At 36.0% G+C, this 72,089-nt stretch overlaps 1 non-coding gene across 1 annotated transcript; it reads right to left on the bottom strand.

The window, feature by feature from the left end:
- Positions 1-23,365: 23,365 nt before the first annotated feature.
- Positions 23,366-23,472, bottom strand: LOC132376477 (U6 spliceosomal RNA). Its single transcript, XR_009506315.1, has one exon. It is a non-coding gene; the product is annotated as a U6 spliceosomal RNA (small nuclear RNA).
- Between the last annotated feature and the right edge of the window lie 48,617 nt (positions 23,473-72,089).

Here is a 72,089-nt window from a genome sequence, read left to right as displayed (position 1 = left end):
AACAATTTTCTCGCTGAAAATAATACAAATGCAATTTAATTTTAAGTAGAAATAAGCAGATGAAAATAAAAATAAGGTCTACCCGTCTATTTCAGATAAAACCCTCTACTAAATTTCCAGCTGGGAAAAACAAGAAATACACTACAGCAAAAATAGGAGGCATTTTCTGGAAACTTCGGTGGTATTATTATTAAAATATTTGCAAATTCTTGAGATCCACCTATTGGGAAATAATCACTGTTCTCTATCTGCACCCTTGAGAGTCAGAGGCACACAATGTTATTGTGTCCTGCACAGCATGCTTACAAATCATAGACTGTCAAAATCAAGCATGCAGACTGCAAATAAAAAGCAAAAGCATCTTGGAATGAAACCCAAGAGATTAAGATCAGAAGAGTCTACACCTTGAGTTATGTTGCTGAGAGGGAAACCTGTGATTTCCTATTGGTTTTTTATAGGTTTTGAAGTGATCTATCCTGGACAATCTTCTTCCATGTGGGGCTCAGATAAACAGTAAAAGTCAGTTGAGTTCATTCATTATTCTTTTGTTATTTATTTATCACAAAATATTTGAATCAAGATTTCACAGAAAATTTCCCAGTAAGCCTGTTAGCAACTAGCTGAGCCATATTCAGAGTTTATCTGAACATCTGAGTCTACTGAGAGAATTCTACATATGCATCCACAGGTGAAACTGTGAAGAATATAGTGAAATGGAAAATATGCTCCTCAGAACTTTGATGTGCTCAGTAAAATCTTCATCTAGTGCCTAAGCATTTGAGAGCAACATTTGATAAAGTAGCCATGGCTAGGGAGCAGGGAGGTAGCTTTTACCATTTTTTCTTTTCCTTTTTTTCCACATGCTTCTCCAAACCTGGGAGTTACAAAGATGCACTCAAAGGATCAGGCATCTTAATGACTTTAACAGTATAAGAAAACATTTCAAGAACGTTTTAAAAAACACTTGGACATTGGGATAAGATGCCCACGAGAGCTAAGCTTACATTATGTTTCTAACACAATTATGGAATTTCTATTGCATATCTCTTATATAGATGTGCCTAGTAGACAAAAATAACGTCTCACATATATCTAAGGCAAGTCTTCTATACCAGTTTTAAGGAAAAAACAATGTTGAAAAGGGTGGATTTCTATAAAAAGGAAACAAACCAGGTGTCCTTAAAGGTCAAATTTGATTTTAACACCAGAGTATCCTCAACCATTTAAAGGACTAATTTCAAGGGAATATTTTATGCTGTTAAAATCATAGTGACTCTATATTTGGAAGAGAACACAAAATTATTTGGTCCATGTCAATGTTTTTCAATTAGGGTTCGTCTACACATTGCAAGTCTGCAACCCACTGATAATCTAAAAACAAAGATATTCTTAACCACCTGAATGAACACCTTATAACTGCCATCTGGTTGGAAAATTTTTAATTACAATTGTGTTTACAATCATGTAAGTGTCAAAAACTATAAATCTGAGCCAATAAGAGAACTGTGTCAGTCTGTTTAATGGCCAAAAAGATCAAGGTGCCTTGCAGTTTGAATAGGGAAAGGAAATGGGAGACATAAGTTACTACACAGTGTAGATAAGATAAAATAAAAATCTGTTTTAATCATCATTACCATATTTGTGTTGCTTACAGCAATTTAGTTTCAGCCAAAATACATCATTTATCATAACATGAAATTATTTAAATTAACCTGAGGTTGATGGCTCGCTAAGAGTTGACAAAAGCTCAAGAAACCTTTAGAGGATGCCATCACAACTCTGAGAATTTATTGAGAAGATGAGAAGATTCTCTGAAGGAAATGTCTAGGAGTAGAGAATGCCTTGGTGTTTCTTCTCCACTCTATCCCATTCTCCCAGTCCAAGTAAGAAGGGTAATATGAGTGCCCTGCTATGATATTTGGGGCAACATTTTTCCAGAATGCAAGGCTGACCTCTTATTTCCTGTTAGATGATAGATAAGCTGCAAAAAGCCAGACCCGTGTAAGGTTAGAGCAGAGCATTGGAGATTTCTCTGAAGCTTGGGAATGAAGGGAAACAGGTGCTTGTCTCTAGTTAGGATGAATCTGAAGATTAGAGGCTGCTTGGAGTGCCCTTGATGGTTGAATGGGGATAGACAGCATAACTGAGAAAATCTGAAAATTCAGAGCTCGACAGAGTGAGGTAGTGAACTTTTCTAGGGACCAAGTGGACACTCAGAAATTACTAGGGCTACGATGATCCTGAAATGAGCTTTCTAAAACACCCCCGGGGTGTTGTTCATGAGGGTGGGAGCTGGGAGTCCTTTGGAGCAAGCACAATCAGCATCAAGGAACAGCACATTGTGAAGCAGTCAGGTAGGTCTTTGTCCTTTCCTTCTAAACACCATTTCTCAAGTTCCAGACCCTGAGGACCCAGGAGCAGCTGAGGTGAGGAACAGGCCATGAAGCAGGGAAAGCTAGAAGAGAACACACTATCTTCTCTATGGGAACTACAGTACTGAAGTTTAGGACTAAACTGAAGGAGGAGGCAAACATAATTGACTAACACCAATTACTATTTAATCAATCTACATTAAATTACAATATTAATAACAATTTATATAATTAATCTTGAATTAAGAGGCTGAAGTTTTTATTTAGCTTTTAATTGGATATACACATATGTATATTTCCTTTCAGGCTCATTGAAGAACATTTTAAAATAACTTTTAAATAATTTTGGAATTATGAACCAGTTGAAGTACAAATAACTTTTTCCTGAATCATTTGAAAGTAAGTTGATGATGCAATGGCCCATCATCCTCAAATATTTTAGCATGCAATTTCTATAAGTAAGGATTTTTTCTGCATAATTATAACTATCAAAATCTGGAAATCAATACTGACTCATGGCTAGCATCAAATCCTCAGATTTTGGTTTAATCTTAAATTTTTGTAAGTATTAAAGATTTATATCTTATTTATTTTGCTTTATGGGTGTACTTATTTAAATAACAGTAACATTATAATAAAGTTAATTTTAAATACCGAGGTCTTTAAGGGTCCATGCATAACCCAAGTTTAGGGGAAATAAAAACAATGAACTATTAAAATCCATTCATAGATACATGTATATGTATAACTGAATCACTTTGCTGTACACCTGAAACTAACACACAGTTGTTAATCAACTATGCTCCAATATAAAATACAATTTTTAAAAAAAAAATCCACTCATGTTACATACAAAAAATGCTGTGTTCTAGAAAGGTGGAGTGACTACAGTTTTCTAGTGGCAGATCCAGAAGCCAAATAAAATGTCACAGCTCAAAACTTTGTTCTCATTCACCCAAAAGACAATCTGCTAGTTGTGCTAAACTCCCTCCTCTCTACCTCCCAAGGTTGGGGTAGGGAGTAATAATCATAATCTTAATAACAACAACAGGTACCAAGTACATACGACGTGCCAGGAATCAGCCTAAGTATTGTGTGTGTATCATTTCTTTTCCTTCTCACAACAATCCTTTGAAGGAAATTTTATAGGTACCTTACTTTAAAATGTAAGGAGGGGCTTCCCTGGTGGCGCAGTGGTTGAGAATCTGCCTGCCAATGCAGGGGACACGGGTTCGAGCCCTGGTCTGGGAAGATCCCACGTGCCGCAGAGCAACTAGGCCCGTGAGCCACAACTACTGAGCCTGCGCGTCTGGAGCCTGTGCTCCGCAACAAGAGAGGCCGCGATAGTGAGAGGCCCGCGCACCGCGATGAAGAGTGGCCCCCACTTGCCACAACTAGAGAAAGCCCTCGCACAGAAACGAAGACCCAACACAGCCATAAATAAATAACTAAATAAATAACTGATTGAAGGACTTTATAAAAAAAAAAAAGTAAGGAAACTGAGGAGTGAAAAACTAAAGGAAATTTACCCAAGGTTATATGATTTCCAAGTGGTGAAGTCAGCATAGAAAGAGGCAGGCAGACACCCCAGCTGAGGTTCTTAACGGCCGGGCCACACTGCCCTGATGCCTGCCCTCTTGAATTCTGCTCAGATAGTGTTGAAATTATCTCTGTGTGTTTTATTATTTGTTTTTCACTTCTCTCTCTCTCACACAAGTATAAACGCATCAAGGATGAGAGTTCCTTTGCATTTTTTTTTAAGTGTCTAACAAACGTGATATTGGACGCAAGGAAGGAGTCAGTAAACATTGTACCTGAAATAATTAATTCAAAATATTGCGTGAAAGGGAGAAGGAAAGAATGCTAACTGCAAAAATCAAAATGAAGCTGGATGTTAGAAGGATGAAAGTCTGACCCCAGTAACAAAAGACTTTAGTTTGCGAATAAATCTGAAGGGCCAAAGGAAGGTTAAAGTTCTTAAGTTCTCTGCAGGAGATCGCTGAGGGCCTGAATCAGGAGATGGAAATATTAAACTCCATGAGACATATACAGAAACAATGGCACTAAGAAGGAAACAATAATTTAAGAAAGAAAGAAAGAGAGGGAGGGAGGAAGGAAGGAAGGAAGGAAGGAAGAAAGAAACAATATGGCTGAAGTAGGAGATCGTGAAATGACTTGACAACAGGATTAGGAATTAAGTATAATGACTGATTTTCCATTGTTCAGAATCAACTTGGAGGAAGGCTGAATAGCTCTGAGGACTTCTGGCCAGGATTCAGATTACATGTAAAGCTATTACAGTGGTGGTGACCACAACTACAAGATAAAAAAGCCTACTGTTTTAATAGCTTGAATTTGACAATACATTTAGTCAAAATGGGCAGTCATATCAGGTTGGCAATTTTGCCTCAACTGATCTAATTGGTTGGCTGATTAAATTGACTTGAAAAGTTTTTTTTAACAAACATGGGTGCACACAAATATAGTCAGAATCAACCAATCCAAGAGCTGGTATTTATTGAATGTATCTATGGATTAGCATATCTGTTAAGTAAATTAACATACTTGGGGGAATTTGTAGCTTTCAGCAGATGTTTGGCTACTGGCAATAAATAATTATATCACTCCTAAACATTCTGTACAGTCACAGCTTTGCTTAACTGATAATATAAAGAGTACAGCAAGGATGAAAGAATAATTATTACATTCCAGTAAAACTCTGGCTCAAAAGCAAATTTTAAAACACCCCGTTTAAAAGCCTACCAGCAAACAGTGTGGAGGAGTATTGAATCCTGTTCTACATAGCACTGCTAACGCAGCTGAAAGGAGGAAATGGGTTGAGTTTTTTAAAGATAAAGAGATGAAAATAAAAAGGAAAGCAGGTCACATAAACTGAAACGGTCCATTGAGGAGCTTGTCACAGAACACACGAGGTCTGGCTGTGAAAATAAAAACCTCTGACAATCCTGATTAAATCTAAAAACAAAATAAATAACATAGGAAAATACAATCTACATTATTAGGTAGCAAAGAGCAGATCCTGGCAGAGGAGCTAAGGGCCACACTTTCTGCAGTTGGCTTGCTGAGCCAGCAGTTTGCAGGTTCAGGGTTGGAGCAAGGAAAATAACTGCCCTGGGTCTGACCACGCAGCGAGGCTCAAGCAGCTGCAGCAGCCGATTTCAGGACCTTGGTCCAGTGGCTTTGTTTGTGAGAAAAGACTAATTAGTGAGGACAGAGACAGGGGTTTAATGTGAAGGTTGGTCAAGCCTGCGGACGTTTTTCTTGAAGTGGAAAACTTTTCACGTTGAAGAATAAGTTTCAACATTCTTTATTTCTTGGGATGGAAAAACAGATCATTATCCCATCAACACCAACACATTCAGTAGAAATATGAAGCTTCGTTTTTGCATTTGTAAAGATGTATGAGAGTGTGTGTTGTTTATCCTTTAAAGTACCTGCCTTTGACGACAAGGTCTGTGCCTTTCGTGAAGTTTGATGAGAGCCCAGGCATTGGCACGGACAAGTAGCTCCTATAAATATTTGAGTGATTCCCCTGGTCCTTGAATTTTTGCCACCAGATGAAAAGGAAATATTGATGCCTAGCGTTCTCCCCAGAAGTCCCTGAAAGGCAATGGCTCCTCCAGAGAAGTCTGTCTGGCTCTAACATAGAGCTTCATGTCTCTATTTTTCAGCACCGAAAGCAGAATGAGAAAATACTGAAGGGAGGACAGGACCACCATGCCACATTGTCAATTCACAAGCTACTGATAGGGCGTGTAAGCACAGTGTCGCAATCGCCTGAAATTCCAACCCCTGACTCCACAAATCAGCCAAGGTGCTTGTACCTGGTGGTGAAGCTCTAAACTGCTGTAAAAGGGAAGCATCTACTCATGTATTTTTGTTTAGTTGGAATGGTAGACAAATCCAGTTAGCCATATGTGCTTAGTTTTTTCTTCTCCGATTTCAGTGTCTAGGAGGATTAAGCAAACACCATCAAGTAGCTAATAATCATTCCAAGAATATTCTTCTTAAATATGCTCAAAATAACACAATATGCCATATTTTTTGCATGTGTTCTTAAATTTACATAATTAACATAAAGACTCCTACTGTTCAGTGATTCTGCAATATGCTTTTTGCATTCAATATTCAATTTTGAGATCTGCCCATGTTGATACTTAGCCTGCTGAAAGTAGGGAGGCCTGATTTTACTAAAAGATAATTGGGTGTCATAATTCCAAACCAGGAAAGTCATCTACACAGCGGTAACCAGACACCCAAATTCCAAGGCAAAGTTCAAAGCGAGATGTGCCATTGAAACCTACCCCAGACACTGCATATTATGGCCAGCTGATCAGCTGCACTCTGAGACTTTGTTTTCCTAATATGGGACAGAGATGATTTGAAATTTTTCAGCTTTAAAAGACTTACCTTCTTCCTTCAAACACGTCCATCAAAGCTTAGATGTTGCGTTGGATTGGGCTCTGCCTTGAACTATAAATGACTTCCACTCAGCACTCAAGCTTTGGTCTTTGAGTTTTTATTTCTAGCTCTAGATTACTCTACATGCTGTATGATATCCCTTTGTATGAATCTTCCAAAATTTATTTCTCTATTCACACAGTGATGAATATTTGGTGTTGTTTTCATTTTTTTTCTAATTACTATACAAATAATGCTACGCTAAAAACTGTTGTTCACGTTTTTCTGTATATAATACCACAAGGATGTGATGACAAAATCAGTCCCAACTATCAAAAGAAGTTCATGTCAGTTATTCAGTTAAATACTCAGCTGACATTAATGTTTTACTGTCAAATAAGCACCCCCAGCCCCTCAGAGATCTTAAATATCACAGTCCCACAATATTTGCTCTAAATAAATATTCTGAGTTGCCTTGTTTACAAGTCTATATGGTTGATCTCTTTTCAAGCCACGTATGTTCAGTTTTCTCTTTCAAAATTTGTTTCTTGCGAGTATACACGTTCCCTATCAGGTGTATCACCAAGAAATTCCTGAATCCATGTGCATGTATATAGGGAATAGGGGAGTATAAGTCTTGAATTCACTGAGTCATTTTTTTTAAATCCTCTAATTTTGGTGTTTAAGGAAATGAGGATGGTCATCACCAACCCGAGCTACTAAGCCTCCTTCCTACATTGCAATTCTTTAAGATAGCAAAGTTGTTTTTTTTTTCTTAATACAATTCTTTGGCCTTTTTTTATGATAGAATATACCTGAAAATGGAATTTTTGATACTAGTATGTGGACATATTCAAATTTAGTAACTATTACCAAAATACTCAAAGTTTTGGTCTCCTTTATTCTCTTATCATCAGTGAATGAGAGTGATGTCTTTTAAATTTGCTGACGATCTTTTGAATAGTCCATTTTGATGTCGCTTAATTTATCCTTTTTTTCTTTGTGATTTGTATTTTATTGTGAACTTATTTTTTATTATTAAGATATTTTCTTCTAGTAAATTTAAAGTAAAATGGATATGATACATATATTAGAGAAAGAGATGGAGAGAGACAGACAGATAGATGAATAAATAACTTCATCTAGAAAGGCCAAAAAATTGCATTGTTTTATGAAAATGTCTCAGTATGCCTTCACATGCACTGAATGTCATTGATATGTCTTTTAATTTTTGTTCAATTTGATAGACCAAAAAAGGTACCTTAATGTTTCAAATTACATTTACATTTATGAATAAAATAATTGAAATTCTTTCTACATTATTGACTATTCTGAGTTTTTTCTGTGTGAATTCTGCTTATGTTTATTTTCATTGAGACACCAGTGTTATTTTTATTTTGTAATATTCTTTATAGCAAGGGTCTTGAATCTTTTTTCTTTAAATAATTTCTAAAAATATTTGTTTAAAATGATTTGGGAAATTAGATATCTTGTATTTCTAATGTAGATATTTTCACATTTACTTTTCTTGTTGATTTCTTCCATTACTTTTATTAATTTTATTTATTTTAGGATCTCAGATTCACAGAGATGGTTATCTTTTGCCTCAGTTTAAGTCAAGTTGTTATCTCCATGTACTGCACTGTACTTTTAAACATTTTTTATTTTTTATTTTATTTATTTATCTCCACTCCCATACCTCTTGGGCCCCAATCCTGCACACTTGAAAATTATATGGGATCTTTTGTGTACATATATTTTTAATTTACAGAAACAAAAGTGGTCTCTAAAGCTCATTATGATATTTATTCTATAAAATCTCTTATCATTCAAGAGCTGATTGCATACCTCCTAGGTTTGTTCTTGATCTAAAAAGAATGTACCTAAGTTGTTGTTTTTTTCTACTGAGTGAGAAATGACTTAGTGAGTCAAGAACATTCTTTCTATTACAAATTTTCTGAGAAAGTTTGTTACTGTTCTTTAATTTTATCAAATGATTTTTCTGTAGCCATAAAATGATTGTGTGTAATTTTACTTTTAGTCTACCTACATGAAGAACATTGATAGAATTTCTGATGTTTACTCACTAACTGGACCATAATAACTTGTTTTAAAAATATTTTTGTGTTCAGGATTTTTATATCTACATAAATTACATCAACCTCTAGCTTTATATTTTGAACTACCCTATCTGTTCTAGAATCAAGATTACACTAATCTCATAAAATCAGTTTTTTATCAACTTGTTTTAGATAAGGTTATCCATTCTTTGAAATTTTAGTGGAACTCACCAATAAAACTATTTAGACATTGGACTTTTTGCAGGGAGGAGTAAAAGGAAGATTTTCATTACTATTTTAGTTTATTTATTTAGTGATTATTAGAATATTTAACTGTTTTATTTCTTAATGTTACCAATTTTGGAATTTTGTTTAATAAAGATACCCATTTCATCTAGGTGTTAGCAGTTTATTGACTAAGTTGGACCTGGTAAGGTGTAAGGAGAAAGAAACTTTATCTTTTCCTCACCATTGCCTTTTTACACTCTGCTGAATAGTTTGTCACTCTTCTAGATAAAGTCTTGTATTTTTCTTGTCACAATTAACATACTAACATACTAACAGTTACATTCAAATCTAACCACATCTTCTCATTCCATTTGAAACTTAACTCCTTGCTCAACTCAGGTCTGAGTTTCTTCTCTTTCTTCTGCAGAGTCTTTTTCTTCTTTTCTTCTTTTTCTTCTTTTTCCTCCAGTAATCACTATGCTGTCTCTAACCCCACCAGAGGTGAAGGGAAGAGAGAAGAACAGAGGTAAAGGTAAAAAGATCTCTCTTGACCAGTACCATTGTAATCTGTTCTTGATGACCTTTGAGTGTGGCCTGTGACTGATGTCGACTATTTTGTGTAGTACTTACTTAGGGGGTTCATTCAGGATCTGTTTCTGAGGAGCTACCACTTACAGGTCCCTCATATTGGACATCCTGTTTCTGGGCAGCAAGTTATGACTCTTTCCTCAGCTATTGGCTTCTGGTATGCACCCCACACAATCTCCATCCTTGGGGCTCTCCCACCCCTTCAGGTTTCCTCTTGGAATTAGGGACCATAGAGGAAGCTCATATTCACCCCAGAGCCCCCTCAAGCTCTACAAAGGCTGTTATATAATGTTGGCTCTGCTACACTGGTTTGTTCTTATCACAGTCATCTTTAAAATATTTTTCCAGGACTTCCCTGGTGGTGCAGTGGTTAAGAATCCACCTGCCAATGTGGGGACACGGGTTTGATCCCTGGTCCTGGAAGATCCCACATGCTGCGGAGCAACTAAGTCCGTCTGCCGCAACTACTGAGCCCGTGTCGCAACTACTGAGCCAGTGTGCTGCAACAACTGAAACCCACGCTCCTAGAACCTGTGCTCCGCAACAAGAGAAGCCACTGCAATGAGAAGCCCGCGTAGCCCCCGCTTGCCACAACTAGAGAAAGCCCACCTGCAGCAATGAAGACCCAACGCAGCCAATAAATTTTAAAATACATATATATATAATATTTTTCCAGGACAAAGTGAAATACTAGTCCAATGTCCCCCAAATCCCAAGAGACATGCAAATCAAATTCCCTAGGCTGTCTTAAAGAACTCATCATTTGTTTGGGAATGGAGAGAAATATAATCTCACTCCATCAGTTCTCCATCTAAAGAAACCCTTTTTCTCCAGTTTTCTACTTTTGCACCACTCTTAATTCCCCATGTAGTCTGGACCTGAGAATGAGCTAAACAATGGAAGAAAAAGTGGTTTAACAAGCTCTTACCATGTCCTACACTGAAATACAGCAACTATTGCTCTGCTTAGGGTCACTGCTGAAACTCTAAGCGGAGAAGGTAAGTACAATGAGACAGCTTCTTGATTCATAGCTTTGCTAATTTACTTGTGTTTGTTAGTGAGGTCCTTTTTATCTTAGTATCTCTTGTGATTATTATTTCCTTTTCATTCGTTCTATAGTTTATCTGGATCTTCTCTTTTTTCAGATTAGTCTTACCAAAGATATGTTTCTCATTATTTTTAAACGTTTTTTATTTTGTTAACACTTTTTTGTTTTTGTTCTGTATTTCAGAGATGTTTAGTCTATTTTTAAGTTTTTACTCTGTTTCTATTTATCTATATTCTTGAGGTTAGCTAATATCTTCGTTTTCCAATATTCTTTGTGTTTCATTAAATGTCTTAAAAGATGTAAATTTCTGAGTTCTACCCTGGTTAAATCTCACAAATATGGATATGTGGTATTTTTATTGCATTCAGTATTTCATAATTTTCCATGTGTTTCTCTTCAATAAAACCAATATTTACTTTAGGTTCCAAATATAAAGGATTTTCATAAGGCTGTTCTTTTTATATGGATTTCTAACTTTCTGAATTATGAACAAAGAACATAGTCTTAAGGTAATGCTGATTCCTTAGAATGTATTGGGACTTCTTTTGCAGCCTTGTACATGGAGCCTCCCATGAATGAATTAAAAGAATCTTTGTTTTCTATTAGGTGGACATTTTTACATAAAGCTAATATGTTCTTATTGTGTTGCCCAAATCTACTATAAGGGTTTTTGTCTGTGAGATCTGTCAATTTAAACCACAATTTTTGATGTACCTATTTCTCCTCATTCTGACCATTGTTGCTGTTTATGTTTTTGGGCAGCACTGATATTCTGCAAATTATGCACATCACTGTATTACTGTATCCTCTTGATCTAAGCTTTGTTTTACTTCTTTATTCCTATTGCACATTCACCTTACTTGGTGAGTTCACAATCCTTACTTGGTGTATTATTAAAATAAATATTTCACATTTCATTCAGACTTCTTTCTTCTCCTCCTTCATATCTTTGTTCAAATGTTACCTTTTCAACAAGGCCTTTCCAGGCCCCTGTCTTAATAAATTGCAATCCCCTGCCTCCCTAGCCCTCCTCCTGCTTAACTTTTCCTATAGCATTTGTCACGTCCCAAAATACTGTAGAATTCAATTACTCATTTTGTTTATTTTCTGGCTTCCCCAAGTTAACAAGTCAAAAATATGCTGAGCAGGTATTTTGTCTGTTTTGTTCACTCCCTGCTCTATCACTGCACCTGGAAGAGGAGCTGACACTTAGAAGGCATGCTATAAATGTTTGTTGAATGAATGAACAAATAAGCAGTTCCATATCCTTTTGTTTTAAATGCAAGTCTTGTAGATAATGGTGTCAGTTAATTGCATGTTTGCTTGAAGCTCCTTCTGTATTCTGCTATGTGGGGAAGGGGCTGGGGGTCTGCAAATGACATTTCCCAGGACCTCTTGCCAACTGGCTTCTTGTCAAGTTCTGCTAATGGGAGTCCTGATAGGAATTTGTAAGGTGGAGGAGGGGAGAGCTGCCTCTCATCCTGCTTCCTGTTTCTGGCAGAGTGTTAAGTGGTGACAGTAGCAGAAGCAGTGACAGACCAATAGTGGTGACAGCACAGCAACACCTGACAGCATTGGTGGTAGCCACAGTGTAGGCCATGGTTCCAGCCCTGCCAAAGGGGCAGCTCTTTGGTGGATCCTGAACAGGATGTGACAACATGTCCAGCGGTTCATCAGCAGGTGTAAACTCTTGGGCTCCAGCATAGAAGTGTCAGCAAACTTCTGATCTTTGGGTATCACTCTTTCTTCTTTTTTGCTTCTGCTAATCATCTTCTGCATTTTGCTCGTCCAACATCTGTATAACCAATTCGCTGTATTAAATCCCCTCTAAATACTTAGGATCCTTTTTTTCTTTGGGGGATCTGGACTAATATAACAACATACTGCTAAATCTTACTTCAGATCCAATTTGTGTGCCTCTATCTTTATATTTTTGAGTTGAACTCACATTTTTTGAAATTATTCTTATAATGGGATTTTCTTCTGTGTAATGCTTAATGTTCTATATCACCATGTTTTTTGTTTTTTCCTTTTTTTTTTTCTCCTTACTTTATATTAGAAAGGTTGAATTTTTTTAAGCTGGTTGAAAGCTATATTTCATGGTTTCAAAAATACATGTATTTTGTAATGTAATATCTTGAAAATCAGGAAGGGTCTGAAGTCTATAGTGTTTAACGATCAATCACTGTTGGCCAGGCAGTAGTTGTGACATAGCTGTCATTCCTTGAGCCTGCAGGAATATCAAAAGTGCCAGCATCATAACCTATAGATTGGGTACCAGCAGTTTGGAAGAAAATCCTAGAGAAAATAGTGGAGAAAAGAATATATTTAACTACTAGGAACCAAATGACGTGGGAAAAGATGTTGATGTGGGTGATGAAATGGGCGTACTTAGCAACATTCCTCAGGAGAAGTCTAAAGTAGGCCTGTTCTACCTGCAATACATAGTAGTTTTACTTCTATAAATTCTTTTTTTTTTTTTTAATTAATTAATTAATTTATTTATTTTTGGCTGTGTTGGGTCCTCGTTTCCGTGCGAGGGCTTTCTCTAGTTGCGGCGAGCGGGGGCCACTCTTCATCGCGGTGCGCGGGCCTCTCACTGTCGTGGCCTCTCTTGTTGCGGAGCACAAGCTCCAGACGCGCAGGCTCAGTAGTTGTGGCTCACGGGCTTAGCTGCTCCGCGGCATGTGGGATCTTCCCAGACCAGGGCTCGAACCCGTGTGCCCTGCATCGGCAGGCAGACTCTCAACCACTGCGCCACCAGGGAAGCCCTATAAATTCTTTTTAAAATATCGTGTCACCACCCTTCATAGCACAGAGGATTATTTTGTGCAGGAAAACAATCATTAATGACTAAAAAGTCATTTAGAAGAGCTGGACTTGGTGTGAAGAAGTTTTGGGAATATGTTTACTGGTTTTATTTTGGTTTTTCTTTTTGTAGTTTTATGAGAATGATATATCTAAAAGAGCTCTTTCAATATGAATAAAAATTCTAACCAAGAAAGCATTGTGTCTTGATTGGCAACCCCTTTTCATAGTTGGCAGCATTTTTTCTTTCATAGCGGTAAATTAAAAAATGGTGTGTTTTACAATAGACTGTGTCTTGAATTTTATGTAAAAGAGCAGACATACTATTTTCGTCTCTATGTGATTATTTCTAACTAAAGCCCAAATTTGCATTTATTTTTAACTACGAGTTTCTACATTTACTAATATTTATGTATTTTCCTTAAACTATTCTCAGCCCCCACTGATGTCCAACGTCCCTTACACCCCAAGTCATATTACAGTCACCTGGAATTTTAATTCTGGATTGCCATGGGGGCTATTTATTGTTGTTACTTATTAAGGCAATAATAACACTTGCTAAGCTCTTACCCCATAGTGTCTCTTCCTCCCATATTCATTCTTCTTTTTCCTGGAGGTCTTTCTGCAAGAGTAATTTCAAAGGTACTCTTTGTGTGGTAAATTTTCTGAGGTTCATTTATCTAAGACTCAGAAAATAAAGATATTTCACTTTCATAGCTAAATATTATTTATTTGAAAAATATCGAATTCAAAGTTCTTCATACTTTTCTCCCATTTAATTCTTCAATCCATCTGGAAATAACTTTTCCTCATACATCAATTAAATAAAGGTGTTCCTTCAGCAATGGTTTATAATGCTTCCATTAGTATATACATAATTCAGAGATACATCAATGCATATTCCATTCCATTTTCTGCACATTAAGTATTTTGTCAGTACCACACTGTTAACTGCCAGAGTTTTAATGGAGTGACATATTAGGTGGAGTGGCATATCAAGATGTCAACTACCAGTCCTAGGTCATCTTGCCTTCCCTTACAACCATCCCCATCTTTATTTGTGGAGGATAGGTCCCAAACTACAGGTAACTAAACTCTATATTATCCTGCAAGATGTAAGACTAAAACAATGAAGAAAATCAGAGAACTGGTTTGTGTCTTCCCCCAACTAACAGAAATGAGTCCATCAATAAAACTGAAAGAAAAAGAGGCAGACTTTAGGGGTGGGGGTGATAGCTGCGTATAGAGAAGGTGACTTGTGCCTCCACCCTGATTATCCCCATCCCCAGAAGAATTTCCCTTGCTGTTTGGGGCTGAAGCATAATGAGCACTTCTCATCTAAAGCTATCATGGAGACTGGTGCTTAGCCAATTTGTGCAAAAGAAAAATAAGGCCAAATGAGCAAGTACCAGTAGGTATGTAACACACACACACACACTCACACATCTACAACACAATATTCCTACAGAGGTACAACTAAGAGAGGGAGAGAATGCTTAAAGATCTCCACAAAAGTGCAAGGATACATGTATTTTCTTATGGGAATAGGAGTTGAGCCAGTTTGGAAGGTAGAGGGAAGGGGCAGGGGAAGAAAGGAGCTGGCTTTGCCAGCTTTAAGAACAGCTTGGCAGAGAATAAAACCTGCATCAGTAGGACTTTTGAAGTCATACTCCATGGACTGCTTCTCTAGAATCCCCCATGGCAAGCAGTAGGGCAGGTGCCCAGCTGGGTCCCCAAGTGGGCCATTTGTCAAAGTCAGCTATGGGGTACACCTGCACCACAGACCAGTCAGGGAGGACACAAGCAGCTGGAGCCTACAGAACTTTGTGACCTAGCTCGGGACACTTGATAATAAAGACTCTGACTCTGACTTTAAAATTATTTGACCAAGTTCACTACAATGAAATTAACCAGGTTGCTTACTGTGTTGCATAATGCAGGCTCAAGAGTAGAGTTGATATGAGTCATTAGAAAAGTGGAGTTTCCCCTTGTGTACATTTGACTAATGGCTGTTCAGTTAATTATTATGTTCTGATAGAGGCAATAGTCGTTAATTTTACTTTTTCAACATTTCTGAAAAATATGTTTGTCATGCAAATTAAATGCATATAAAAATGCATACCATTTAACCCAACCATTTAGTTCCATGTCTAGGAACCTATCTGAAGAGACTATGTGTAAATACGCTTATTGAAGCATGATTTTTTTAGTTTGGTTACAAATGAATTTTCATTTGAAGTTAAGTGTAATAAGAGAAACATTTGACAATGAATTTGATTCTTTCACCAATCTAGACATCCCCAATACTTTGTCTAATAGTGATTTTCTTTGACCCTCTTATTGCTAAGGAGATTTGTTATTGTATCAACTAACAAATGTTTGGGTGTTTTTTAAATTCGATTTTTTTTTACTTTTAAATTTTACATTTATTCTTAATTTTTAATTATAAATTTAAAATTTTATAACCATTTAGTTAGAAAAAAAATCTATCTTGAATAATTCCTGCCATTTTTGATGTTCTAAATTCACTTTGTAGCCTAATATGTGCTAATATGTCTAGCCCTAATTTTCTGTGCTAAAGATTTCATGGAAATTGTAAAATATGTTTTGCTTCTCTTTTGGATTAAAAAGTTTTGCATATATACCAATACTTCATTTTTATTAATGTTATGTTAATAATATAACATATACAACATAATAATATGTTATTCTAATTTTCTGTATTTTTCTACTTTGGCTGATAAAGGCAAAGGTAGTTATCCTAGATCATTTGTGTTTCAATTTCTTTTTCTAAACTTTAGTCTTCGAATTATATATTTTGATATTTTATTAAGCAATACCAAAAAGAACCCATAAATATTAAATTTTATTTAAATATAAATAACAGGTTTTAGCCCATTTAATTAATTTTGTCTTTAATTCTCAGTTTGTCTGAAATTAAAATTTGACTGGTGCTTACTTTTTTTCATTTGAGAAATGCTGCCATCCATTTATTTTCAATAATTCTGATTCCTGTAGTTTTAGGTGTATGTCATATGTAATTTTGTTCATTACAGACAAACTGACAGCCTTCATCTTCAATAAAATGCTTTATCTAATTGTATTTATTTACACAATTAGCATGCTTTGCCTTAATGTTTTCTCTTTTGGAAGTAGTTTTTAATTTTTCTATTTCTATGAATTTCCATATTTTTATAACTCTTCGTGTTTTTCTTCTATTATTTGTAAGAAAGTTTCACAAAGTTAATAATTTGAATTTAATTGTCTTACTGTTTATTGTAAGTTCTTAAACCACATGCTTTTATATTTCATTTCTCTAATTACGATCGTCAATCATAAAACAATGATTTAACCATGTAAGAATATTATTTTCAACTATTATATTGCATAGCTTGGATTTGACCCATGGCTCTCTGAGTCAAATGCCCCTGCTCTGAGCTTCATCATTTTTTTAAAAAATATTGACTTGTACTTCATTTTAAAAACAGTATTTATGATAATAATTTAGATTTACTTACAATGGCTGATGTTGATATTTACAACCTGATATTTAATTATTTATTACTCCATTGTTAACTTGGATTCATCTTCTACTTGACTAAAACATGGCTTCACATAAAAATTTTCAAGGGTATATGTACAGTAGTTTTGGGTGACCTCTATGTAACTAATAATGTCATTCTGGTAAACAGCAACTTATCTAATGCAAAATTATTGACTCATGAATATATTCTCTTCAAACCTATAAAAATTGGTATTTACAAAAAGGAGCTAGAATTATGAGTAGAGGACCAGCCCCTGTCACAGATGCAGGTGTCGGTGCCCACTCTTAGCGTTGCTCCCTGTGGTAGGCAGAATGATGGGCCCCCAAAATGCCCTAATACCTGGAACCTATGAATATGTTACCTTATATGGCAAAAGAGACTCTGCAGATGTGATTCAATGAAGGCTCTTGAGATGCAGAGATCATCCTGGATTATCCAATGGGCCCAACACTCTCACCAGGATGTTTATAAGTGAAAGAGGGAGGGAGACAAGGACAGGAGAGTCAGAGAAGGAGATGCAATGACGGAAACAGAGGTTAGAGTGATGCAGGGCCATGAACCAAGGAAAGTGTCTGGCCTCTAGACATGGGAGAAATCAGGAAATGAATTCCTCTCTAGAGTCTCCAGAGGTAATGCAGTCCCCACAATCCATTTTAGAGCTCTATCCTTCAGAACTATAAGATAATAAACCTGTATTGTTTTAAGCTGATAACTTCGTGGAAGTTTGTTACAACAGCAATAGCTTTTTCATTTCCAATTAGTCAGTCCTATTTGTTCCTGCTTTACAGAATGGCATTAACCCCTTGAAGCTTGCAGATACTACAACCAAACACCATAAGTTTAGTTTGCTTCCAAACTGGCCTCTGTAGATAAGCAGACATCCATGTAACATCCAGGCCATACAAACAACCCTCAGCTCATCACCAAGCCTGGCCCACTCCTCCAGTCTTATCTGAAGCAACGTTGCTAAGGTCAAGACCCCTGCTCTGGTTTCAGATCAGCAGCTGCCTGTCTTGGATGCTGTCGTTCTTCATAACTTTCAAGGGAGAGTGGTTCTCTGTGTGGATGCCCTCCACTGCATGACCATGGTCAGCTAAAGTGCTGTTTTGGGCTCCCAAAAGTATAACACTTCAGCTTTTCTCATGTTTTATCCTCTTTTGATATAAGAGGGCTAGAAAAGGACTAAGTTTGCTATCAGAGGCATGCCTACTTCAGAACCACTGGTCATGTGCAGAGACCAGCCCACTGGTCCCATCCTTCTTCTACCATCTAGTGATGTGAATATCAAGGGCTTCTTTGCTCTTCCCTGTTTCCAAGTCTTGGTCAAGTGTGCTCTGCCCGTTTAACAGATTTCAGTAGGTTCGAATCTCAGGAGAGTTTAAGGTTTCTGTCCTTTGCCTCTCAGGAACAATCCAAGCTCCTTATGCAAAGTTACCAAATTCCTTCCCTGCAAATATCAACCTCTATATATCAAATTTTAAAAGAATAATTAAAATTAAATTGGGTTCACTGGCTACCCTGTCACATACACATACATTGTCAGGATAATCTTCAAAGGTGCTTCCTTGACCATTCAAGTCTCCCAAAGAGTTTGTTGTAAATCATCTTCACGGTGTTTGCTGGCCCCTCTTCTCTCACTAAGATACAACACAGGCTATATAGGGCCAGGCCAGAGAGCAGGGCTCTAAGACAGATACACAGGCTTTGCCTCCTGTTTCCCTCCATCCCTGTTTTAAATACTCTGTCTATTGAATGGCTCTCTGTCCTCCTCTCTCTGCTTCTTGTTTTTTGCATCTCTCCTAGCATTCAGTCAAAAGCCCATCTGGCCAAATTCTTGATTATCACTTTGAGTTTTGCTTCATAAAATTTCTTTGCTTTAAATGTTTATTAAACAGTAGATAATTTATTATAAAACATTGATAGTGTGTAGAGTATATGACAAATACTTAGAAAATTGTTTATAAATAATGGTTCTTATGTAATTTAATATTTTACTATATGCTCATCTGTATTCCCTGAAGTTTCTAAAATGCATACATATTATTTATAATAAAAAGTCAATTTTTACAAAAATTCTTAAATGCTCAAACTTCTCTGTCCAGTTAATCGGCATTGACTCAGCCATTTACTTGTTACAAAATATTTATTGAGCACTTACTACATGCTGAGTACTTTGCTAAGCACTGAGTTACAACAATGAACATGCAAGAGAAGTCAACTGAGCCAGAATGTCCTATGCATTTTAGGCTTAAGTGAAGCCCACAATAGCAACAGAAGCAGCATGATTTAATCAGGAAGCATAACTATATACAAAACCAGTGTTTTAACATCACATGAGAGATAAGTGATCAAACTTTTCTCTGTAGGGATCTTACAAATAAAGTTGGGCAAGATTAAGATTAATAGTTGTTAAAAATTATTTAATGTTCTTAAATGGCATATTCTTTACATGTTTTCTTTGCAATTACCTGTCCATTATTTAATGTTTATGTTCAAGAATTTTAGAACAAACATTTATGTCTATCAAGAATATGTGCTAAAATATTCATACCGGGCAAGCCATAACCATGGCATGTATCTACTCTTCAGAACACTCACTGTGGCTATGATGGAGGTTCCACATTATACCTCTTTATGACCTTTTATGTCCATATCAGTCAAAACACCTGTAAGGAACTTAAAATCTTCATGAGTGATGAAGTCACAAATCAAAATAATGTCCCAATTGAAAATGGAAACAAATTTAATTCATAATGCTCAAAAACTAGGTAGGAGATAGATGTGAGGAGGAACTTTGAATGAATCAAATTAAGTATGGAATGTTCAGAATGTTGAAAATAACTGATAGGTGGAGGAGCAACACATTATTGATAATTACTTAATAATTATTGTTAACTGGATAAAAATTCTTAAAGCTTCTCTTGTTTTACAATGGGACTTGATGTTGAGTTTTGATACTTCATCTTACAAAAGTTAAAATTGCAATTAGGGCTTCCCTGGTGGTGCGGTGGTTGAGAATCTGCCTGCCAATGCAGGGGACGCGGGTTCGAGCCGTGGTCTGGGAAGATCCCACATGCCGCGGAGCAACTCGGCCTGTGAGCCACAATTACTGAGCCTGCGTGTCTGGAGCCTGTGCTTGGCAACGAGAGAGGCCGCGATAGTGAGAGGCCCGCGCACCGCGATGAAGAGTAGCCCCCGCTTGCCACAACTAGAGAAAGCCCTGGCACAGAAACGAAGACCCAACACAGCCATACATACATACATACATACATACATAAAAAGAATGTAAGCAGACAAGAATAGCATTAAAAAAATAAAAAATAAAAAAAATTGCAATTAACTATGAGATTTAAATTTTCTTTCAACATTGCAAATGGAATCTAATGAGTTCATAATTTTTCCATCACACTGGAGCTCCCTCTTTCCCAGTATTTTTCAAGCTTAGCAGATAAGTAACATGAATGAGAAAATCTAAGTTTTATTTGGTTATAAAGGTTTATTGACCAACTGGAATTTTAGAAAGTATTTTTCCACTTGGAAAATGACACAACATATTTTCGAATTTATGTTATGCAAAGCAAACCACCATCTTCCATTTTTTGAAGCAGGTAGAGACATAGCAAAGGAAATGTAGAAAGAATGTGAACAACAGATATTATGGTGTATGCCTTACAGGGTGCTTCTAGGACTATTCCTACTACACAGTATTTTTTATATGCCAGTTAGGTGCTAAATGTGGGCTATGTCATTTAACTCAAAATGTTATGAGATAGGTACCACTTTTATTCCCATTCAGATACGAAGAGAGTAAGGCAGAGAGATATTAAGTAGCTTGCTCAAGGTCAGCCAGCTAGTGAATGATGGAGCCCAGAATTTCAGCCCAGACAGTTTGAACCTAGGTTTTTGTTTTTTGTTTTTTGTTTAATTTTTATTGATTGATTGATTATTTATGGTTGTGTTGGGTCTTCGTTTCTGTGCGAGGGTTTTCTCTAGTTGCGGCAAGTGGGGGCCACTCTTCATCGCGGTGCGCGGGCCTCTCGTTATCGCGGCCTCTTTTGTTGCGGAGCACAGGCTCCAGACGCGCAGGCTCAGTAATTGTGGCTCACGGGCCTAGTTGCTCCGCGGCATATGGGATCCTCCCAGACCAGGGCTCGAACCTATGTCCTCTGCATTGGCAGGCAGACTCTCAACCACTGCGCCACCAGGGAAGCCCGAACCTAGGTTTTTTTAGCTGCTACTGGGTACCACTTCTTTCCAAGGACTTATACTCTTCAATGGCCCTGTGGTTTTAGGTCATGACAAGCCACAGGCTGATGTGATGCCACTGAGACTAACTGATCCTTGACCCCTCTGACTTTAACACTCCTTGCACTGCACCAACAGGTGCAGCTTTTAGATTATCTGAGCACCTAAAGTAATTGTTCAAGATTTTGGCTGTTTCCTGGGAGAATCATTGAAAGGGCAGAACCTTGCCTTGCTTGTTAAAGCACTTTACACATGTGAAAAGACTTGGTGGAAAAAAGGACTCAGTTGGAAAAAGGACAATTTCTGAGTTTACATGGCATTACATAGACCAGAACAACTTCTGATTTTTTTAAATTCAACATTTAAAAACTGAATTGAGTCAATAATTTTACTTTGATAAACAAAACACAAATTTATTTGGGGCAATTAATATGAAATTACAGATTACCTCAAATGTTCATCCTCTGCTTAAATGAATACCATCCACATTTGCCAAGTTTTTTTTCTTATGTAAACTCATTTTTTTCTAAATATAAGCATTAGTGATTTAACTAACTCTTAAAAAACGCATCTTTTTCCAGATTATAGAGTCTTATTGTTGTATTAAATGTCTCAGTTAGCTTGTAAGCTTTGACCACACAATAAACATAGCACCACATGATATTAAAATTTAATTAGCCCATTCCATATTCATAAATTCACAGTCATCATAGGTAACATCTTACACATTCTGAAACTTTCTAGTTTATAGGGAAATTTTTTAAATGCCTAATACCTTTTGCAAAACTCAGTTGAACATTTCCCTGCAGTTTTGCATTATTAATTGATAAAAATGAACCACCTCAAGAGAATTGAAAGATAACATATCCTTTATTTTACCTTTAATCTTTCATCAAAAGAATCTACATATTAGTCTCATAGCACTAAATTATATATATGATAAGGTCTATTAAAGAAACATGCACTAAACATTCCAATTTCAGAAATCAGAAGGGCAAAAAAATGTAAGCTCTGTCTCTGGTTCATTGAATGAAGTGTCAGGCATCTCATGCAGCACAGTGAGCAAATTATTATTTCTGAATTGTACATCAAGCCAAATCTCCGAAAAGCTCTTTCTTATACCAGCTGCTAAATGATTAATAGTGTTGCATTGATAATTTTCACAAAAGACACTGCTGAATAAGAGAACAGTGTGTCCAAGAAAATGAGTTTGAGGTTCAGGGAAAGAAAACACTTTTTCATAGTTTTTAAAAGAAACATAGTATTGAGTTATACAGACTATCAGTTTCTCCCAGTAAATGAGCATGTGCCAACCCCAACTTTCTTCACTAGAACATGGCTTAGGAAGTTTATTTTCAGTACTCGGCATATATATTAATATTACATATTAATATTAATATAATTAATACAAATTAATATAAAATTATATTATATATTGTATATATTTTTCAATATTTTATATGCTGAGTATTGAAAAATAGATATTTGTATACACACACATACTACATATGTAATCTTGACTATGTATGTTAGACTGATGGTTTTAATACAGATATCATTAACAAAAATATTTTCTTTCGAAACTTTACTAGTGATTTGCTTTATGGCTTTTAATGTGTCAACTTTCCATCTCTCCTACTCTTAGCAAGACTGTCTGTTTGTGGTCGGAAAACCATGGACTTTTAAGGCATAAAAAACTGGACATGAAACAGAGCTTCACCACTTAGTTGGGTGATCCTAAGGAATTTACTTACCTCCTTTTTATTTATTTATTTTTTTAAATTAATTTTTATTAGAGTATAGTTGCTTTACAATGTTGTGTTAGTTTCTGCTGTACAGCAAAGTGAATCAGCTACACATACACATATATACCCTCTTATTTGGATTTCCTTCCCATTTAGGTCACCACAGAGCTTTGAGTAGAGTACCCTGTGCTATACAGTAGGTCCTCATTAGTTATCTATTTCATACATAGTATCAGTCATGTATATATGTCAATCACAATCTCCCAATTCATGCCACACCCCCTTCCCCCTCGGTATCGATACTAAAATATGGAACACTTTCACGAATTTGCATGTCATTCTTGCGCAGGGGCCATGCTAATCTTCTCTGTATTGTTCCAATTTTAGTACATGTGCTGCCGAAGTGAGCACTACTTACCTCCTTTTTAAACTGTGAATGGTCAGCTTCCTAAACTGAGAAATGACAAAAATTATACCAACCTCACTAGGTTGAAAGAGGATGAAATCAAGTCTACAGGTTTTGCAGTCAGTGATGTAAAATGAAATCACATTTTCTATAATTCTCCAATTCTAATGGCTCTCTAGCCAACATCTTCTCTAAGAAATTTGCACTTTCAAAAATTTCTTTGGCTCAGATAATACAGAGAATCTCATGTTGTATGTACATTTGCCATTGTAATCCACAGCAAACATATTAGCAAATCAAACCTGTTAGAAAATATTTGCATAACATATATCTGATAAAGGACTTTTATCCAAAATATACAAAGGATGTTTAAATCTCAACACTAAGAAAACAAACACAATTTCTTAAATGTGCTAAAGATCTGAAGACACCTCACTGAAGAAGATATACTAATCACTTGCCCTTGGGCACTAAGAAACCACTACACACCTATTAGAATAACTAGTATCCCCATAACTGACAGTAACAGTTGCTGGCAGAGAAACTGGAACTCTCTTTGTTGTTTTAATTTGCTCAAAATCATATGTCTTTAATCAAATGCAAATTAAAACAGCAGTGAGAGAGCATTACATATCTATTGGAATACTTGATACCCAAAAAGTTGACAATGCCAATTCCTGGAGAGGATGAGGAGCAATAGAAATTCTCATACATTGCTGGTGGGAATACAAAATGGTGCAGCCACTTTAAAAACACTTTAGCAGTTTCTTACAGTCTAAATACAGTTTTAACATAAAATCTACCAATCATGATGCTAGGTATTTGCTAAAATGATTTGAAATTGTATGTCCACACAAAACCCTGCACCCAAACTTTATAGCAGCTTTGTTCATAATTGCCTAAAACTGTAAGTGAATGGATTAACAAACTATGGTACAGCCATAAAATGGAATACTATTCAGTAATAGAAAGAATGAGCTATCAAGCTGTGTGAAGACATGAATGAATCATAAATGCATGTTGCTAAGTGAAAGAAGCCAATCTGAAGGGCTGCTAATACAAGAATCCACTTATATGACATTCTGGAAAGGCCAAAAGTAAAGAGATGGTAGACAGTTCAGTCATTGGCAGGGGTGGGGAGGTGGGAGGAGGGTTGAATAGTTGAAGGAGTGCTTGAGCAGAATTGTGATTCCCCCAGAATCCATATTTGAAATCTCGACCCCTATTACCTCAGAATTTAACTGTATTTGGAGATAAGGTCTTTAAAGAGATGATTAAGTTAAAAGAAGCTATCAGAGTGGGTCTCTAATGCAATATGACTGGTGTCCTTATAAGAAAAGGAAGAGCCAAGCACTGTACTCTAGTTGATAAAGTTGTTTCTCATGGGGGTGAGGGGTAACAATTCTGAAATCACCATATTTGCATATTGGAATTGAAGTTACGTAAATGGGTGGTGGAAAGGGGAAGTCAGCTTTCTCATTGTTGGATTGAGAGGTGACAGACTAGCAAGAGGAGGTTATCATTATCCACATGGTAGTGAATTAGAGTTGGATATGTAAGTATGAAATCATGTTTAGCCTAATAGAAATACAGATAGATATTGTTATAAATTGAATTGGCTCCCTTAAAAGATAGGTTCAGGTCCTAACCCCTCGTGTCTCAGAATGTGACCTTATTTGAAAATAGGGTCTTTACAGCAGTAATCAATTTAAAATGAGGTCATAAGAGTGGGCCCTAATCTAATATAATGAGTGTACTTATTAAAAAAGGGGAAAGGACACAGAGACACACACAGAGGGAAGATGATGTTAAGAAACACACAGAGAATGCCATGTGAAGATGGAAGATTGAAGTGATGCATCTACAAGCCACAGAATGGCTTAAAGACTTTAAGATAAGACATGACACCATACAACTCCTAGAAGAGAACATAGGCAAAACATTCTCTGACATAAATTGTACCAGTGTTTTCTCGGGTCAATCTCCCAAGGCAATAGAATAAAAGCAAAAATAAACAAATGGGACCTAACCAAACTTACAAGCTTCTGCACAGCAAAGGAAACCATAAACAAAACAAAAAGACAACCTATGGACTGGGAGGAAATACTTGCAAACAATGCGACTGACAAGGGATTAATTTCCAAAATATACAAACAACTCATACAACTCAACAAAAAAAACAAACAACCCAATCAAAAAATGGGCAGAAGACCTAAATAGACATTTCTCCAAAGAAAGACATACAGATGGCCAGTAGGCACATGAAAAGATGCTCAACATTGCTAACTATCAGAGAAATGCAAATCAAAACTACAATGAGGTACCACCTCACACTGGTCAGAATGGCCGTCATTAAAAAGTCTACAAATAACAAATGTTGGAGAGGGTGTGGAGAAAAGGGAACCTTCCTACACTCTTGGTGGGAATATAAATTGGTTCAGCCACTGTGGAAACAGTATGGAGGTTCCTTAAAAAACTAAAAATAGAATTGCCATATGATCCAGCAATCCCAATAATCTTGGCATATATCCAGACAAAACTCTAATTCGAAAAGATACATGCACCCCAATGTTCATAGCAGCACTGTTTACAATTGCCAAGACATGGAAGCAACCTAAGTGTCCATCAGCCGATGAATGGATAAAGAAGATGTGGTATATATGTACAATGGAATATTACCCAGCTATAAAAAAAAGAATGAAATAATGCCATTTGCAGCTATATGGACGGACCTAGAAATTATCATACTACGCAAAGTACATCAGAGAAAGATGAATATCATATATCGCTTATATGTGGGATCTAAAATATGACACAAATGAACTTATCTAGGAAACAGAAACAGACTCACAGACATAGAGAACAGACTTGTGGTTGCCAAGGGAGAGGGGATGTGGGAGAGGGATGGAGAGGGGATGTGGGAGAGGGATGGATTGGGAATTTGGGACTAGCAGATGCAAACTATTATATATAGAATGGATAAACAACAAGGTCCTACTGTATAGCAAGGCAACTATATTCAATAAACTGTAATAAACCATAATGGAAAAGAATGTGGAAAATAATATATATATATATATATATATATATATATATAACTGAATCACTTTGTTGTACATCAGAAAGTAACACAACATTGTAAATCAACTGTACTTCAATAAAATAAACACTTTTTAAAAATCAACTGTACTCCAATAAAATTATATAAAAAAAGAGATTCATAGCCTTTAAGATCAAACCGTTTCTCTTCTGAAATTACTATTTTTATCAGAGTTCAGTGATACAGTCGGTTTATTTTGAAATTTTAAATAGCATTCAAGGAAAGAATAAAATGTTGAGGAAAAATGGAGTAAGTTTTTTAAAAGATTTGAAAAGCAGTGATCTGCAACATACACAGCACTTCTGCTGGATGCTGTAAAAATACAGAATGACAGTTTTGTCCTGAAGGTGCTTAGAGCCCAGTAGAGGTGTAAATAAATAAATAAATGGTAAAAAACAAAAAACATAAACCTAAAAGTGATCAGTAATCTTAGCAGAACATCAAATCCAATTGCTAAAAGGGCAATTATTACTTACGCCAATATCTGATACTACCATGACTGTAAAATCCAGTCTCAACTTGCCAGGATAACATGTACATCACGATTATAACAAGATGAAGAGAATTTTCAAGAAGTCTATTATCTCAATAGGAAAAGAGTAATTTTCAAGAGTTAAATCTGACTTTCCTAAAGAGAATACCTATCTCAGCACACATAGAAGGAACAATATTCAGCAAAACCACGTTGTAAAATATTTCATTATAACAGAAATTTAGTTCCACTACTGGTGAAATTATTTCTCCGCATCGGGCAATAAAAAGATACTTTCAGTCTAGGTTTGTTTACAAGTTTGAATTCTCACCCCTTTAGCTTTTGGGTCTCCCTTTCCATGTGCCTCCCAAGAGCCAGGAAATAAAAATCACAGCACTCACACTTCCTGGCAGCTAAGACTCTGTATATGAAATAATTTCTGCCAGTAAGATACAATCTCAGGAGACTTGTAAGGTAGAAGAAAAGCAGAGGACACCCTCTGCCACTGTATCCACCTGACAAGTGGTATTGTGGAAACAGAAGGGCAGAAAGGAGATGTGGCAGCTGACCTTGACATTCAGAGTCTAGTCATCAGTTTCATGGATGTTGAGACAAAGTTGGAGCAGCTGAAGTGCCTGTGGACATAGGAACTTTCTGGTCCTTGCACAGCAGATTTTGTGGTTTGTTTTCAAACTCAGTAATTCTAGCTATGCCCTGCTTCTCAGCTCTTTCGAGGATTTTCCTTATATTCAATAGGTTTCTGTGTAAAATAGAGTAGTTGTAGTTTCTAAATTCAATTTTGACTGTTATAGTATTAGACTTACTTTCAAAAAATATTTTAAGACGGTTTGAGTTGCTTATGCTTATATTAATGTAAAGCATGTATAATTTTTGTTTCAAACAATATTTAAAGCCAAGGAAAACATAATTTATTAGATCCATATATATAGACTTTTAGGTTCATAGACGTATTTAAGAGTTTATGAAGTCCCTTTCATTTGAATTATAGATTTGTCTTATTCTGTATTTAATTTTCTTAAGAAAATTGGATATAATAGGTTTGAGATTTTAGTGTGACATAGCTAAAGGTATTCATCAATCAACTATTTAAATTGTATTAAAATCTGGGAAATTAAATTTCCCTAAATCTGCTAAATCTATAAGCTAATTGAACAGTAACCTTTTCCATTCACTAAAGCTTTCCCCTCCCAATACAAGCCTCTAAAAACCAAAGTGACAGCCTATAACTTCGGACTTCATCTTTTTCTTACTCCAGCTATGTGGTTTCCACAGTGCTAATATCTTCTGTTTAATTACTCTACATGTACAGTAAATACCTGCCAGCAAATTCCTAGAGCTTTAATAGATTTTGAGATTGTACTCATACACATCCTAATTTTACTGTATTATTTTGTTACAGGACTTTATGACATCATGAGATACAGGTAAAAGAGTGAATAAAAAGGATACTCATGACAACATTTAATTAGTGATTACAGTTAGCAAAACTATGACAGGAAAGACTACTGTAGACATACAAGCTGGGAACAGGGAAGGAGTGAACTCAAGAAAGCATAAGGTGAGGCAGAACAGCAACAGCCAGAGCAGTCAGGAAGCTACATTCTTCAATGTCCACAGGGGCAACTTAAGGCTTGCCTGGCCTATCCTAGCATCAGCCAATGACACACCACCTGCCATCCCAGCAATATAGCCCAACTCCTCGGTTGCCTACAAAATCTGATAGTATGGTAGTGCTAAGAAAGAAACAACAACCGATAAGTAATTCCATATAAGGCAGGTAAGGTATTCAATCCCAGCCAAATGCAAGAAAGAGTGGCAAAATAAAGTTTGGGAATGGGAAGAATAAGTAGAAACCTTGCCCCTGCCAGGTATGACAGTGTACACAGGAAAACTGTGATCAGCATTGTAGAAGCCATCAGAAGCTGGTATAGGCTGAGAGGAAATAACTTTCTGCTCATCAGATTTCAAACCCATGAAATGTTTAGAGGAAGGATGGAAAGGAACTTGGCGTGTATCGAGCACTTACTTGTTAATTTGCAAAATCATACTATGAGGAAGGTTATGTTTCCATTTAAAACAGATCAGAAATGGCACTGGTAATAACTAGACAATCTAGAATTTGAGCCAAGCTGCCAATGACTTTATGACTATCAAGCCAAAAACATTGATGATCACACTGACATTAGATGAAACTCTTCTGATATCTAAGTATGATGGGGTAAGTGTCTGAAGAGCTATTACTAAAATTCTTCCTAATAAGGGATGTGCCTTTGTTTAAAAACAGAACTTAAGGAACCATTTAGGGAGAAGGTGGGACCTGAGGTTCAGCTGGAATGAGGCTGTAGATGAGAGAGCTAAAGTGGGTCTGGGGTAAGGAGTGGTCAAGAAGAAGGCAGGGAAATTGGAACAGTGGAAAAGAATGATGGAGGAAAAGAGAAGGTGAAGTAATGTGACAGATAGATGGTGCCTCATTACTGAAATAGCCAAGAGACTTTTAAAACTAGGAATATCTTACTTTGATTTTGTAATTGTATTGCTGCCATGTTCCTTCATCTTTTCAAACCTTTGCCAAATCCATCTACTCAAATGCCTTTGTGTGAGTGGTTTGTTTGGCAAAATTTAAGAAAAGGTATTGAGTTTCACATTTAGATCAACATGGTGTGAACCAGGGACCACACAACAAAAATGGAAAAACAACTTTTAAAAAGAACAAAAGCAGCAACCAGAACTAGAGAACAAAAAGAAAGCATATGCCCTCTAGGAAGTCACAAAAATGTTCATAAAGACATTGTGATCTTCAAGAGTGGAAGGTGGATTTTGAGGATTAGAGAGATGCTGACAGCCAAGTAGCCCAAGTGATCTGGAGAAATCATTTATGAGTGAACATCCTTGAGGAGGACTTTAAATAACAGATTTATTCCTTAGTAGTAAATCAGAACATTACTATTTTTGAATCACAATTCTTTCTCCTCCACCCAACAAACTGTCAGGTTGCGTTTCTTTATCAGTGTCTGTATGTTGATGTCACTCCTAAGAAAGTTTAGGAATTGCCTACAGAATAAGCCAATGAAACATGTTCCTCGTGTAGTCTATATCTCAAATTAAACAGTGAAGTGTTGTTATATATAGAGATGTTGCTATAGAAATGTATAGTTGAAAATGTGCTTCCTGACATAATGAAATTGTCTGCTTTTTATTTAAATGTGTTTTGATATGAAAGTAATAATGCACCTTTCAAATAATTTTTTTAAGCCTTTCATCAGTTCTTTTCCAGCGATGGCACACCTTTGGAGTTATTAAAACTTTAGCTTTAGTTGTCAAACCCAGACAGGTATTGTATCCTCTAAAAACGGAATTGAAGCATTGTGTAAAGACAGCAATGCCATCAGAGTGGTGGTGTTTGAAAGTGAACCTGTCATGAATTCTAAGTGTGGCTCAAATAAAATCATTCTCTGCTTATGTCAAACCAGGACTCAGATAGCAAGAATACTTAACTATGTTCAATGGGGCTTAATGTTTTGTCAGTCATTTATCTGCACATTGAAAATATCCTGTCAACCAGAGGTAGACTTTCACTAAAATGAATTACAGACCTCCAGAGGGAAAGTGCCCCATTGCCCAACTGTAAAGTATCCACAGAGACCAAAGAGATTGTTTGTTTTCCTTTCCTTTTTTAACCAATGGAAACTGTAGTACCCAGAAATGCTCTTCATTATAGTAAATATTTAATAGATTTATTTTTCCAAGGTTAGTTTTCGAAGGATGTGTTTATAACTGGTGTTTAGTGTTTAATAATTAGAAATAAGAAGTATAATAAAGCGCCATCTATTGGGAATGCAAACAGCCAACAGACTCAGGTAAATGGTGCTTTAGACATTTTTAATAGGCTGAAAAAAGTTAACCTGTCATTTCAAGAACTTACAGGAAAATTGGACTAAAAATGAGTTTCAAGTGAAGACTGGATATGTCTGTTTACTGATTACAGAAAAGTAAAAAATCATCGAGGACAACAACAAAGGACACAGAGGCCACTACAGAATAGAAAACTATGTGAAAAGAGTAAGGGAAAGGTGATGGAGATTTATTCTTTGGTATGCATTTTATTATTTGAGACATTGTAACTAGAAAGGTAAGAGACGAAACTAGCCAGAGGGAGGGCTATGTACATAATTATAAATCTAATCAGAGCGCCGAGGGAGCAAAGGTGAGTTCAGGAGGTGCTGTGGGTAAAAGAATTGTCATTCCATGGATCTCAGAAAATTGTGCTGGGCATGGTAGGTGCTCAGTACACTGACAAAATGAATTCTGAACTTTAGATGAAGGTGACACTGGATATCTACAGTTGACCCATGCATACGGATGACAGAATAGGATAATATAGACTTTGGTCTCAGGAAGACTTTGGTTTAAACTCTAGTTTTGCATTTTTAACCATGTGAACTTTGTGCCTTTCAGCAAGTCACTTGACTTAATTAACTTTGGTTTTCCTTAGGTGTAAAAGAAGGATGAATAACAATAGGAGAAGCTATAAAGGGCTGCTGAGAGGATTGATTAGGGTAGTATATGAAAAACATTTAGCAAAGTGACTGGCAAATAGTAACCTCTCAAACAACGGAAGCTTAAAAAAGATTGATGATCTAAATAGTGACTTAAAAAAAAAATTATATTGAAGTTATTTTAGACCTACAGAAGACTGTGTACAAAGAAAAATAGTACACAGATGTTCCCATATACTAAAGGTCTGTAGACTTTTTCTGTAAAGGGTCAGATAGTAAATATTTTAGGCTTTGTGAGTGAGATGGCCCTATCACAGTTATTCAATTCTGCCACTGTAGGGTGAAAGCAGCCCTAGACAATAGGTAACACAATGGGCACAGATTCCTTCTACCGAAATTTTACAAAAACTGCTGATGGGCTAGATTTGGCCCATAGTTCGCAGTTTGCCAACCCTAAACTAAACTATAGACTTTGTTCAGATACCCCCAGTTTTGGCACCAATTCAGATACCCCCAGTTTTGGCACCAATGTCCTTTTTCTGTTCCAGGATCCAACCTGGGATATCACATGGTCATTTCTCCTTGATCTTCTCCAATCTGTGATTGATAGTTACTTGTTGTTTACTTTTCTTCATGAACTTGACACTTCTGAAGAGTACCAGCCATTTTGTAGAATGTCCCTTAATTTAGTTTTTCTTATATTGTTTAATGATTATACTGAGGTTATGAAATTTTGGAAGAGTACCAAAGAGGTGACATTCCCTTCTCATGGCATCGTACTGGTGTATATGATATCAGCTTGACTTATTATTGATGCTGTTAACTTTGACCAGTGGTTAAGGTGTTGTCTGCCAGTTTTCTCCAATGTAAAAAGTATCATTTACCCTTCTAAACTCTATTTATTACAAACAAATCACTAAGTCTGGCCCCCTTAAGAGGAGTGGAAACTAAGTTCCACATTTTGGAGGGAGGACTATTGCTATAGACTGAATATTTGTGTTCTCCTAAAATTCATATGTTAAAACCTAAACCCCAACGTGAAGATATTAGGAGGTGGGGCCTTTGGGAGGTTATGAGGGTGATGCCCTCATCAATAGGATTAGTGATCTTTTAGAGACCTCAGAGAGCTCCCTTCTGCCAAGTCACAACTCAGCAAGAAAGCAGTCCTCTATGAACCAGGAAGTGGGCTCTCACCAGACATGGGATCTCTCTGCCAGTGCCTTGGAATTCTCAGCATCCAGAACTGTGAGCCATAAATTTCTGTTGTTTATAAGCTACCCAGTCTATTGTATTCTGTAGAGCAGCCATTATAGACTAAGTCAACTATCAAATAATTTGTGGACATGTGCTAAAAACACTGTAGTAATCAATAAATATTTTGCTCGGGGCTCTGCAAATATTCTGTGAATCCTTAATTATCTTGTCCACTAATTTTAGCATTCATCAGTGTTTCATCCACCATTACTACTGTGGTGTACAAATAATCAATTTTTTCCTTAATTCCCTCTATAGCTATTAACTGAAGTTCTTCTGTAAGGAATGTTTGTTGTTTCTTTCCTTCTTCCTTCCTTCCTTCCTTTCTTTCTTCAATCATTAATTTATAACAGTATGCACTCAAGGATATTTATTTTATTTTATTTTATTTATTTATTTATTTTTAAAATAAATTTATTTATTTACTTATTTTTATTTTTGGCTGTGTTGGGTCTTCGTTTCTGTGCGAGGGCTTTCTCTAGTTGTGGCGAGCAGGGGCCACTCTTCATCGCGATGCGCAGGCCTCTCACTATCACGGCCTCTCTTGCTGCGGAGCACAGGCTCCAGACGCGCAGGCTCAGTAGTTGTGGCTCACGGGCCCAGTTGCTCCGCGACATGTGGGATCTTCCCAGACCAGGGCTCGAAACCGTGTCCCCTGCATTGGCAGGCAGATTCTCAACCACTGCGCCACCAGGGAAGCCCTATTTTATTTTTCGACTTATAATCCAATACTACCATTATTTATTTTACTGCTCAAATTATACAGTTTGGGCTGTCAGGAGTTCTTTTAGGATGGCTCCAATTTATTTTAACATGCCTTCATCATTTTTGTCTTCTTCATTTTGTTTTGTTTTGTTTTGTTTTAAACACTTCCTAACCTTCTAGAACTATAAAACACCCCATTCTCATCTTTATTTCCCTACCCCAAATATGTAATCAGCTATTCCTTCAAGAAGCCCTTGTTCATTATATCGGAGAACAATATTTAGAAACCAAAATCTGGGGGTTTGTTGTGCTTCTGGCTACTGAGATTTCATGCTTCCAGGCCCTTTCAGAGAACAGAACTGGGAAATTTAAGTACGTATCTTCATTCATGTACCATATATCTAAATAAAATACTACATACCCAGTTAAATTTAAATTTTAGATAAACACTGACTTTTTTAGTATAACTATGTCCCAGATATTGCATGGGGCACACTTACACTAAAAATATTTCTCGCTTATCTGAAATCCACATTTAACTGGATGTTCTGTATTTCTAATTGCTCAGTTTAGCAACCCTGTTATTCATTTCTATATATATCTTTCTAAATGTATATGAAGCTAAGCATTAGTTCATAATGATATCACCCACTCTAATCTGTCACCACAGGGACTCATTCTAGCCTTCCCCTAACTTGCTGATTTGTAACTTCTTCCTATGGCAGTGAGAAACCTCACTCTCTGTATCTACAGAATATTTATTTATTTGTTCAATCCTAGTTTACATGAAAAGTAATTTAAGGATAGTGAAACCATACCCTTGTGAGAAACAAACTTACCAAAGTACAGTTTTTTTGGAGAGTTTACACTTTTAGCCTTATAGTATTTAGATGAAACAAAAAAATTTTAGCTCACTTCTTATCTTCCCCACTGCCTTCAGTGAGGTTGTGCCATGCATTCGTAATAGATTTAGGATTTATTTGTCCTCATCTGCATTCCATCCTGGGATTCCCCCAAATTTTTTTTAATTTTTTATTTACACATAATAAAAGTCACTTTGTAGTTTATAGTTCTATGGGTTTTGACAAATGAATGGAATCATGTAACCACTATCTCAGTACCATATAGAACAATTTAATCACCCTAATAATTCTCTTATGTAACCCTTTGTAGTCAACTCTTACTCCAATTCTCCCAATCTCTGGCAACAACTGATCCATGTTTTATTCCTATGGTTTCACTAGAATGTCAAATAAATAAGATCATATACTATGTAGCCTTTTGAGTCTGGTTTCCTTCATTCAGAACAGTGCATTTAATATTTATTCATGCTGCTGCATGAATCAATGTTTCATTCCTTTTTTTATTGCTGAGTAATATTTCATCATATGGACTGAACACAGTTTTGTTTATGCATTGACCTGTTGAAAGATATCTGAATTGTTTACAGTTTTCAGAGATTGCAAATATTCACATACAGGTCTTTGTGTGAACATAAGTGCTTAGTTTTCTTGGGTAAATACCTATGTGTGAGACCACTAGGTCCTATGATGGTTTTTTTAAACTCTAGTATTTAAGTTTCAGGTGTTCAAGCATTATAATTTACCATCTGGATACACTGCTAAGTGATCACCAGCACAAGTGTAGTTATCCACCACTATACAGTTGACCCCATTCACCCATTTCATTCATCCTCCAAACCCCTTCCCCTCTGGTAACCACTAATCTGGTCTCTGTATCTATGAGTTTGTTTTTGTTTTATTTTGTTTGTTCTTTTTTTTTATATATATATTCCATATATGAGTGAAATCATATGGTTTTTGTCTTTATCCAACTGACTTACTTCATTTCGCATAATACCCTCAAGGTCCATGAAAACAAATGACAGGATTTCATTATTTTTTGTGGCTAAATAGTATTCCATTGTATATATATGTGTGTGTGTGTGTATATATATTATATATATAATATATATATATACATATATCACAATTTCTTTATCTATTCATCCATCAATGGACACTTAGGTTATTTCCATATCTTGACTATTGTGAATAATGCCATGAGGAACATAGTGGTGCACATATCTTTTCAAACTAGTGTTTTCATGTTCTTTGGCCCAGAATTGAAATAGCTGGGTCATATGGTAGTTCTAGTCTTAATTTTTTGAGGAATCCCATAATGTTTTCCATAGTGGTTTCATCAATTTACATTCTTGCCAGTAGTATATAAGGGTCCCCTTTCCTCCATATCCTCTCCAACATTTGTTACTTCTTGTCTTTTTGATAATAGCCATTCTAAGAAGTGGTATCACATTGCAGTTTTAAATTTGCACTTCCCTACTATATCATGCTGATGGAGCATTTTCTATATGTTCATTTGCCACTTGTATACTTTCTTTGATGAAGTATCTGTTCAGACTGATTGCCTACTTTTTTTCTTGTTGAATTTTAAGTTCTTTATATTCTGAAAACAACTTCTCTATTGTATATATGATATGCAAATATTTTCTCTCAGTCTGTGGTTTGCCCTTTCATTTTCTTAACATTGTCTTTTACAGAATAAAAATTTAGTTTTAATAAAATATAATACTTATCAATTTTTCTGTTATGGATCATGCTTCTGGTGTCATACCTAAAAACTCATTGTCAAACTCAAATTGACTCAAATTTTCTCCTCTGTATTCTTCTAGAAGTTTTATAGCTTTGCTTTTATATTTAGAACTATAATCTATTTTTAGTTAGTGTTGTATATGGCTTGAGGTGTGTGTTGAGGTTGTGTTTTGTTTTGTTTGTATATAATTGTCCAAATGTTCCAACACCATTATTTGAAAAGATTATCCTTTCTCCATTGATTTGCCTTTGCATCTTTTTCAAAATGAGTTGACTAATATAGTGGTCTATATTTGTGTGGGTCTATTTATGTGCTTGCTAATAAGTTTCATTGATCTCTCCTTTCACTATTACTATACTATTTCACTACCACTATACTATACTAAAGCTGTTATCACTGTAGCTTTATAGTAAGTCTTGAAATCAGATAGTAAGTCTTCTAAATTTATCTTTCCTTTCACTATTGCTATACTCTTTCACTATCACTATACTATACTAAAGCTATTATCACTGTAGCTTTATAGTAAGTCTTGAAATCAGATAGTAAGTCTTCTAAATTTATCTTTCTTTTTAAAAATTGGTTTGACTGTCCTAGTTCCTTTGCTTTTTCATATGTTATAGAATCAGCTTTAACTGATTATTTTGCTCAGGCTTTGAAATGGCATTAAATTTACTGGGGATAATTGACCTCCTAACAATATTGAGTCTTCTAATCAATAGACATGGTGTATTTTTTAACTTAGATATTCTTTGATTTCTTTTATCAGAGTTTTGTAGACTTTAGCACTCAGAACCTGCACTTTTTTTGTTTAATTTATATCTATTTTGTCTTTTGAGCAATTGTAAATGGTATTTTAACATTTCAAATTCCAATCGTTCATTGCTGGTATACAAGAATGATTGACTTTTGAATATTGACCATTTAGTCTACAAACCTGCTAAACTCACTTATCTACTCTAGGACTTCTTTTGTAGAGTCCATGGGATTTTCTAGGCAGACAATCCTGTTGTCTGCAAATATAGATCATTTTATTTTCACCTATCCAATCAATATGCCTTTTATCTCTTATTCTTATTTCACTGGCTAAGACTTCCAGTACATTATTAAATAGAACTGGTCAGAGACAACATCTTTGCCTTGTTTACACCTTAAGAGAAAAGCATTTACACTGTCAACACTGAGTGTGATGTTTGCTGTAAGTTTTCTGCAGATGCCCCTTATTAGGTAAAGGAAATTTCCTTATTACTAGTGTGCTGAGAGTTTTTTTAATCACAAAGGGAAATTGAATTTTATTGAATATTTTTTCTGCATCTATTGATATGATCATGTTTTTTTCTTATTCAGTCTGTAATATGGTGAATTACATTGGTTTTTCAAATTTCTGAAGCAGTCTTTCATTCTCTGAATAAATTCCATTAGATTGCTATATACTGTTCTTCTTTCGTAGATATTGCAGGATTTGATTTACATGTATTTATTAAGAATATTTATATCTAGTTTCATGAGGGATATTGGTCTGTAGTTTTATTTTTGTGTAATGTCTTTTCCAAGTTTTGGTATTAGTGTAATGTTGGCCTCATAAAATGAGTATGGAAGTATTCCATCTTCTATTTTCTGGAAGAGATTGTGTAGAATTGGTATTATTTTCTTTCTTTATATTGATAGAACTGGCCAGTGAAAACATCTAGGCCTGTAATTTTATTGTTTGGAAAGTTTTAACTATGGTTTAATTCTTTTATAGATATATAACTATTCAGGTTTTCTATTTCTTCTTGAGTGAGTTTTGGTTTGTGTCTTTCAGGGAATTAGTCTATTTGTCTTAGTTGTTGAATGTATAGACACAAAGATGTTTTTAATAATCCCTTACTATCCATTTAACTGTAGTTTTGTAGTAATGCCTTATCTTTCATTCCTGATACTATTAAAATGTGTTTTCTCTTTATGTTTCTTGGTCAGTCTTGCTAAAAGTTGATCAACTTTGTTGATATTTTCAAGAACCTCTGCATTATAACTTAAAGTATGTAAATAATTAAATTTCTTTTCTGGCAATTACCACATCTATATCATATCTGATTCAGGCCTGTTGATACTGAGATAATGTATTTTATGCTTGAAGATAAGTAAACTTTCTCTTCTGCTAGGCCTTCAGTGAAGGGTTTTGTTAATCTGGTTAGGAAAGGAGCTGTGTTTGAAGTTTGTTGTTGCTACAGTTACCAACAGTGCACCAGAGGCTTCAAATTCCTCTGCCCATATTTTGTGTTTAGAGTGTGAACTAGTTGTTAGAGGGTTTTCCTTAGTGTTCGCTCCCACTTGCTTTGGGTCCGCCTTTGCCATCTTCTCAAGAGAGAATCTGCCTCAGATGTATTTCACTCTTTTTGTTTTTTTGGTTCTTTGAGTTTTTTTTTTTTTTGTCTGTGCCCCGCCGCATGTGGGATCTTAGTTCCCCGACCAGGGATTGAAACCGCGGCCCCTGCAGCGGAAACACAGAGTCTCAACCACTGAACCACCAGGGCTCATCGATGCTTGTTAGCCTGGAGGGTGGTGGTGTGGGAGGGGAGGGCTTCTCTGATGTTCCGCTTAAACCTCATTCTTAGGCAGTAACTGTCAAGCTGTGCCTAGATGTTTTGCTTTCACCATTATTCCAGCTCCTTCTCCAGCTGTAAGGGTCTAGCACGTACTCTTGCCCTTTTCCCAGAGGTGGAGTTCTTTTTTATTCCCCTCCTCATTTTTCTTCTCCATTCTGCAAAAATCCAGTGCTCCAATGCAACAGTTTTTTGCTGTTCTTCCCTGTGCATATCAACGCTTTTGTTCCATAGGTGAAATAGAAAACATGGATCTGGCGGCCTTTTGTCAGTGACTGCTATTCCCCTCATCCAGTCAGAACCACAGGGAACTGTTCTCAGGATTCTTTATGATCTTCTGTGTGAGCATTTGATGGCTGTCATGGAGAAAAAGCCTACAAAGGGATATAAGCTACCTAAGCCTGTGGCCCACAAAGTCTTCACACTCACACTAGCCCATATGTGGCTTCTAACAATGTCTTCAAAAGAATGTTAGCTCCATGTTCTTACTGGTCAGTATGGTTTTTTGGCAGCATGTGCCCAAGGAATCAAATTCCAGGGTCCCATTTTTCCCTCTCTCACCATTTTTTTGGAGGTAGTTGTTTGCTCTGAAAATTCTTTAATTTGCAGTTAGTCCATCATTTTTCTGGTTATAAGGGTGGGAGCAATGTCCTTTCCAGCTCTCTACATCTTTGAGCTCTCAGCTGACATTTTAAAAGATCCTTTAAATATATTCAAGGATATTGCTAAGATTAGAGTCTTTATTCAGCTCAAAGAGCATCATGATTTGCAGTGATGCCACAGATATGGAAATAGGTGAGCAAGATATAGATTGGCAAGAACTATGATATATAAGGATGATTAAAAAATTCAAAATTTAATCACAAATGCTACAACAGATGTTTTGCAAATGTTAATGGCTTAGCTGTTCTAACGCTAAAATGTACTTTATAAAATAAAAGTCAACAACACAGGGAATGAATTTCATTAGAGTTACATCAACAGTTCTATAAGAAAAAAAACCTATAGCATGGCATTTACAAGTAGTGTCCCTATACAAGTTGACAAGAAAAAATATCCAGAGTGTTGACTTGGCACTCAGGAAAAAAATGGCTAAGAAATCCCAGAAGAATGTGAAGAGAGTTCAAACAACAACCTCCAAACACCCTTCAAGGCACAGCCAGAGAAGAATCTCACGCTAACTGTCACTTTCACAGAAAGTCTGGATGCACGTATGCTTACAAGGTAATCCCAATAGTCATTTACATCTCAGCTTTGTATAAGCCAATGAACAATATTACAAAAATATTTACAGATAGAAAATGCTACACAGACCTCACAGAAAAATAACTATTATATATAAATACAAGTGCCTCCAAAGGAGCAGGGATATTGTTAATTTGTACTCCGTGCACTTTTATCACTGTAGATTTGCAAGTTTGGGCCAGGAACTAGAGATCAGTGTTGCTCTACATAATAGTGAGAAGGTCATAAGGAGAAGTGATGGGAAGGTCAACAGAAGAGCAAGGAAGTTGGCAGTCAGCCCGGGTGCTACCTGGATAGGAACAGCTACAGTGGTCTCTAAGTGGGAAATAAACTGTGTGATTTTAAGTTATTGTGAGGTGAGCAAGCTGACCCTTTAGTAAAGCTTTAGTAAAAAAGCTGCTTCATATAATTTCCTTCTATCTGTGGTGCTTTGGAGTGTTCTGATCCCAATGTAGAAGCTGTTTCCACATTTGGATCAACACCAGGGCAAAGATAAAGGACTTTGTCCCGAAGCAGGAATTAGTCAAAAGGGACTTAAAGAATTTGAAAAAGAACAGATACATGTATACGTATAACTGAATCACTTTGCTGTACACCTGAAACTAACACAACATTGTTAATCAACTATGCTCCAATATAAAATAAAAATTAAAAAAAAAAAAAACGAATGAAAGTCCCTTTACCCCTTCCCACCCCCATTCTATGCCACAGAACTCAGCAAAGACTTGAAAGGGATTTTGGATTTTCACAGTTCCTGAAATGAGGCAGTCTCCACGCCCCCTGTGTCTGCCAGCAGCCATCTATCTCCCTATGTGTCTCATTCTTTGTAACACTGGAGTCCCATTGCCCCCAGCGTATATCACTCATCTGGGAAATCAGGAGAATGTACTTGGTGTTTTTGTTTATGATAATTCCAGTGAAGAAAAGAATCCACTTGCTCCTCCATCCTTACAGCTTCAAACACATGAACCACAAAGCCCCCAAAGGGAACACGATGACCCAGGACCTATAGAACAAAGTGTTTCATGAAAAGTCATCACAGCAATCCACTGGTACTGGTTCCTGGCATTATTTACAACACACTGTTCTTTGTAAGGATCTCATGTTTTTCTAAAGCTAACCCAGTGAAATGTGCTGTACTATCTTCAGGGAACTTAGGTATTTGACTTTAAACCCCAAATGCTACCCACCAACCACAGCTGTCTACTCCTCACTTCATCATCTCAGCCAGAACTACCCGCCTACAAGTACTCGGCATTATCAGTCATGAGCACTGGTATATTTTCAACATGCTCATTAGCTGTATAGAAAAAAATTGAAAAAGTTCCTTGAGAAAGAAAGAACACTTTCTCTTAAACATGAAGTGCTTAACTAGTTGCCTAAAAAACCTGAAAATAAGGACTTTGAGCCATGTCATTCAACACTGAAAATACTTATGGATACTGACAGACCATTAAATTTAAGTATTAAACTTCACATTTTCTCTAATTGTAAACAACTAGAAGACTGTGTTAACAGTCCCCCTCAAAAATGTCAGAACAGAACAAAACGTGTTAAAACTGTATAACAATATTTCACGGTTATCTCTCTGTGGTGAATTACCTGTAATTTTTACTCCACAAATTTTTTTTTTTTTTGGTATTTTTCCAGTTCTCTCCAAGTTGTGTGAATTTAATCTGTGAACTAAATAAACTAAGAAAAATATGGGTTTTCCACTATTAGATTCTTTGTGGCAGATATTTATATTCTATAGTTAGAAGGGTTTTTCTCCCACACAGCTTAACTGTTCTATAATTTAAAAAATGAAATGTTATTTTAAAAATAGCCAAGAAACTATTGAATATGTAGAGGGGTATACTATCTTAGGTAAGCCAGAAAGGTCACAAGCTTGGAAGCAAAAATCAATGTATTTTAAAGTAGGATCTTTTAAAAAGGCCAAAATTATCACTTTAGAAAAAAACAGCTAGTCAAATTTCTTCATTTTACAAATAGAAAACTAACACTGGAAAGGCAAAATGACTTTCCCCAAATTACAAATGGCGTAGGATGCCCAGAAACAGAACTTAGGTCTTCTTTCCCTCTGTCCTGCCCACGATTTTGACCTTCCCACAGAAATTTTAACTACTTAGTACAAAATGACATGTGGTCTTTCCTAAAGGTACCTAATGCCAGCAGCTTCTCCATTTGTTCATCTTAACGAGTGTCAAGTCTAGAGAATTAAAAAATAAGCTTATAAAGTTGAATTCCTGGCTCATCCCACACAATTAAATTCCATCATCATACATAAGCAAATGGGAAAAAGAGGGAAATATCATTCTATTTTGGCCAAACAAGGATGCCATTTGTCATGCATTGAGAAATAAATGTATATATATATATATTTTTTTAATTTATTTATTTTATTTACTTATTTTTGGCTGTGTTGGGTCTTTGTTGCTGAGCGCGGGTTTTCTTTAGTTGTGGCGAACGGGGTCTACTCTTCATTGCGGTGCATGGAGTTCTCATTGTTGTGGCTTCTCTTGGTGCTGAGCACGGGCTCTAGCACGCGGGCTCAGTAGTTGTAGCTCGTGAGCTCTAGAGCACAGGCTCAGTAGTTGTGGTGCCCAGGCTTAGTTGCTCCATGGCATGTGCGATCTTCCCAGACCAGGGCTCGAACCTGTGTCCCCTGCATTGGCAGGCGGATTCTTAACCACTGTGCCACCAGGGAAGCCCCAATAAATGTATATTTTGACAGCTGGCTCCAGATTCCTAGAGAGAAATTACCTTTGCTTAGGAAATGCCTTGATAGAACTCTCAGGAGGGAAACACCAAAACCTGAGCGTATGTTCTTCATGGAAATAGCAGAGTGAAAAAAATAAAACAAACAAAACACCTAAATTCTAGGGCTCTATGTAGCCATTTAACAGAAATTTGGAGTTGGGGGAAGAGCTTGTGAATAAGGAAGAAATTAGTCCATATTGTATAGGAGGATATTGGACAATGTGGGTATAAATGAGAATGTTGATGATAGAGTCTCTAAGATCTTCTGGAAACAGTAATGCTTAATTTAATTTATTTTTTTCTGATAACAAGATAAATGCACAAATAAAATTTCTAGGCAAATGGGTATCATGAGAAAGAGTATATATGTGGCTTATATAATTTATGCCTGAAGCAGAAAAAGAATAGCAGCTCTAGGAGGAAAAAAATAGGTAAGACTGAATTCCATGGGAACAAAAGCTTGGTAGGAAAAGATGAGAAGTTACAGAACTCTAATGTGCAAGTACATCTCCTTCAAGCAGTCCTGACACATTAAGAGAAACATTGGCCTCATCATTTTTGTGATAGAAGTTTAACTCAATTTGCATTTAATTCTTAAGAAATGTCGTGACCCCAGTTGGCATCTGGGTTATACTGATATGAATCATAAGTGTAAAAATAAAAATGCAAACCTAACACCAAACAATTCTTGTCTCTCACTTTTATTGTCACTGTGTATTTGGTGCTTGTCAAAATCAGGGGTGACGCTTATCTCTAGGCAAGGCTTAATTCAGTTTAGTTTAGTTTAGTTTGCTTGTTTGTTTTGGTGATATGTAATGAAGCTAAAATGTTTAGGAAAATTATTTAGATCACACCTAATGACATTTACAAAGCTAACTTGATGGCAATTAAAGAGATATATTTAACTTCAGGGTAATGAAAGAATTAAATGTAAAATATTAAAAAAGTAAAGAAAATGGCAATAGTGAGCAGAAGAATTAGAAAAAATTATATCATCGGTTCAAAAATGCATTAACCAGGACTTCCCTGGTGGCGCAGTTGTTAAGAATCCACCTGCCAGTGCAGGGGACACAGGTTCGAGTCCTGGTCTGGGAAGATCCCACATGCCATGGAGCAACTAAGCCCGTGCACCACAACTACTGAGCCTGCACTCTAGAGCCCGAGAGCCACAACCACTGAGCCCGCGTCTGAAGCCCACGCGTCTTGAGCCCATGCTCTGCAACAAGAGAAGCCACTGCAATGAGAAACCTGAGCACCACAATGAAGAGCAGTCCCCGCTCACTGCAACTAGAGAAAGCCCGTGCGCAGCAGCAAAGACCCAACGCAGCCAAAAATAAAATATATATTAATTAATTAATTAAAAAAATACATTAACCAAAGGAAGAAAACATATATAACTTCGACTATGATGAAAAAAATAAAATGAAATGGAATCTAACAGATTACAGATAAAGAGTAATGCCAACATTATACAGATTATTATATCAATCACACAACAAACAGGATTCAAATAGTTAAATGGACAAAGAACATTAAAGGTTATTCAAAAGAAGAGGAAATCCAATTTTAAGTAAATATTTAAGAAAATATATAACCATATGTTGACCAAAATAATTAAATTTGAAATACGATGTTTATTACCTGATAAGTTGGTGAAAGTAACTTCTTTAGTGATAATATTTCATGCTAACCAGGATGTCAGCATCACCAGGATGTGACCAAACTTGGTTATATTTGCAAAGCACAATGTGAAAAAAACCTTACATTGGTACTTTTTTAGAAAACAAAATGACACTGTTTACCCAGAATCACAACAAAGTGTTTACCCTTTGACCTAATAATGCTAAGGAAATCATAATTTTTAAAAATTTTTGTTGTATATATTCATTTTTTTTTAATGTTTAGATTGCACGTATAAGTGATAGCATAGAAGATACATGTTTCTCTGTGTGACTTATTTCAGTAAGCATAATACTCTCTAGGTCCAACCATGTTGTTGCAAATGGGGGAATTTTATTCTTTTTTATGGCTGATATTCCATTGTGTGTGTTATCTATGTTATCACTTATATGTGGAATCTAAAAAATAAAATAAATGACTGTATGTCACAAAAGAGAAACAGACTCACAGGTACAGGGAGCAAACTGGTGGTTACCAATGAGGAGAGGGAAGGGGGAGGGGCAAGAAAAGGGAATGAGATTAAGAGACATAAACTACTATGTATAAAATAGATAATCAACAAGGATATATATTGTACAGCACAGGGAGATATAGCCATTTTTTGTAATAACTTTCAATGGAATATAATCTATAAAAATACTGAATCACTAGGTTGTACACCTGAAACTGTAAATCAACTATACTTCAATTAAAAAAAACCAACAACAAACAAAAAACAAATTTAGGTTAGATGTCACATTAAAAAAAAAAACCTACCCTAAAAATTAAAAAAATAAGGACAGAGAAGTAAATTATGAAATAATTATGAAATAGTGCCATATAACAATTTTAAATGTTGAAAATAATGACATTTTAACATATCATTTTAGGTAAAAAATACAGAACGGAAAATAAAATCTGAGGTCAGCATACACATGCATATATGCATACATATGTGTGTATATACATATATATACGTGTATGTATATATATTCAAGCAACACGGGGAAACATGGTAAGATTAAAACAGTTTTTTGAATTAGGTGAAATATATAGAGAAATTTTTTCTACTCTCTTTATTGTTATAATAGTCATACGAGAAATGAAGTGCTTTTAGGGCAGAAGAGGACATGTTGAATAAGGCTCATATATATCTCCTGCTTTCCTAAGTTATGTCATTTCACTGTTGACATATCCCATATCCTCATTAATTAAAAGAAATATGAAAGCTATATTCCATGCTCCAAATTTTTATTTTCTTTACCTAATATAGAAAACTCATTCTAAACAATAACAATTTCTTGGAAGGAAGTTGTCTCCCAGCAATAGTGAGATATACTGCCCTGATTAGGCATCAACACCAACACTGGAAATGAAATCATTTATTCTAAGGTGAATTTAGACATGCCCTGATATTGCCAACTCACTTTTTTGGGTTATGAATGCTAACAGATTTTCTAATATTTCACTTATTTATTTATTGAGGTTCTATTATTTGCACCCAGCAAACTGAGTTCCAGGTGTTTCACATTTTTCCCCATACCGTATTATCTGACTGTTTCATTTTAGTCATTCCGGTGGGTTTGTAGTGGTACAACATTGTGGTGTCAAGTGTTATTTCAGGTGCTTTATTGGTAATATCTATTTCATCTCTAATAAACCCATATGGAAACTGAGGCACTAATAAGCATCCCACTAGCGTTGGAATGCGAGGTGTCAGACTGCAGGGTCTGGGCTCATGACCTTTATGGTGAGACTGCGTCTACAAACACCATGCCAATTCTCTACTTGGTAATTCTGCAGGCTATTGCACCAGCATGGTTGTTTTAGTGAAGGAGGTTAGAATCAATCATTCTTTTCCCATTAGCTCCAAATATTAATAAACTGATGTTGCATTTTCTCCCTTTAACCTATGACATTCATACAGCTGTCTTTTGAGCACTAAGAAATCAGCGTCCAAGCTGAAATATCAGTTAACATGACTGATGAAGCAAAGAGAAATTCTAGAGCTGTCACCCAACTATAATTATATACAATTTAAAGTTTTAAATCATAACTGTGTGATGAATGCCTCACTTAACACACCTAAAAATATGTTTGTGGTCAGGCTGAAAATTTAACCAGTCCTTATGGCATACTAATTTACTCTTTCAGCTGTTCTCCATAGAATCAGTCTCAAGGTTGCAAACGGTTTTCTTAGTAGCAATGTACATAAATGAAGTCAATAACTCCTTCCCCTGACTTCTTGCTGACTTTTATTTTTTCATTAACTAAAACAGACAGCTTAAAAATTCCAAATTTTATGATGAATTGTATTAGATACATTTTTCTTTTAACCTTTAAATATCTTCTAACTGTTAATGACTTGTTACCTTTTTCCTGTCATTTAAATGAGTCTACCATACCAGATAGTAGTTGGAGTCTAAGGAACATGTTTTAATTCAAGTTTCTAGAGGTTAAAAATTAATTGCATATCTATTTATAACCTAGAGACAGAGCAAAATGTAACAATTTATTTTGCAATTTTTATTTTGAATTTTGGTTGGCAGGGTCGGGGTTGGGAAGAGGTAGCATTCAAGAATGCACAGTTCTTTAAATATATTTAAGCAAAAGTAAGGGGAAGGGAGGTATGGAAGATGGGAATTACTAGGAATAAAGATTAATTTGGGAAAGAAAAACATTTTAATTAAGGCTTAAAACTCATGTATCAAAAACACTGCAGTGTTTTAACTGCACGTTATTCTGAGTGAACATATATTAATAGCATTTTTCTAGTGTAAACAATAAACATTTGTGGAAAGTTTATCTTTATTGCACAGTACTGTGACTCCTTTCATGACTTAGTCATTAAAAACTATGATCTTGTATATGGGCTTGAATGGACATCTTCATGAGCTACTTGAGGTGATGAATCATAATATTCACGTAGCTCATTCCCCATGCTAGTTTTCACAAAGCGTTAAGTAGTACTAAGAGTAGTACAGAAGACAAAAAAATCACACTCTAAAGTCAACACGATTTTAATGAAGAATAGTGTATTTGTTCTCTAAGTGTAATGGAAAAAAACTGATATTTTGCAGTGTTGAAAATGTAGAGAAAGACAGGGAAAGCTGTTTCATTACAGAAACGTTAGTCTATAATGGTCTAATATGATGTTGAGATCACCATAAACAGAATAGATTATTCAAATTGAATTTTCAAGGCTCTATTTCAGTTTTTGTTTTCTGTTTTATTTTAAGGGAACCCTAAATGGGCAATTGAGTCTAATTTCCAAACTTGTTCTACAGTTACATATTTGAATGGGGAAATTTTGTACACTAAAGTCTTCTATAATATTATTTCATGTTTGCAAAAAATTGAACTATCAAAACTAAACTCTTATGTTTGTCTGCGAATCTTTCAAAAATCAATCCTCAATCAATCTGGTCGCTATCAAGTAGAAATAATCCTAATGTTAAGATGTTAAACAAGATCATCGCTAATTATTACAGAAATAAATGTAAATCAAAACTACAATAAAGTATCACCTCATGCCAGTCAGAATGGCCATCATTAAAAAGTGTACAAATAACAAATGCTGGAGAGGGTGTGGAGAAAAGGGAACCCTCCTACACTATTGGTGAGAATGTAAGTTGGTGCAGCCACTATGGAGAACAGTACCGAGGTTCCTTGAAAAACTAAAAACAGAGTTGCCATATGATCCAGCAATCCCACTCTTGGGCTCAAATCCTGAAAAGACGGAAGTTTTAATTTGAAAGCATACATGCACCCCGATGTTCATGGCAGTACTATTTACAATAGCCAAGACACAGAAGAAACCTAAATGTCCACCAACAGATGAATGGATAAAGAAAATGTGGTATATATATTCAATGTATTATTCAGCCATAAGAAAAATGAAATAATGCCATTTGAAGCAACATGGATGGACCTAGAGATTATCATACTAAGTGAAGTACGTCAGAAAGAGAAAGACAAATACCATACGATATCACTTATATGTGGAATCTAAAATATGACACAAATGAACTTATTTACAAAACAGAAACAGACTCACAGACATAGAAAACAAACTTATGGTTACTGAAGGGGAAAAAAAGATACGGGAGGGATAAATTAGGAATTTGGGATTAGCAGATACTAACTACTATATATAAAATAGATAAACAACAAGGTCCTACTGAATGGCACAGAGAGCTATATTCAATATCCTGTAATAAACCATAATGGAAAAGAATATAAAAAAGAATAGATATATACACACACACACATGTATCTATAACTGAATCACTTTGCTGTACACCAGAAACTAACACAACATTGTAAATCAATTATACTTCAATAAAAAAATTTTTAGGGACTTCCCTGGTGGTCCAGTGGCTAAGACCCCCCACTCCCAATGCAGGGGACCCGGGTTCGACCCCTGGTCAGGGAACTAGGTCCCACAAGTCAACTAAGAGTTCAAATGCCGCAACTAAAGATCCCGCATGCCGCAGTTAAAAGATACTGCATCCTGCAATGAAGATTGGAGATCTCATGTGCTGTAACTAAGACCTGGTGCAGCCAAATAAGTAAATATTGGGAAAAAAAAAAAAAAAAAAGGAAAAAAATTAAATAAAATAAAAAATTTTTTAAAAGATGTTAAGATCAAAGTTGTAGACCTGTCATTATGTCTTAATTTACCACATGCAAATCAAATTGTACATTCAATCACCAATATTTTACTTTAATTTATTGACCTACATAGGTTTGATGTAGTCTTTTATAAGCATGAAATTATATATGTTTCCTAAAACTTTCAAGAAAGCTTGCAAATTTTAAATATCTTCTCTCTACTATCAGATATACAAAATATCAGCACTTTCTCAGTAATAATGATGTCATATTAAATATTATGCCATTAACAAAGAGTTTAGATCATTCTTAATAAAACTAACTAAACCATTAAAATCTATAGAATGAAATCTTTTCTAATATAAATCATATGGGTAAATCACATGTTTTTATTGAACTACTTTAGAACAGCTTTCTTACCATAAGCAAAACCAACTTGAACTAAATTCATCTCCCCATCACAGAGTATTATCAAGCTGGTCACTAAGCTATAACTGATCTATATTTTTAATATAGTTACAAAGGGACTCAAGGTCCATGTTATTTTTTAAAACTCTGGAGGCTGGGATTAACATATACACACTACTATGTATAAAATAGAAGGTCAACAAGGACCTACTGTATAGCACAGAGAACTATACTCAATATTATGTAATACCCTATAAGGGAAAAGAAACTGAACAAGAATATTTATATATATGTGCATATATATGTATAACTGAATCGCTGTACTGTACAACTGAAACTTACACAATATTGTAAATCAACTATACTTCAACTTAAAAATTTTTTAAATAAATTAAAAAAAAACTGAACTCTAAAACAAACAGAAAATGTAAAATTTTTCTAGAAATTTTCATTTAACAGCAGACGGTGTTAGGAGAAAAAAGAACATTTTGGACTAAATTAGGAGAATATTTTCAAGTGAGATGTAAAATGAGAAAAACATGATTTCCCACCAGAGCCTAAATCATAAATCATTTTCAAGGAAATCAATGTACATTCCTTTCTGTGTCTGGGATTTCAGTCCATTATATAATACATCTTTCTAAAACAAATGGAACTCTTTTATACCCTTGCTAATAGAAAACTAATGGTAGGTTATACCTCAGATACCTCATTTATAATATCTCTATGCTTATCATTTTGTATCTCTATAAAACTTCATTTTAATGTTCCACTGTGTAATTTTTAAGGAAAGAAAATCTGGTCTAAATCATTAGTTTTGTGTATTAGAAAACATATATTCACTATATACCATGGCATGTTTTTAAAGTCAGTTAAAATCAAAAGTAAATGTGCTGCATTAGATTTGCAAGGCCTGAACTAGTCTTTAATAATAATCTTTAAAAAGCATTCACATAGATCTAAGAGGCTTTCATAACTTCTTTCAGGGTTGGATTTGTTTTGGAAAGAGAAATAACAATAGGATAGGATTACATAACTATTGTGCTTTCAGCTCTAGCTTTCAAATAACCATGTTATTTAAATTAAGAGGTAGGATTATGCTTTATTTTGTGTGTGGAGGGTATCGAGAGACCGACGTCAAAGAACATAGAATCTAAGAGAAAAGGTAAAATGTCCTCAAATAACACCAACACAAGATGAAAGTTAAAATCACCCATAAACTGGGTGCCCATAAAGAGCAATGGAGGTGCAAGGGTTCCTTTCTGCTTAGGAGGAGAAGGGTCAGGGAGGACAGCCCAGAGAGAAGTGGTATTTGAGCTAAACCTTGAAGGATGAGTACAAGAACAGAGTGTCAAAGAGCATGGAACTATTCTTTCACAGCACACTCATTAATGCCTAGTAGTATCTTTGGAACAGAGCACTGAGAAAGACCAGCTTGGGAAATATCACTGTACAAAACTGGTAGCCGTGACATCCATGAGGCAAGTAAGGGCCATGCTCTGAGCAGTGTTGTTTTATTTTAACTACCAATTTAATTATATGATATTGATATATTCATTAATTAATATGGTAATATTGAACTCTGCAATCTAGGGCAAACCATATTTGTCTGTGGTACATTATTTACACATTTAAACTGTATTCCCTAAAAAACTTTTTTGACATTTTTACATCTATATTGGAAAGTAAGATGGGTATGACATTATTTTGTGACATCTTTACCAGTTTGGGTTTCAGGGTTGGGTTAACTGTGTGAAACAAGATGGGAAGCATACCTCACCTACACACAGACTGGTGGCGTTAGATGTGGCATACAAATTACCTATGGCAAAAAAAGTTCAAAAGAATTCACCAATTAGGCATTCTGTTTCCAGAGCATTCAGCAGAGTTTCTGGATGATTTTTCAGGTTTTACCTGTTATTTTCTACTTTCTATGTAAGAAAACTCTGGAAATACATATACATATATATGTATTTCATAGGTATATAAAAGCATACAGATATTTTCTAAATATATTAGCACAAAACATAGCCTAGTCAATGTAGCTTGGTGTTAAGAGCCTACTTGAGTCAAAGTATCTGGATTTGAATCCCAGAACTTGAATTCCAGTTCTACCACTTACTGAACATGTGAGATTTGGCAAATAAGTTTACTTCTTTCTGCATCACGTTTCCCAACAGTAAGAGAGGTTGTGTAATAGCACACATCTCTTTGGGTTGCTCTGAATGATTTGACACATATAAAGCATATATGGAATGGAAACATAGTATTTAGTATTTCAACTTCCTGTGGGCTAAAATGAAAATAAAACCACCCCACGAGTGATAGACCTTTTTTATGATAATTGAGATTAGTTTTATTTAAATTTCTGGTTCATGCTTATGCAGCACGTGCTTTGGAACCCTTCAACTTTTTGGGTCTCTCTCTGCAAGAATTTAATGACCTGTAACTAACACTTGATCAGGTGCTATATAAAAGGAACCTATGATAATTTTGTGATGTGAGGAATTCACTGTTGAGGTGAATAGTTTCACCTGCTAATTTATATATTTATCAGTAAGGTATTTTAAGTTGCAGTAACCATTCTGTTTGCTAATATGGTGGGGCACCTCCTGGGTTCGCTGCATCTGTATTTCTTGGAGAACATCAGGCCAGCCTCCTGATCTCTAGTTTCTCCCCTGGGAGGTTTCACTTATCATTCATCTATCCTCTGCCACTCAGAGTTGCATGTTCCATCTTCCATGTTCTCAGAGCTCTCGGTTTTTTTCCTCAGCAATTTTCAGGATCACAATTGTACTTTTGCAGTTATTTCTGTAATTAGTTTAAAGTCAGAATAGAATGCAGGCTCCATGAGCACATGGACTGTATCTGTCTTATTTACATGCTGTATCTTCATTACCAGTTTCAAAATCTGGGAACTAGTAGACACTCAATAAATATTTCATAAAATAAATGAATGAATAGATGCAGTTAATCAGTACTTACCAAACAGTGCAATATAGTGTTTAATAATATAGACTTTGGAGGGAGAAAATTTTGATTTTGAGTCCCTCTCTGCCATTTTGCATAGATAATTTTCCTCCAAGAAAGTTACTTACATCTTTCTAATATCCAGTTTCCTCATCTGGAAAAGGGGTGCAACAAAAATTCCTGTCCTCACAGAGCAATTTTGAAATTAAAGTGGGATTGTATTCCTGAAAGTCTCAGCACAACTGCCAGTACATAGAATACAATATACTGTGGTTATTATTAGTAGTATTATTATTGAATAAGTTATTATACCTTCATTCTGATTATACCTTTCATTAATATGAAATGAACTTCTCTATTTGACATTATTTGGTTTGTGTTTAAAATATAGTTCTCTGGAAAAATTCTGAACATTAGTTTCTCTTTTGTTAAATGTATGTGTTTGCTGTGAACTAAGTCAGTTTGGTCCCCTATGATTATTAGATTCTTCGGACGGCAGTATTTCAAATGGCCTGAAATACTTCAAGACTGAAGAGGACTACAGGCCCTACCTCACTACCCAGTAACAGGCTGGATATTTCGGTCTCAGTCATGTCACATCTGCCCAAATTAACAGCAAGTGGCACAAGAACAGTCATAGGATCTGCTCCTAGGAAGCTTGATGAAGTCCCAGCTCCCTGTCCTTTGAAGCAGTCTGGCAAGAAGAGTCACATGAGGCAGATGTGACAGTTTTCTAGTGGCAGAATCCAGCCAGGTTTTAATCAGAATCAAGTGATAGAATCCTTTTTTATTTTGTGGTCATCTCAGGGCCAGGCTGAATCTAGGCCTTCGGATACTGCTCCAAGGGAATGAGCTCCTTGATTTCAAACCTTATTTATGCAAAGGCACTGGTGCTTGATTAATATCTCTGGCCAACCCACAAATCTTAAACATCAGTAATTTCACCAATGAAAATGATTTCTCACACCCCATTATACTGATTAGTAAACTATCTACTTCTAACCAGAGAGAAAGAGAGTTGACTTGCTTATAACTGCTGCCTTTGGAGTCACGAATGATGACTCTAAAGAAGTCTTTCAAACTCTGATTACTCTCTTACCCACCCACCCACCCCATGTTAACCATTCTGGGGGTGTATGTAAATCAAAACTCACATACACAGCATTTTTAATTTAGCTGAAACATTTTAAAGTAAATTAAAGCAATGTAATGTATTTGCTAACTCATTTTACATTTAACTCTTTGCATCCTGGACACATTTATGTACCCTCTCTGTGCCTCAGTTTATATCTATAAAATGAAGATAATGATAGCAATTTCCTTACAGGGTTGATGTGAGTTCCAAATAAGTTAATGCCTATTAAGCACTAGAACAGTCTGGCTTATACTGAGGTTCGATAAATTTTGGTAGCAGTTGCTACCAGTACTGCTGCTATTACCATTTTATAATTATTAATATTTATTGGGATTATAAGCAGATTTAAACAAATTCTTTGGGTTCTAGTTTGCAGTTCTTTTGGACGACATTATTTTTTTTCTGAGTTCTCAGAATCCTGCTCCGTTTTTGTTTGTATTTTTTTTTTTTTTCCTTTTTTGTATCACTTAATTCTCTCTTGGTTCCTATATTTATTCTTCCCATTTACCCATTTATGAGAAGACAGAACTCTCCCTAGAGAGTATGGGTCAGATGTGTGGGTAACCAGCAGCTTCTCCACAAACCCTTCTGGGACTGCTCAGGAAACTAGGGACTCCCTAGGAAATCAAATTTCCCCTCTCAGAATGGAAACAAGAGTGAGGGTTGGTATGTACTGTTCTTTGCTTGATTTCTGGTTCCTCTGAAACAATGAACAGATGCCAATTGCCCTTATAGGTGTGAGATCAGGTTTTTTGTGTTTTTTAAAAATATTTATTTATTTATTTGGCCGCGCTGGGTCTTAGTTGCGGCACGCGGGGTATTTTAGTTGCAGCATGCAAACTCTTAGTTGCAGTATGTGGGATCTAGTTCCCTGACCAGCGATCGAACCCGGGCCCCCTGCATTGGGAGCGCAGGGTCTTAGCCACTGGACCACCAGAGAAGTCCCGTGAGACTAGGTTTTAAGCCTCCAGAACAGAAGCTCTCAACTCACGGCCCCTAGGTTAGATTTAGATGTCAGAAGTAATTGCTTGTCATACATAGTGCTTTTGTTGTTGCCCTTATTTGCTTTGTTTCATAGAATTTAAGTCAACATTTAAATATTGGGAGATCTGGGCTTCCCTGGTGGCGCAGTGGTTAAGAATCCGCCTGCCAAGGCAGGGGACACAGGTTCAAGCCCTGGTTGGGGAAGATCCCACATGCCGCGGAGCAACTAAGCCCATGTGCCACAACTACTGAGCCTGCGCTCTACAGCCCACATGCCACAACTACTGATGCCCATGAACCTAGAGCCTGTGCTCCACGATAAGAGAAGCCACCGCGATGAGAAGCCCACGCACCACAACGAAGAATAGCCCCCCGCTCGCCGCAACTAGAGAAAGCCCGCGCGCAGCAACGAAGACCCAATGCAGCCAAAAATTAAAAAAATAAAAATAAAAAAATTTGGAGATCTTCCCTTAAAACCCGCATTTCAGGTTTCTCTTGAAATACACAAAGATCAGGCAACAAACAAAAAAATTTGTGTAGAGCCAAGAAGCAGCTGCCCCTGCACAGAGGGCACGTGCTTTCAGTTTGCCTGCGTGCTTCCACCACGCATGAACTCCCCACCATAAGGTCAAGTAGTCTACATCTAATGGCTCTGTTCTTTCACTTATTCTAATACAGAATATTTCCTGTACTCAATCTACCTGTATCTGTACCCATGTCCCCTGCCTTCCTTAATGTTAAAAGGGATAAAATGTCAGGCTTCCACCTATGGCCAACCCATCGCTTGTGCTGCTTTGAATCCCATTCTCTTTTTTGCATACTCAAAGATTTTGCACTCTCTTGAACTATCAGTTTTCCCCTCTCAACTGGCTTATTCTTATCAGCATGCAAACATGCAGTAATATCTTCCATTTTTAAAATACTCCATTTTTTCACAACCCACATCAAACTACTGCCACATTTCCCTTTCATAATAAAATCGCAACTAGTGGATGCATGAGTTGTCTCTCCCTCTCTTATTCTCTTTTCAAAGCCACTTCAATCAGACGTTTATTACCTCTACTCCTCTGAAACCACTCGTCAGAGTCACCAATAACTTCCATCTTGCTAAATCCAAAAACCAACTCTTTTTGTTACCTTAACTAGACATCTCATCAGCATTTGAAAAGTTCTTCAATAATCCTTGTTTAAACACTTTCTTCTGTTGGTTCCCATGACATCACACTTTTATGTATTCCTCCTAACTCACTCGCCCTTTTCAGGCTTCTTTGAAGGGTTCTCTTCCACTTATCTGCATCTTACTGCTTACTCTTCCATCCATATTTAATGTCCTACATCTAATTCCTCACATCTCTTCTCTTCCCTCACCTTACCCATGTTGTAGGCTTCGAATATTCCTCTATATACTGATAACACTCAGGATTCTCTAGTTTCAAATATTACCCTGAACTCTGTACTCATGACCCAGACTAATTCAACATCTCCACTTGAATACAGATTAGGCTCTCAAGCATACATGTCTGAATCCAAACGCTTGAATTTCTTCTTCAGACCTGCTCTTGCCTCAACTATCCCCATCTCAGTAAAAGGAACCACAATTATCCAGTTCTTTGTTCTTGACTCTTCTCTTTCTCTCATACCTGATATATAATCTATCAGAAAGTCCACTCACGCTCCTTTCAAGATATTTGTCTGAATCTGACCACATCTCACTATGGATCATCACTAAAACTTTAGCAAAGACTACCATCATCTTTCACTTATATTATAGCAATTGTTCCCTAACAAGTCTCCCTGCTTCTACTCTCAACTTCCTAGTCAGTTATCTACCACAGTGACCTTTATAAAAGTTAAATCGTATCATATCATGGTCCTTGTTTAAAGCCATCACTAGCTTGACCAAATCATTTCAATTTGCCTGGGACCTTCCTAGATTTAACATGAAATTTCTATGTTCCAGGAACTCCCTCAGTCCGGGGCACTGAGGTAGTAGGCCATCCTATCTATTACGTACAGAAAAAAATAAAATCAGATAAAACTAAAACCCCTACTATGCACTCGGTCAACTACATGATCTTGTCTCTGCTTTCCTCTTAAACATCATCTCCCATTACTCTTTGCCTAAATCATTCTACTCTAGTCACATTAGCCTTCTGTTGTTATTCAAACACATCAAGACTGTTTCTGTCTTAAATATTTGTTGAATAATTGAATGAACAATATAAAGTAGGAAAGCAAAAAAAAAAAATCATGATGGTGGCATGTTTTAAGAAAATGAAGTATATATTTCTTTGAAATAAATGAGAATTATTTCTATTCACTTGATATTGAAATGTCTATCTGCTTTGCTAATTTATATTACCAGTCTGGTCCCAGTAGCATCTGAGTTTTCAGCTTCTGTTCTAAGCCATGCTAAGGAGCTCAGGCCATGGAGACATGCTGTATTAGGTAAATTAAGTTCAGGAAGATAGGAGGCCTCAGCTGTGCCTAGCATCCAGTTACTGAGTAGTTGATGGACACTCTTAATTAGCTAAGAGAGTGTGGTTAGAAAGAGAACTAGATTTTCTATCAGGAAACATGGGTCCTAGTCGTGGCTTTGCCATAGTCTAATCATATGACCTTCAATGAGTCACTTATTCTCAGGCATTAAGTTTTCGGATTTTTTTTCTGTTTTTTGTTTGTTTGTTTAGTTGGTTGGGTTGTTGTTTACCCTAAAATGACAGATTGAGTTGTAAAGTTGTCTCTAGATTCATCCAGCTCTACAATTTTTTTTTTTTTTTTAATAAGGTTTAATTTATTTATTTATGGCTGTGTTGGGTCTTTGTTTCTGTGCGAGGGCTTTCTCTAGTTGTGGCAAGTGGGGGCCACTCTTCATCACGGTGCGCGGGCCTCTCACTATCGCAGCCTCTCCTGTTGCGAAGCACAGGCTCCAGACGCGCAGGCTCAGCAATTGTGGCTCACGAGCCCAGTTGCTCCGCGGCATGTGGGATCCTCCCAGACCAGGGCTCAAACCCGTGTCCCCTGCATTGGCAGGCAGACTCTCAACCACTGCGCCACCAGGGAAGCCCAGCTCTACAATTTTTAAATGATTGATTTTCTTTGGCTTTTCCCCATGTGCCATACATTCATATTTTCCAGATACAACAGTAATAAGTGCACAATAATGTGAACCTAATCTATTAAGGATGCTACAAATTAGAGAAAAATAATGCTGGCTACATGGTGCCTCTCCCACCAAACCTAGGCAGTATTTTTTGCATGATTTTTAAAAAGATTATTCAGTGAAATGCACACTGGTTACAATTATTCATGTCATCAAGCTTTTAGCACTTCTTTGGGGCTCTGTTTCCTGTCACTGTCAAGAAATTTTTTGGATGGTAGAATAAAGTTGCCCTTGCTCAATTTCCTCCTATTTCTTTTCATTATTCCCTTTCAGATCAGACAGCATTCTCCTTCCCATCTTGGTGCTTACAGTCTTCAAAGATTTTGTAGTAACGTGCCATGACCTAGTAGCTTTCTAAGCTAATTTCAAATCCCTGGAGTTTCATGAAAATTCTGTTGCTTCCATTTTTCCAGAGAGGTAGACTGTAAATCACATTATTAATATTTCAAATCTAGCTTCATGATCCCATATTTAAAATTCTATTTTTGTTTCGAATAGAATAAATTCTGTCACATATTTCTTTCCTAAATGGCAAAAATCCTAGGGAAACTGAAAAGTCATATCTCCTGCTGTGTCATTTTCACTGCAGAATGGAAAGGAACTGTCACCTAGCTAGTTCATAGTTTGATGCTTCAGAAAACCTATTCCAACTTACATTTTTCTTTCTCTTTCTATTTCCCATTATGCATACTCTTCTAACTTCCCCTTAGCTATGAAACTTGCTTATTTTTATGCTCCCTGAAATATAATTTTCCTTGCTTTTCAATGTTAATACACTCCTTTTCTCTCCTAGGTGTTTAGCTCTTCATGGGTGTTTCATTACATTTTATTCATTTTATAAACTCTGCCCATTCATCTGTATGAGACTCACTTTTCTTTTCCTTCCAGTGAAGGACAGATGACAGTTGTCTGTCATCAACCAACTTTATGAATTTATGTCTTGTCTGTTCTGTTTTTTAGGAAGACACTTAATAATTCTCAGTATTACTGCAGCATCTTTCATGTTATAACTCACTGTATTTTAAAATTTATACAACTGTTATTTATACAGTAACTACTGGAAATAATTAAATGGTGGTGCACAGTTTGTAAATATTTAGAAATTGGGATTATAAACAATTATATACAGCAATTGAAAGTAAATCATTTGTCTTCCTTGGAATGCTTAATCTGGTTATGGCCTGGCCCACCCATGAGTGTCTCATCACTTAGGCCTCCTTTGTTGTTATTGGGTGGCAGGGATCTTCAAACTGGTTTATGTTTCACTCAGCTTCCTTTCGAGCCAGAGGTGGTTTTGAGTTTATCTGGAACATGATAGGACTTAATGAATATTAGTTTCCCGTCTCTTCTGAGCAGAGACCGATATGCATTCTATCCCTTAGGACTGACTCTTTTTGGTAGAATTATAAAAATCATGTGCAACTTAATAGGTCATAGGCTGAAGATAAATTTCTCATATTATGCCACTGTGTGTGATTATCAGTGATGCTCATTCTGTCTGTGTTCAGTCAAGTGAGGGAAGAAACATATACACAAATGATTACCATCCAGTGGGAGTATTGGTTCTAACAGTATGAGTGAAGTGCAGTGAAATCACTAGAGATGAAGTCATAAATTGTGCCTTGGAAATTCAATATTTACACCAAAAGCTAAGATTTGAGCATTATCGTTTGCATCCCAGAGAGGGAGAATAGTCTGAGTAAAAGCAGTTCTGAACAACTGAAGCATAAGATCTGAGTAAAGTCAAGAATGGTTAGCAGCAAAAAAATGAAAGTATCTTAAGTTAGTGCAAGCAAACTATAATATTATAATTATACATATGATACTAAACCCAAAGAAAACCTAAACATCTAGAACACAAAAGATATGGAAACTAGAGAGGCGCTGGTTACAGGACTGATAGTTCTTGGGAGTCAAATGAGTTTTTCTCATGGTTTTGAGAACAGAAGAATATAAAAAAGCTGAGGTTTGTGTTGGCAGAGGATGGAAGAGGAATAAAAAAGGATTTTAAGAAAGAATGTTGATGATTTTTTGTGCCTTTCAAGATGTTTAATAAATGCAAGTAAAGGATTTTTGTATTCTTTTCAAATTACTTCAGGTTCTTCTGCCTGATTGTTAAGCATGGAATATACAAGGACCAGGGAGTGCACAACTGTGGGACCTCAACCTAATCAGGGAGTCAGAAGACACTTCACTGAGATTAAGGTGTCGAAATTCATACTTAAAGATGAGTGTCCAGAAAAAGGTAGAGGTCCCAGGGAAAACGATTAACATTTTAAAAGCCCACAGGAAAAGTCTGTAAAGTACCTCAATCAAGTAAATAAATCTAGTCTGCTGAAGCATTCAGAGATATATCAATGAGCTCAAGTTGAAGGAAACTATGGTTTAAAAAGTGGGAAAGACATGATATTCACCTCTGAGGCATGGATTTTTACACAGCATATGGATTAGACTTGAGGCTTTAAGCCTAGACCTAGATAGGGACCTAGAACTTGGCTTTTGAGGGTTTAAAAATAAAAGACTTAGAGCTATACAAAAGTTTTTCCACCCTTGCTTGGGGAATAGATAGGGAAATATTCTGTGTTCATGAATTGGAAGTTTCAATATTGTTAAGATGTCAAGTCCTCCCAACTTGATCTATAGATTAAATGTAATACCAATCAAAATCCCAGCAAGACATTTTGTAAATATAAACCGATTCTGATTCTAACATTCATATAGAAAGGCAAAGACCTAGAATAGCTAAGACAATACTGAGGAAGCAGAAAAAAATTTGTAGAACTCACATTTCCCTATTTCAAGGTTTACTAAAAATCTACAGTAATCAAGACATAGTATTAGCTAAAGTGGGATAGAATAGAGTGACAAAAAATAGATCTACACATATAGTAAACTGATTTTCAACAAAGGTGCAAAGACAATCCAATGGAGAAAGGATAGTCTTTGCAACAAATAGTGCTGGAACACTTGGATGTTCATATGCAAAACAGTGAACCTAGACATAAACCTTTCACCTTTTACAAAAATTAACTCAAAATAGATCATAGATCTAAAAGTAAAGTGCAAAACTACAAAACTTCTTGAGGAAAACAGGAGAAAATCTGTGACGTTGTGTCTGATGATGAGTTTTTAGATACAACATTAAAAGCATTATTCGTGAAAGAAAAATCATTGATAAACAAAACAGGACTTTAATAAAACTTAAAATTTCTGTGCATTAAAGGACACAAACAACGAAGTGAAAAGGCAACCCATGCAGTGGGAGAAAATATTTGCAAATTATATATTGATAAGGCATTATTAACCAGAATATATAAAGAATCCCTGCAATTCAACAACCAGAAAACAAACGAACAACCCAATTTTAAAATGCACAAAGGACTTGAATAGACATTTCTCCAAAGATATACATGTGACTGATAAGCACATGAAAAGATGCTCAACATTACTAATTATTAGGGAAATGCAAATCAAAACCTAACAATGAGATACCACCTCACACCCATTAGGATGGCTGCTATCAAAAAACAAAAACAAAAACCCAAAAAACAAAAACAAAAACCCAAAAACAAAACAAAACAAAAGAGAAATAACAAGCATTAGTGAGGATGTAGAGAAATTGGAACATTTGTGCACTGTTGATGGAAATGCAAAATGGTGTAGTCTCTGTGGAGAACAATATGGAGGTTCCTCATAAAATTAAAAAGAGAATTAACATTTGATCCAGCTATTCTACTTCTGGATATATATTTAAAAGAATTCAAAGCAAGAATTCAAAGAGATATTTATACATGCATGTTCATAGCAGCATAATTCACAATCTCTAAAACATGGAAGCAACCCAAGTGTCCATCAAGAGATAAATGAATAAACAAAATGTGGTATATACATATAATGGTATATTATTCACCTTTAAAAAGGAAAGAATTTCTGTTACATAATACAATATGGATGAATCTTAAGGACATTATATTAAGTATCAATAAGATACGCCGGTCACACGAAGACAAATACTTTGTGATTCCACTTATATGAGTTATGTAGTCAAATTCATAGAGACAGAAAATAGAATGGTGTTTGCCAGGTATTGGGGAAAGGGGGGAATAGAAAGTATGGTTTAATGGGGACAGAGTTTCAATTTTGCAAGACGAAAACTCTTCTGAAGATAAACGGTGGTGATGGTTGTACAACAATATGAATGTACTTAATACCACTGAACTGTACACTTAAAAATGGTTAAAATGATCAGTTTTATGTGTACTTTATGATAATTAAAAATAATTTTAAAAATTAAAAACATCTGTTCTGTGAAAGAAAATAAGAAGACAAGCCAAAGACTAAGAGAAAATATTAGCAAAACACATATCTGAAAAAGGACTGGTATCCAAAATATACAAAGCGTTCTTAAAACTCAACAAAATGAAAATAAATAACCCAACTTTAAGAAGAGCAAAAGATATGAATAGACACCGTACCAAAGAAGATATAGAGAAAGCAAATAAGCATATGAAAAGATTCTCAATGTCATATGTCATTAAGGAAACGCAAATTAAAACAAAATTAAGATGCCACTATTAGAAGGGCTAAAATCCACAAAGTTTGAAATACTAATTACTGGCAAGGATGTGTAGCAACAGAACGTCTTATTCATTGCTAGTGGGAATGCAAAATACTGCAGCCACTTTGGAAGACAGTTTGGAGGTTTCTTACAAAGTAAACGAATTTAATCACATGATCCCGCAATCGCTCTCCTACGGTATTTACCCAACTGATTTGAAAACTAAGTCCTTGTAGGGACTACAAAAACACCAAACTGACTTGGAGACAGACCCCCTGCCTGGGCCAAAAGTAGAAGGAATAATCCTCTACAAACCAGAACCAAGGCCTTTATCTTGCATGGGGATGAGACCCAAATTCACAAGATCCCTGAGGTACAGAAACCTCTCACAAGAACTACTATAAAACATAGGTCCCAACCAGTGACCCAATAGATCCTGATTACATGGAAACAGCAACATAGAGACTCTTGAAAAATCTAAGGAATATCCAGGCTTTTAGAGAAAAAAAAACTCCCACTGGAGACTAGCTCAGGAAAAGCTATAATGGGATCATTCATACTAAGGAAATAGAGATCAAAGAGATTAGAGAGAAGTTTTAAAATAATTATGTTTAAAATATTCAGAGAGATCAAGGCAGCAAGAGATTCCATGAAGAATAAAGATTTTATGAAGAAAAAAACTCAGATGCTTTTCAAAAGGAACCAAATGGAGATTCTGGAAATAAAATAGTCATTGAAACGTTAAAAAAAAAAAAATAGATAAGTTAAACAGCAAGCTACTAAAAGATCAAACCAGTTGAGAACTGAAAATATCTGCTGCATTAATCCAGCAAAAGAGATGACTGCTTGAATAGAGTTATAGCAATAGGAGTAGAAAGAAGTGGAGAAATTTAAGAAGTATTTAGAAAGTAGAATTAACAAGATTTGGTAAAGGTACTTAAGCCTCCAAAAAAATTCATTCGTGACCCAGAAGAGAGGCACTGTTGCTGTGGTTTAAGCTGATGTGGTAGCTTCTTCACAATGCCTAGCCCTTGGTAAGCACTCAACAAGTGCTATTGTTTCCTTATTTTGTTGTTGTCCTATTATTAACATTGATTAGCAAGGCTGAAAGGTAAAGAAGGAGGTGGTGAGCCTCCTAATATGTTAGGGAACAGGGAGCCTATCTTTTGTTGTTTTCCATTGTCAAGCTACTTTACAGACAGCTTGGCACTCCAGAGCTGCTATGTTTTAGTCACATTATCCAAAAGAAAAATAGACTGAAATATGAAATAAACCAGATAGCTCAGAAAACATATATCAGTGTATCTAATAATGTACTAAATGATTAAGGAAGCAACCCAAAGCAGCCTTGGAGAGATAGGATGGTTAAATCAATGATGCTGGTGTGGCGGCAGCAGCAGCAGAGAACAACATACTATTATCACCTGGTTATGCTGACACGATTTACAAAATTCAAAAAGCATATAGAAAAAAATTTATTAAAATTAAAGAGATGCAGTTTTAAAGATTTCTTTTGAAAAATACACAGATGTTATTTTTATGGACAAATCCTCATCAGAATAAGAAATAATTTTTATGGGAACATGCAATGCTCAACAGTGTGCAGTAAAATAAGCACACTCTCACACTGCTGGTGGAAGAATAATATGTATGGCTTTAAAACATTATTATCAAGTTTCAAAAGGCCTAAGAACATTTGTACTTTTTTTTTTTTTTTTAAAGATTTATTGATTGATTGATTGATTGATTGATTGCTATGTTGGGTCTTCTTTTCTGTGCTAGGGCTTTCTCTAGTTGCGGCAAGCGGGGGCCACTCTTCATCACGGTGCGCGGGCCTCTCACTATCGCGGCCTCTCTTGTTGCAGAGCACAGGCTCCAGACGCGCAGGCTCAGTAATTGTGGCTCACGGGTCCAGTTGCTCCACGGCATGTGGGATCCTCCCAGACCAGGGCTCGAACCCGTGTCCCCTGCATTAGCAGGCAGATTCTCAACCACTGTGCCACCAGGGAAGCCCCCAGAACATTTGTACTTTTTAATGTAGTAATTCAACTCCCAAGAATTTACTCTAAGAAAATTGTAGAAATAAAGAAATATATGCATTGCCATGTTGTTTATAATAGCAAAAACATTGGACACAATCTAAGTAGTTAATCAAAAGGTAGTGGTTGTAATACATGGTATGGTGGTATTGGAATATTGTATGGCCAAAAATCTATTTATAAGCAATTTTTAATAACTGGCATGCTGATTATTCTCCATTTGGCTCCCTACCCTGCCAGATCCATTCTCTTGATCCATTCCTTGATCTGCCTTTGAGAGGTCAACTGCTACAGACTGCATCGCACAGATTCTTTGCCACTCGAGTGCCCACTGAGCTCCAAGAAAACATGTCTTTATTCTACCCATTGGGCCCTATAGCTTCCTTTGCTGCAAGTCTCTGATGACCCAACATCCCTGTTTTGTTTCTTAATCCTAATCACACTTCTGTCTGGAGTCCCTTCACGAAAGTCTTTTTATTTAGACCTTCTTAGTAAATTCTGTATCCAGACTGAGAGGCATGTGAATTTCTTATGTCATAAAACTGCATGGTCTACATGGTCTAATGTGAAAATATAGAGAAAAAGTTGTAAAGAAACACTTAAACATGAAGTGTTTTACAACCTTCCATTGATTTACAATAGTTCAATGTTCTTTCATAGAAAGTTTCCTGTTGTCCACATCAAAATAGATGTCTTGCCAGAAATTGCTATCACTTTTCACTTTCAACTGAGGTCTTTTTGTTCTTAAAAGATTTGAAGAATATTTTGTCCCTGCTTTTTTTGAGGCAGGAACAGAAGTATATTGCCACTAAAGACATCTTCATCATGTATAATTGCTCAAGCTTCCCTCTACTCTTAGTTTTCCTTGTATTGAGAGAGTTCGACTAATGTACTTTTGGCATTTTTTTTGTAGTTGTTGTTAGTCACTTTCTTCTTAGGAAGATGGAGTGTTTTTTCTGCCTGAAAACATAGAAAGAATAACTAGACACGCCCCACCCTCTAGTTTTCTCTTGAAGCCAGTCTCCGGCAGAGACCGTTAGTCTTCATTTTCACTTTCATGCTGGAAGTCTTGCAGGAGCCAGTTCTGGGGAGTGTGATGAAAGGAGACCTTGCCCAAGTCCACACTTTCTGTAAATGGATGAAGTCCCCTAATTCTGGAATCCAGGTACCAAGCCCATTTGGCTAATGGACTTAAAGCCGCAATCTGCATCCTGGTCTCCAGCAATGATAAAGGTGGTATTTTGGCTCACATATTTTTTTTTTGTTTTATTTCTCAAATCATTTAGCAATCATGTAGGAAAGATGTATGTATGTCATTAATAAATAACATCCTCCTCAAAAACTCCAGCAAGATGTGGTTCTTTTACAATGATAAGTGTTCATGTATAACCTTTATGTAAGAAGAAAGATTTTCTGGTTGGTTCAAGTTTTGCTCTATGTTGTCATAATTTTGGATGCCAAGGGGCCTCATAGCATTCTTAAAGAGTCCATGGTAATCTCTTAGAGAATACAGCAAGTCGAACAGCAAAGAAAGCAGAGTGGAGATCATTTGGGGAGCTGGTTACTCCCACACATCAGGACTATGAAAGTTACTCAGTTACAGAGCTGTATGTTGGCTTTCCCTTTCCTCTTACCCTTTTAGCCCTGGAGTCCCCAAAATGCTGGCAAAATAAGTATTCAGAACCTATATTATTCTCCTTAAAACTTTATTTTTTTACATGACTCAGTAATGCATCATTTAAGAGTTAGGCAATGAGGCTACTTTAATCCAACAGATATTTCTTCTAAATATCAAGATAGTAAATTAGAGCACTGTTGCCTTTTAGTTTCCCATATCTTAAGTATTAGCCATTCAAATAATCTTGAAATCTTTTATTAGTAATTCTATTAATTCCACTTGAATAGACCTTCATTTAATGAGTCACTGTGCACCCTTATTTTCTTCTTAAATGAAATAATTTTAATGCAATCATTTTGTGCCTATTTAGATTTTATTATTATTAATAATGCTATATTTTAATGTTATATTCATTATGTGATCTGTTAATAAAAATCTGTTGAAAGTAACCCATTAATTCATTTCTTTCAGACATTACGAAAAACGTATTCTGTTGACCATTTGGCAAGAAGAGATTATTTAGCATGGGACATAGTTCATACTAAATGATGAAGCATGATTATTTTACTTGCATGGGATGGATGAGAGATTGTTCATTAATCCCACAAAAGTGTATTGAGCACTTAGCATGCATCAAATACTGTGCTAGCTACTGGGGATACATTGTCTCTGCCTTAGTGGAGCCTAAAAGGAAAATTATACAAATGATAGACATTAATTGAGTGATCACACCAAAAATTATGTAATGAAAAACTATGAATAATACTAAACATAAAAATGTATAATATGACCTGGGTTGGCTGGGAAATGTAGGGAAACTTGGTAGATAACTTAAGGATCCCTTTGGTCTACAGTTAATAAAAATTTTCAGCCTCTAAAATTTACCTCTTGTCTCTAAGTTGAATCACCACAGAAACTTGCAATATTTATAATCAATTTTTTTCCTTAAAATTCACCCAAAGACAATTATATGGGGAAACATTTTTTTCAAAGTTATAGGCACTGTGATCCAGATATCAGGACACCTGACCTCCACATCTGAGCCTTCCCAAATTCCAATGGGAACCTTAGGAAAGTAATTTTGCATCTTTGAACCCCAGTTGCTTGGCTTGCAAAATGAAGTTGTTGGACAGGTCACCTCAAGGACTACACCAATCTAAATAGTCTATGGTCTATAACTTAAGAGAAATACTCTCTATTACTAGAATAAGCTTGTGCCTATAGAGGTTACCTGTCATATAGAAGCTACAAGAATATTGATCTCAAGTGAAAATACAGAACTGTATACTTTTAGTCCTTCATTAAAATAATTTATAACTATGCAGAACTACTACATGAGGTAAAAATAGCAATTGCTTTCTGTTGTGGATATTGCAACTGATTTTTCTGGGAAATTGTTTCCCAAAGGTATATCTGTTCCCCAATAGAAGTTGGTGTAGGATATACTAAGTAATGACTAAATTAAATAGAAGCTAAATTAAATTGATTTATATATAAGTAGTAGCCACCCCAGAAGATTTTCCTCTTCCCCCAGAATAACATAAGTCTACCTGCTATACATGCTTGTAGAAACACTCCATTTCCTCAATACACAAAGAACATTGATAACTACCTGTTTAATAATGTCTTTCTTCCCCACTAGACACAATACCTCCTTCACTGCTGTATTATTTAGTTTTTGCTGCATTAACAAACAACCAAATTTAGCGTCTTAGAACAACGAATATATTTATTCTTCATGAGTTCGTGACAACAGCTTGGCCCAACTGGACACAGCTGGGCTTCCTAAGCATAACTCCAGGCTATTGGTTGGGTTTATATCTGCTCCACATACTTCTCATTCTGGAACCAAAACTAAAGAAACAGTGACAACATAGGGCATGGTTTTATGGCAAATGGCAATAGTGCAACAGGAAACAGAAACTCATGATGATTCTTAAGCCTCATTTAAAAATGGTCACACTGTCTCTTCTGCCTATATTTCACTGGTCAAAGCAATCACATGGACAAGACCAAAATCAATGGAATGGGGAGGCATAGTTTGCCTATGTGTTGAGGGAGGGGAGAATGAATTGCCGCACAGTAATAAAGGCTACAACAGCTGCCCTACACTCACTGCATAGCACAGTACATGGCACATAGTAGATGTTAAGTTTCTTTTTGAGGAATTCATAAAATTTGATAACATGTCATTCATATTCCCAAAATAGTCCATGTTCTCTTGTCTATCTTTGCAATGCAAATGTTCTTTTCCCTTCATATGATAATACTACCTTAATACTTTAATTTTCCCCAGTTCATGGGCCAGGAATGGTTTACCATCATATCCCTAGTTCTGAGTTCAGTGACTTTCACATAGTCAATTCTCAATAAGCATTTTTAGATAAATGAAAAATAAATTAATGAAACCATAAAACAAATGTTATACGGTTTGTTCATTGATTTGTTTGTTTTTGAGGTGCTTTTTTGTTGTTTTTTACAAACAATAAAGCTAAGGCTGATATCTAGTACGTGGTGAATTCTAGGGTGCTCTAGCATCTTTCTATATAAATCAAGAAAGTAATCACTATCTTTTGTAAACTCTACTTAAATCTTATGGTACGCTGGTTGGAAATAGTTTTGAAAGCCAAATATACACTATTGAAATTATATAGGCACCGTGGAAATGTTCTTATAGACCAGTAAATTTCAACCCTCGTGCTTTAAGGATGATCATCATTATCTTAAAAATTAATATTTACTATCTCATAACAGTACCTTATTTTGATGTACTAGCCATTACTTCACATTAAAAATATTTTCTGTGTACCTATTAGACTCAAACCACTGTTTGATATACAAAGATAAATAAGAAACAGTTTCCTTTGTTCAGGGTTTGCTGTCTGGTTGAGTAGATACGCTACGTTCCAAAATAGCTACAGTAATATCTGTGAGTATCAAATGAATAAAACATAAACCTATAGGAATTCAGATAAAGGAGAAAACATCATAGAAAAATGATGGAAAATCTCATGGAAGAAAAAGAATTTAATGGAAACTTAGAAAATGAGTAGGATTTCTCATAACTGAATTAGAGAGGGAGGGTATTTCAGGGAGAAAGAATTCAGTAAATTAAAAAGTAAAAAGTATCATCCAACAACACCAAGAAAGTCATAGTAAAAGCTATATGTAGGAAAATAACTAGAGACAAGGCTGGAAAAAATCAAGAATGGATTGTGGATGAAGGCATAAAATGATAAACTAAGGAATGTCAATTTGATTTTGTAAGCATTGTAGAGTCATTGGAGTTTTTCACTAGGGAATGTATCACAGAGAAAATATATATTTAGGACTATTAATTTGGTCATATCATAGACAATGAATTTGAGGAGAAGTACCATAGAGGTAATTTAGGAGAATGTTTTCATTATCAAAGTATAAAATAATTACACCTAAATGAAGGTAGATGGCTACTGTGTAAGAAAGGACTACATAATGAGCACAAAATCAGATGCCTTGGGACTAAAATAAAGAGCAACATGGCCATGGTTTCATTCATGGTCCCAGAATTCAGATCGGAGGACGCTGGGGCCAGAGTACTGAAAGCACAACAAGTTGTGCTAAGGCCCAGAACCTCTGAAAATGGAAATAAGGGCAAGGGTTAGTTACTCCAGAGATGAGCATGATTCCTAAAGCAGGAACATCTCCAAGAGACATAGCTCAGGGGCAGGATATGAGCATCATTAGCCAGAGTCCAAACTGAATAGGGCATCTAGATCATGGATTTTATAAGAGAGAGGCCATAAGTTCATTCAAAGGTTCTAATATTGGACAAAATTTATTAAGTGAATAAATTGAATTAATGTTGACTATTCTGGCTCAAACCTAAGAGAAATTTCTCTCACTGGGGAGTAAGAACAATTCAAAATGATGCTTGTCGGAGTAATTGAATGGTCATGTTTGCTGTTGCCACACGGTCCGGCCTGAACATAGGCAGTCCATGCACCTGGGCACTAGGACGAGAAGCAGAAGAGATGAGATGGTAGTGATTCACTTCAGGGAGGTGAAACTTACACGGTCCACGTTGAAACTTAATTCATGTATTTTTATCAAGTGAAGAATGACTTGCATGATCTGTGACATCCAGTCATTTACTCTTCAAAGAAAGGCATGTTTCCTATTCTAAATCTTATTTAGGTTATGTGATTCCGAGTTTTTTCATTCTAGTTTTTTTATGCAGTAAGATCTCTTATATGAAGGAATAAAGATGCTAATGAGACTACATACACAGAGAAACAGAGAAAAGAGTGTTGAGGTGGTAGAGAAGAAAGAGAGGAGAGGAAGAAGGAGAGAGAGCCTTTGTATTAGGTTAAACAGAAATCATTAACAAAGATATAATAAAAGTGTACTTTGCAAATATAAAAAATATATCTAAGATATAGTTCCTTCTCAAAAGGAAACGTTTAAAAATATTTTCATTGCTATGGATTAGTATATTACCACATAGAATATTATCAAGTGATGATTTTTTATCCATGAGTGTGCACATTTGTTGTATGATTCATAACTCCAATATACAGAAGCCTGACTTCTAAGTCACTAAGGGAAGATTTTAGATGCAACACTGTGCCTTTGTTCCTTGAAAACTGTCAGCAGATACTGAAGAAAATAATACATTCTCTACTTACCTCTAGGTACCAGGATACCAAAAATAAGATTTCTTCTTGTTTGTGAACTGAAATTTCAGTGTGGGAAATCTAACAACACAAGAGTTCAGTGCCAAGAGAATTCACTGATTATTAATGGATCACAGAATTACCAAAAAAGCACAATGTAAATGTGGCAGTAAGTTTCAAAGATGTGGGCATCAACCACATGTCTAATTCAACCGAAAGCAGAACAGTACATCTGTAGTCACCACTGACACATCTCTATCTCTTTCTGAATTGAAACTCTTACTCAACTGTCTATTCTCTACACCTACCCAATCTCCACTCACCTTTTACTTGTAATCATCTCTACTGTTTGGCATTTTTTGGTCATGCTGCTTAGTTCTGTAAATCTTTTCCACTTTCATCTCTACTTTGCTTTTGCTTTTCTAAATGCGTTAGGTGTTGGTGTCAATAGTGGATGGAGATATGGTATGTGTGTTGGGGGGGGGATTGTATGTAAGAATGAAATTTAGAAAAGGTACCAATTTCAAGGTCAAATTGTAGCTTTCTTGCCTCTCCACCCCAAAGTCAGAACCCACCAGCAACAGCATTATTGTCCAACAAATAGGAGTCAACAGCAAAAACATACTGAGTATGAATTGGTAAGTTAAAGGAGAAAAATCTGCCTTATTGTAACTGCCATCTCCTAAACAGTCACATGAGTCAGAATCTCCTGTGGAGCTTGTTAAAAATACAGATTCCTCAGAATCCACCCCACAGAGATTCTGATTAAATAAGTCTGGTGTGAAGGTCAGAGGTATAAATTGTCAACATGCTCTCCAGGTGATCCTGATGCATGGTCCTCACATTGCAGTCGTTATTCTAGAAATTAAAGAAATAAATACTTCTCCTAATCTGACTGAGAGCAAGTGATAGCAGAGCTGATAGTAAAGGAGACACAAGGAATAAAGGTCCAGATAATCAAAAAGCTCTCAATACGTGAGAGGAAACACAAGGCCGAAAGTAGACCTCTTCCTTAGATGTTAGGATCTCAGATTTCCTAAAAAGTAAGAGAAGAAAATAGATTAGATCATGGAAGTTAAAAAAATTTCACATTCGTTTCAGGTTGCTGCCCTGTAACTAAAATACATTAGATAACCACTCATTCCCATTTTCATCCCCCAACTGCATACTTTTCCAGTTCTTTCACTACTTTTACCATTTACTACTTTACCATCTCTTTCAAACCCAATTCCTTAGCCCTTTTCTCCTTGTCTATAAGGCTCTACTAGTTTCACTGTCTTCCCCCAGCTTCTAGTTCCAGAGCCCTTTTCACCAAGCCTACTGTCAACACTCTTACGTACGTTTCACTGTTGCCCACACCACTTGTTTTACTAAACCCCTAAGCTAAGATGAGCCCAATCCTACTTCTACTTCTCTGCATCCACTGAACACCATTGAATAAAAACCATACAACCATATACACTGATGCCACTACACTGTATGATCTTTCCTCTCAGCTGGGCCTTTATCCCCACAGCAATCCTTCTTATGTGTTTTTGGTCAATTCGGCCTCTGTTTCCTCACAGTAGCTA

Source organism: Balaenoptera ricei, chromosome 12 (genome assembly GCF_028023285.1).
Source record: "Balaenoptera ricei isolate mBalRic1 chromosome 12, mBalRic1.hap2, whole genome shotgun sequence".
Lineage (NCBI taxonomy): Eukaryota > Metazoa > Chordata > Mammalia > Artiodactyla > Balaenopteridae > Balaenoptera > Balaenoptera ricei.
The sequence above is the reverse complement of the archived record's forward strand: the minus strand, read 5'-3'. Positions and strand labels throughout refer to the sequence as shown.